Source organism: Thamnophis elegans, chromosome 4 (assembly GCF_009769535.1).
Source record: "Thamnophis elegans isolate rThaEle1 chromosome 4, rThaEle1.pri, whole genome shotgun sequence".
Classification (NCBI taxonomy): domain Eukaryota; kingdom Metazoa; phylum Chordata; class Lepidosauria; order Squamata; family Colubridae; genus Thamnophis; species Thamnophis elegans.
Window position 1 is genome coordinate 44,494,437 of NC_045544.1, and position 72,089 is coordinate 44,566,525.

Consider the following 72,089-nt stretch of genomic DNA (forward strand, 5'->3'; position numbering starts at 1 on the left):
TCAACTCTTTTTCTTATATCCCCTTCCTTTTCCTTGGAATTAAAATTTATATGAAGGTTAAACATTGTCTTAAGGCCAACCCCACACATAATGTCTTTCGTGGTAAAGGGCCATGCTATTTTGTGGGGCAGCTTATGGATGCAGTTATTAAAGAGTGCCATCTTGGCAGGCCCCAAGAAGAGCCTCTTCTGTGTTACACATGCCCTGTGGAACATCAGCCCCCAAACACTACCTTGAGATTGATCCTGTTGGCCTTTGTTTCCTGTCATGGGCTCTGATTGCCAGTTGTGTGGTGTTTGTTTGTTATTTTACCTCAGCTTCTAGTTACATATTTATTTTGTCTTGCTAGTGTTGCTAGCAGTGTTCCAATATCTCAGTGGCTGCCACAAAGAAAAGGGAGTCAAGCTATTCTCCAAGGCACTTGAGGGTAGAACAAGAAGCAATGGGTGGAAACTAATCAAGGAGAGAAGCAACTTAGAACCGAGGAGAAATTTCCTGACAGTTAGAACAACTAATCAGTGGAACAGCTTGCCTTCAGAAGTTGTGAATGCCCCAACACTGAAAGTCTTTAAGAAGATGTTGGATAGCCATTTGTCTGAAATGGTATAGGGTTTCCTGCCTAGGCAGGGGGTTGGACTAGAAGACCTCAAAGGTCCCTTCCAACTCTATTATTCTATTTCTATTGGTGTTGCTAGCTACCCAGGGTACTTTAGTAAGATAGGTGGCCATAAAAACTGAAGAAAATAAATCATCAAACATATATATTTTATATTCTCGTTGCAGTACATTGAATATGGCTTTCTATGAGGGAAAAGAACAACTCTAGAGCTGATATATTCCTTTTATCCTCCCATAGAATAATCTTCTCCAATGAATGTGCCATGCAATCATTAGGTAACAATTAGCAGGCCTTCTATTGATACTTTCCTTCATGCAGTTATCCAATTTACTTATATACAGTATGGACTAAGGCTGTCCAAGCTTTGAAAACGATTCAGAAATGCTTTTGACCTTGGCCACACACAGCATCTCTCTGCTGTTCATTAGAACAGCTCTTCCATTTTCAGACTTAAGCCCGAAAGAAGTTATAACTGCTTTAAAAATCATGTTAACAAGTTGATTCCTTGGCAGTTCCCCCATGCACCCCAGATTCATTCAAAAGTTTAAAAAATGCCAGTCCAATTTAATAACTCGCAGAGCGATGCATGTTCATACAAGTCCAAACCAATTCTTCCAAACCATTTGGGAACCATGCACAGTCTTAACAAGCACTGTATCTGTTTTTATTTTACTTCCGGTCTCACTCTTACAGTAAATCAATGCGTTCTAGCTAGTGCTTGAACAATGGGGCATTTGAAGTGATCCAGGATTACTACTAATTGTTGGGTTTTTGCAGCTGAGCCCATGAATGTTCAGCTCCCAGAAAGCATAAGAGAAAACTGCAGTGCCAGTTGTACTGTGGGAATACTTCTAAGTGTTCACTAGGGAAAACACAATGTCCCACTGAATTCTCTATATCTGTACCCATGAAAATGCATTCATGTTCTATGGCTTTTCATGCAAAGAACATTCTGAACCAACATCTTAAAATTGTGTCAAATTATAGATAATCACCAGTTTATGATCCCCATGAAATGTTCTTTGCTATCTAAGTATGTTTTGTTTATTCATCTTGCATAAACAATGTGGAAGAGTTCTGTGAAATTTCAGTGTTAATGTGCTTATTTTATTTCTTCCTGATTAAGTTATCAGTTTGAAAAAGAGATTAATGCCATATGTCAGTGGCCCCCATCCTTTTGGGCACTGCATCATCTAAACCTCTTTTTAAGGAAGAGAGAATGCCAATCTTTCATTATCTAAGAATCTCTCCCCCGCCCCTCACAGATGCCTGTCAAATGTGTTTTTCCAACCTGTCAAATCCCTCAGTCAACAGCTAATGGCTATAGTGGATGGTTCTAGAAGTCAAAGTCAAATTCAGCTGAAGGAGGCAACTCTGGGCAAGGACATCATCAAAAATATCCAAGGGGTGTTATCTTCTGAAGACATAACTACAGGGTTGGCTTTTGTGTTGTCCCTGAGGTTTTCTTGGCAAGGTTTTTCAAAAATGGTTTGCCATTGCCTCTTTCCTAGAGCTGAGAGACAAAGACTGGCTCAAGGGCAGACTTTGTGCCCCAAACAGGACTTGAACTCACAATCTCTCAGTTTATAGCCTGATGCATTAATTAGTGTACCAAACTGGTTCTCATGACTACTGTAAAATATTCAATATACTTCAAAGAGAATATAAATATATATTTGTTTGGTGATTTATTTTCTTCAGTTTATATGGCCACCTGTCTCACTAAAGTGACTATGGGTAGCTAAGCAACACAACCGGCAACGCAAAATAAATATGTAACTGAGATAAATTCTGTTCTAAGGTCACAAGAGCTCTAAAACGGGGTTCCCAGAAATGCTGAAAATTGCATATATACCAGTGACCAGAATGTAACAATACATTTCAAAGAAAGAGATAAAGACTCTATCTAGATCTACTTTAAACTACCAGGAGTCAGCAATGAATCACAGGAAGATGATTCCTGTTCTGTACATTCACTTCCTCTGAAGCAAGTGAAAACCAAAAAGATGAAAGAGAGAATTAAGACACTTTTTTTGTCCATGAATAATTAGGGTACAACTCCTACATTTACTGGAATATGTTATTAAAGCTTATAGCTGATGATTCTTTAATCATCAAGTGTTAAAAATTAAGGAAGTTTGCTTGGTGTTACCTTAGAGAACTTAAGATCAGGAGGAGTTCTTGAACAAGATCAGTATTAACTGATTTTCACCATTTCAGAGTTGCACTTCCCCAAGTGAAAAAGTGTGTGTGTGTGTGTGTGTGTGTGTGTGTGTGTGTGTGAACTGAAATAGAAAAAAGGATTATAGTTTCTTACTAAGTCAACACAAACTGTCAAAATCGCCTTGAAGATATTATCTGGAAAAAAAATGTTTCTATTTATCTATACATTTGTAATAAAAGAGATATGTACTTGGGTTGCTAAGGATAAAATAAAAACTACATTTTTTTAAAAAAAGTTTTATTTCCAGTTTTCCTACTGTATCTTAATCCAATATAGCTGATCTTATTTCTTTGCATGACAATAGGTGTTTGTGACCAGCTTGCCAACTACTAAGGGTTGTTTTTCCCTCCACTCTGGTTTCTAGCCCTTTATTCTTCCAGTAGTAACAATATTAAAGACATAAATGATTGACTGTTACTAACTTCAAAAGTTAGTCTGCTATTTGATTTCCCACTTCAAAATACTTGTGTCAGAGAACAAAGAAAGTCTCTTTTTTCTTATCAGCAACTGAGGCATACAAGAACAATCAATAACAGAAGGGCAGTCATCATCTTAGTACTGTGATTGTGAGCCTATGGCATGGGTGTCACAGGTGGCACGCGGATTCCTCTCTGTGGGCACATGAGCCATCTTCCCAGCTCAGCTCTACCGCAAAAGTGCATGTACGATGGGCAGGGACATCCCCACCCCAATTTTTTGTTCCAGGAGGCTTCAGGGAGGCTTGCTAGGCCCCAAACGGGCTGTGGCAGGGAGCGGGGAACCCCTGCACCCTGTTTTTGGTCCCAGGAGACTCCAGGAAGCCTGCTAGGCCTAAAATGGGGCATAGGGGGTCACACACACATGTGCAGGGGAGCGTGAGGAAGTCACACGCACATGCACATGGGGGTGAGGCATGCAGGCGGTGTCGCATGCACATTGAATTATGAGTGTGGGCACACACGCCCTTTCAGCATGTGACGACAAAAAGGTTAGCCATCACTGTTTTAGTAATTGGAAATAACCACAGCTTTAAAAGGCAGCTTTGTATCAAACTTTGCAAGACAAATGTATTTTCCAGAGTTCTTGGTGTGATCACTAATATAAAGAATTCATTGGGCTTTCTTCTTTTAAGACTAAATATTAAGGTCCCCTGAAAATAAGTATTAAAGGATTTTGCCTCTTGTTTCTTTAAGCAAAAGAAAAAAAATGTAAACTTAATTAGTAATTCGAATGGCACCACCTGTTGCAGTCAAATATGTTTAACTAACATGAAAAACAAAAGAAGATTCCTGGGTAGGTTTGTATGGCTATTTATAAAGGATAGAACAGGATTTTTCAATCTGACAGCCAAAGGATACATTTGGAGCTGAGCTTTGAGAGCAGATTTTGGATGGCTATCTGGAGTTTACAGAGAACATAGGAAAATATCTATGGAGTGTTCAATTAATTCAATTAATTAATTGTTAATTATAAATAACAAGCCAGTAGGCATTCACTCTAGTAACTTGTGGATTACATCCAGTGGTTAAATGCTATGTCAGTATAAGCCAAACTAAACTTAATAAAATGTTAAACATGAGAAAAGGCCATAACTCATTGACTGTCAGCCTCTGCTTTTCTGCTGCTTTGGCTGCCATTGAAATGGGGAGGGAGGGCATGGTATTTGGGAGGGGTTTACTAATTGTGCTGGAGGAAGATTCTGGAGTTCTGCTGCCTGTTGGACTGCGCATGCGGAGGAGGTTCCCGCCAAGGCCAACGGCACCGACATTCCATCTTGGTGATGCCTTTCGAAGTTATCTCACACCTGACACTTGGGAGAATTATGATTGGACTGCAACTGGGATGCCAAGGGGTGGGGAAGGGGTTATTTTATATATCATTCACTTTCGCGCCTAAATAATCAGTCTTCGCTTTGCTACGCTTCTAATCATTTATAATTAGTAAAAGTACACTTGATTTCTATCCATGGAGTCTTGTGTTTTCTTTCCTAATTACTCAATGAAGGAGTGCTGACAGTAAGCGAAGACTCACTCACACCCCACCAGGAGGTTTCAACCTACCGTGGGGGGTGTACTCAAAAGAAGGAACGGAGAAAAAATGTCATTGCAAGCGAGCGATGATGAGGAGACTGGAAGAGAAACTGCAGAACCATCTTTACCTGAAAGGCTAGCTGGGCTAAGGGTAGAAGAGCCTGCAGTTCGGCCCCGATGGACTTTGGGAGTGGAGCAAAAGGAGGATTGTGAGAATTTGGATGCTGGAGTTACCAGAAGAAAACAAAAGAAAAAACCAGCCGACTGGGAAGAAGCCATGAACGAGTGGAGGTCCCGAGAAAGAGAGCAAACGGAAGAATTTGAACAAAGGTACTCTATGCATAAATTTAGGGAGGGTGAAGAGGCCGAGGGGGGATGGGAGCAAACAAACCCAGAAACAGCTTCCCCCACCCCAGCCAGAGCTGCTGCCAGAGTAGGGGGCCCCCCAGAAGACGCAGAATGGCAAAAGTCCCTCCCTTGCCAGTAAAATATAACAGAAATCCCAGGGACCTGGGTCTCTTTGTTATACAAATTTGGAATTATATGGAAATTTATGGGCCCGATTTAGAAACAGATGAGATGAAGGTGCGAATGGTTTTACTTTCTTTGGAAGAAAAAGCGGCCGATTGGATGATCAGCTTACACCAATGTAACTCCCCCCTCCTGAGGAATTTTGATGTCTTTATGACTGCACTAAAGAGGAGATTTGATGATCCGCTGATTGAGAAACGAGGAAAGGTGAAATTTATGGCCCTCAAACAGGGAGATAGACCGGTGGCTGAATATATTCAGGAGTTTCAACAGCTTTCTTCATATATGAGAGGTTGGTTTGAAGAGGCGCTCCTCGATCAGTTTGCATTGGGATTAAATGAGGACATTTACCAACAATGCGTTAACAGACACCTTCCCAAGCGAGTTACAGCTTGGTATGAAAATGCAGCAGACGTTGAACTTGACTTGATTAGACTTCAACATGTGAAAGAGGAGAAAGCAGAGAGATCACCCCCCCCCCAGCTCAAAGGGCCCCATTCCACATCAGGGGTGAAGGGAAGGGAAGCTCCGCTGGCAAGGCCAAGCCCTTCATGTGCTTCCGTTGTGGAAAAGGGGGCCATCGCGCCATGGATTGCCGCGTTAAACTTTCTGCAACCACCCCACCTAGAGTAAAGCTTCCGAAGCCCCAAATATATTCAATGTCCCCTAGGGAAATGGAGGAAATGAGGAAATTCATTGATAAAAACTTGAAAAGGGGTTTCATTGAGCCAGCACGGCCCAAGGTAGCAGCGCCAGTGTTGTTCAGAGAAAAGAAAGATGGCTCCCTCAGATTATGTGTTAATTTCAAAAACTTGAACTGCATCTCAGCTCAGAACCTATACCCATTACCACTGATGAAGGACATGCTGGCCCAACTGGGAAAGGGCCATATTTTCACTAAATTGGACCTAAGAGAAGCATACTATAGGGTCCGCATAAAGGAGGGGGATGAATGGAAGACGGCTTTCAACTGCCCCCTGGGTTGTTTCCAGTTCCGGGTGATGCCCTTTGGCCTGCAGGGGGTGCCTGCAGTTTTCATGCAATTAATTAATGAAATTTTGCATGACCACCTTTACAAGGGCGTTATCGTATATTTAGATGATATCCTTATTTACACTCAAACATATGACGAACACGTCAAGTTGGTCTGCACTGTCCTGAAGAAGCTCCGAGCCGCTGAACTTTATGCCAAGTTATCCAAATGTGAATTTCACCAGGAGAAAATTGACTACCTTGGGTATCGTATCTCCCCCGCTGGTATTGAGATGGACCCCGCTAAGGTCAAGGCGGTCACTGAGTGGGAGGCGCCTCGTACACGTAGACAATTACAGAAATTTTTGGGGTTTGCCAATTTCTATCGTCAGTTCGTCCCTTCTTTTGCCAAAATTGCACTTCCCATCACTAATTTGTTGAAGTCCAAAGGTGGGCCTAAACCTAAGCCAAGCAAGCCATTGAATTGGACCATGGAGTGTCAAGCTGCTTTTGAGAAATTGAAACGACTCTTTGCCGCGGAACCGGTTCTGAAGCATCCGGAGATGGACAAACCTTTTGTCGTTCAAGCTGATGCCAGCGACGTGGCAGTAGGGGCCGTCTTACTTCAGACTAACAAACAGGGTAATTTACAACCATGTGCATACACCTCCTGTAAACTCACGGACACGGAAAGACATTGGGCAATCTGGGAGAAGGAAGCATTTGCTGTACATTGGGCTTTGGACACGTGGTGCCACTTTCTGGAGGGCGCTAAGCACCCGTTTGAGGTGTGGATTGACCATAAGAACTTGGAAGCTTTGAGAACTCCCAGGTGCCTCTCCCCTAAGCAAATGCGCTGGGCTCAGCATTTCAATCGGTTCAATTTCACACTTAAGTACATCCCAGGAGGGAAAATTTTTATGGCTGATGCTTTGTCCAGACTTCCTCAATACAACTGCTCTAAGCTCAGCGTTATCCAGCCTGTGGTTCCCATGTCCAGCCTCGCTGCTCCTGTTGTTACTAGGCAGCAGACACACTCAAAGGTGGAAGTGTCTCAAGATTTTCTCTCCGATCTCAAAAAGGCCCTTCCCCAGGATGACCGGTTCCAGCAGCATCAAGGTGAATGCACAATGAGAGACGATTTGCCATGGATTGGAGCGAAACTTTACGTCCCTGCCTCTCTTCGTCTTGTTGTCCTCCAACGGGCTCATGATTCCAAGTTTGCGGGGCATTTTGGATTTGTGAAGACGCTGCATCTGGTGAAATGGCAGTTTTGGTGGCCATCTTTGAAGAAGGACATTGAACTTTATGTTGCCAGCTGTCCAGTCTGTGCAGCTGCTAAACGCCCGCCAGGGAAACTGCAGGGTTTACTCCAGACTGTAGCCCGCCCTGTCGCCCCCTGGAAGGAGATTTCTATGGACTTTATTGTCGAACTTCCTGAGAGCCAGGGGCACACTGTCATATGGGTGGTTACTGACTTATTTTCCAAGGAAGTTCATTTTATACCATGCCATAAGATTCCTTCTGCAAAGGCATTTGCTAAACTCTTCATTTCTCACATTTATCGGTTGCATGGCGTGCCTGATCGCATCATTTCTGATAGAGGTGTACAATTCACTTCTGGTTTTTGGAAGGAATTTCTTAAGCGCATTGGCTCTGCCCAGGGTCTAAGCTCCGCCCACCACCCTCAGACTAATGGGGCTTGCGAGAGGACTAATTCTGTTCTAGAACAATATTTACGTTGTTTCATCAATTACCAGCAAGATGATTGGGTGGACTTGTTGCCGCACGCAGAAGTGGCTTATAATAATTCCATACATAGCAGCACTGGATTCACTCCTTTTCATGTTGTATTTGGCCAGGACTTTGTTCCTATTCCCGAGGTTCCTCTTGAGCAGCCACAGATTTCGTCCATCTCCGAATAGAGTGAGCGGTTGAGGCATATTTGGCCTTTGGCGCTTAGTACTTTGGATGCTGCGCATCGCGCGCATAAGAAACAGGCTGATAAGAAACGTGCGCAACCTTATAAGTACAAGGTGGGTGACCAAGTTTATTTATCCATGAAGTTGCTTCAGACTACGCAAAAGTCCAAGAAGTTGGGGCCTAAGTACGTGGGCCCATTTCCCATAATCAAGGTCATCAATCCTGTTTCGGTTCGCTTGCAGTTACCCAAGCACCTCAGCCGTGTTTATCCGGTTTTCCACATTAATCTCATTAAACCTGTTCGTTTCTCGTCTTTACGTCCACCAGTGGACCCACCACCTGCCCCCCTATTGATTGATGGTGAACAGCATTTTGAGGTCCGGGAAATATTGGACTCTCGGCGGAGGCGGAATCGGATTCAGTGCCTAGTGGCTTGGAAGCATTTTCCTCCATCTCATGCCGAGTGGGTGGACAAGTCCCACCTCCGTGCTCCCCAGCTGCTCTGCCAGTTTTATTCTACTTATCCTGACAAACCCTGATTGACTCTCCTTCCTGACTTTCTCTCCCCCCCCCTTTTCTTTTTCTGTTTTTTGTTGTTCGTCTGTTTGTTTGTGTTTTGTCGTTTTCCAGGCCTGACCACCTTTTTCCGGAGGACGGCCAGATGTCAGCCTCTGCTTTGCTGCTGCTTCGGCTGCCATTGAAATGGGGAGGAGGGGCATGGTATTTGGGAGGGGTTTACTAATTGTGCTGGAGGAAGATTCTGCTGCCTGTCAGACTTCGCATGCGGAGGAGGTTCCCGCCAAGGCCAACAGCACCGACATTCCATCTTGGTGATGCCTTTCGAAGTTATCTCACACCTGACACTTGGGAGAATTATGATTGGACTGCAACTGGGATGCCAAGGGGTAGGGAAGGGGTTATTTTATATATCACTCGCTTTCGCGCCTAAATAATCAGTCTTCGCTTTGCTACACTTCTGATCATTTATAATTAGTAAAAGTACACTTGATTTCTATCCATGGAGTCTTGTGGTTTTCTTTCCTAATTACTCAATGAAGGAGTGCTGACACTGACAGAATGTCAACATGGAAGATTCTAGATTCTTGGCATCTCAAAGGAGAATTGGAAAAGAATCCTACCAGAAACTCTTTGGAGCAAACGGACACAATAGTTTGACTTGGAAAAGGTTTCTTCCTTTCTTTTTGATTATACATTTTTTTCTGTAATATGCCAAGCATCATTCAGCACCACTTCCTGTAACCATATGTAGTCACTTAGCTCAGGTCTGATATGGTAGTTTCCAGACTTACAATTTAGTGTTTTAATAGAATACCAAATGTACAAGAAGCAAGCTCGGAATCAAATCTTCTTGTAGTACTGATGGGTTCCAACATTACTTTGTTTGATAAGTTAGCACAATAGGTAAACCCAAGATTGTAGGTTTTTCAGGTCTTTTTGAAAGTGAGGTCTATTGTTTAGGGTTAAGTGTATACCCAGTTTTCAATTACTCATGGTTAAAAGCGTGCTATTGATTTCACCTCCCAAGCTCTCTCCCAGATCATAATTTTGGAGTCTAGATCAAAGACTCCTTGTAGATCAGTATTTTTTTCTTCAGAATGAGTATTAGATCATTAGATCACACAGGGTTGGCCTCCTCCGGGTTCTGTCTACCAGCCAATGCCATCTGGCTACTACCCGGGGGAGGGCCTTCTCTGTGGCAGCACCGGCCCTTTGGAACGAACCCCCCGCAGAGATTCGGACCCTCACCTATCTCCAGGCCTTCCGAAAAGCCGTTAAAACCTGGCTGTGTCAGCAGGCCTGGGGTTGATGAGTTCCCTTCCCCTCTCGATTGTGTGTCTGTTGGTTATTTTAAATGCTTGTATTTGTAGTTCTTGTGTTTCCCTTCCCCTCTTGGGTTTGTGAGCCACCCTGAGTCCTGCTGGGAATAGGGCGGCATATAAATAAAACGAAACCTAAACCTAAACCTTTAAAATTTACAAATATATCCACCTTCAAAAGTACCATACTTTCTCATCTCAGTTTTAATGAAAAACTGAGATGAGAAAGTACTTTTTGAAGGTGGACCACAGGTATGTTTTTCTTTGAAATAATATTAAATAGAGACGAAAAATGTGTTTTAGTACTAATCAGACCTTGAAAATTTTTTAAAGTTGAGTTGTGTTTCTAAGGGGTCGATTAAGTTTCAGCAAACATATCTTTTTTCCATTTCCTGATATAGGTTGCATCTAAAAAGCTTATATTACCTATATTAATAGGAACATATATGAAGACACAGGGTTGTAAAACAGCCCAACAGATGAAAAATATGTGTACTCACAAACAATGCAATAGTGATGATGCATCATTAACTGTGTACTAGATTTTGAAAGGTTTTCAGAAAACTCCCAGGTAGTCAAAGCCATAATGAAGTAATGATATGTATGGATGTAATCTATACAATGCTAACATATGTTAACAAAACGTGTTTCAGTTTTGTTTTGCTTTGCTTTGTTTTTGTGCCTCTTGAAGTCAATATTAACTCCTGGTGGCTGCCTGGACAAATCTCTGCCATTTCCTTGGTAATATTTCAGAAGTGAGGGTGAAGGTTTATTCTCCGAGCTTGTGGGTTGGTTTCTGAACATTTCATTACCAGGATAGGTAATATCTTCAGTGGAGTTTAGGGGATGTCAGTGTTCTTCTATTTATAAGGGCTTCGGGTGTGGGTGTATCAAGTGAGGATCTTGTAATGGGTCTTGTGATGGGTCAGACGTGAGTCATCAGTGGGAGTCTTGTAATGGGGAAATTACAGTAGGTAAGGGTCATTAGGAGGTGAAGTGCTGGAGTGGGGATTGCATGGGTTGGTTGAGGGTTTCTGGTTAGCTGTGAGGTTGATTTGGATTCTGAGGGGTTTGTAGCAGGGGTGAAATTCGACCGGTTCTATCCAGTTCATGTGAACCGGTAGCGCCGGCAATGGGAGGCTCCGCTTGGATATCATCCCCTCTCATTTTTGAAGCTCTGCGCATATGTGGAAGGTCCCATGTATGGGTGGAGGAGGTGCGCACACTCACATTTGCGAACTGGTAGCAAAGGTAAGTTGATTTCACCCTGGTTTATAGGCTGGTTGTAGGTCAGTTTCAGAAGTAGTTTGCCATTGCCTCTTTTCTAGGGCTGAAAGGAAATGACTGGCCTTTTGGTCTCCCAATTTCTAATCTGGTGCCTTCCTAAAGAATCGTTTTAATGGATGAAGAATGAGTTGTTCAGTGCCTATAAGCTATCAACGGCATTGACTTGCTCCTCAACACTTTCTCCTATGTCTTCATATTTTACACTTTTACGAAGTGCATCAGGGGACTTGGAAACTCATCTAACAGACAATGGTAAACAGCCACTGCAAGTTTAACTATTTGCAACATTTCTTAATCAGTATTCAACAGCTGAATTCCATATGAGTTTCCATAGTAACCTTGCAGACTACTTCATTAACATGACCTATATTTGATAATACTTAACCATTGGAGGCAGGACTCTGGGGAAAAATACACATTTGTGAGACTTCTGCACTGATTTTTAAGCTGCTCAGAGCTTATGAATTCTTTCTGCAAGAAAAATAGATTGATCATTTTGATTGGTTTGTGGAATAGTCTGGGAACAAATTAAGAACAGCTGAGCACCATGGAAATTAACCAATAAATGAGCAGGACTTTTAAAGTCTAGCTGATTGTTTCTTGACACCTTGTCATCTGAGGCATCAGAGTAAAATAAATGTGTCATTGCTGGCAACACAAAAATAATAAGACATTAAAGAAAATAGAGGGATAATGCTTAATTATACAATTAAAACATCCTGACTTTTTGAGAAACCTAAATACTTTCCTGTTCATGCAAGCATTTTCTCAGTGAACTATAGCTATAGGTAGTCTTTGACTTACAACAGTTCATTTAGTGACTGTTCAATGCTACAATGGCACTTTAGAAAGTGACTTACCGTATTTTTCAGAGTGTAATATGCACCAAGATTTTGAAGAGGCATTTTTTTTAAAAAAAATTGCACTCTGCAGACCTCCCAAAAATGGCCCATTTTTCACAAAAATGGGCCCATTTTTGTCAAAAAAAAAAAGGGCATACATAGCTTTTAGGAGACTTATAGAGTGCTTCTGGGAGCTGGAGGGGGCAAAAATGAGCCAAAAACGGCCAATTTTTTGCTCATTTTTGCCGTCCCCAGCCCCTAGGAGCACTCTGGAAGCTTCCTAAAGGCTATGCACAGCCATTTTTGCAAAAGGGGTGGGGTTTCAGGAGGCAAAAAATTCTGTATTCAGTGTATAAGACACACCCAGATTTTCACCCGCTTTTTTGAGGGAAAAAGGTGCGTCTTATACTCCAAAAAATATGGTATGACCATTCTTCACACTTATGACTGTTGCATCATCCCCATGGTCACATGATCAAAATTCAGATGCTTGGCAACCGACCCATATTTATCACGGCTGCAGTGTCCCAAGGTCAGTTTTTGCAACCTTCCAACATCAAAGTCAATGGGGAAGCTAGATTCACTTAACAATCATATTAACTAACTTAAAACTGCAGTGATTCACTTAACAACTGTTCCAAAAGGTCATAAAATGGGGGGAAATTCACTTAATTGCCTTGCTTAGCAACATAAATTTTGGCCTCAGTTGTGGTCATAATTTGAGTACATGTGTTTGTGCTTAAATTCAGATTACTCTTCTGAGACAGCCTGAGCATATAAAGAGGGTGTATGAAAATATATTGTCAGAATATCATCAATATAACGGTCACAGACCAGCAAAGCAAATTATCAGAATAAATTCATTGGCTTAAAATATAATATAAAATAAGTGGAATTTAGATCCAAACTTCCTCTGTTGCTCCAATCTGAAGTTTTAGTCTCAAATAGCATCTGTAGGTACGATGTGTCCTTGAAAATCTGCCTTTACTCACATAGAAGTGATTAAGCATTAAGACGTGGATCCAATAGCTTTGGCTCATATTTGGAGGTTGCTTTGTGAATAAGTGCCTCAGGATTATTTTTCTTCACTGTAGAGGGATTTAAAACAAAATGAATGTCATAAGTCTGTTTGAGAAAATCTTGTGCAAGTCTGGTGCAGGGAACATTCTGTCTAAGGCATTCAGACTTTTTCTGAAAAAGAACTGACCCTCAAACTGACCCAGTTCTACAGTATATTATATGTAATAACATATGAAGTGGGAAACAGAAAAGTCTATGACGGGTTTTGCACTGTGGATAATATAAACACATAAATATTTCAATATAATCTTGGAATGCCTTTAATAACTCTAGAAACAGTGAAGAAAATGCCTGCATAGCTAAGCAGGGAGAGATTACATATTACACTTTAGATATTAGCAAATGCAATGATATTCGTACTATATTTTTAAGTATAATCCTAGTAAATATGGAAAACTTGCATAGGATACACAGTTAGTTGTAAATCTCTCCATGTGAAATGTGGGATATGTTACATAAGTGGGTTCTATTCAGAAAGTACAGTACTGTGAGAACTGAACATGATAGAAATCAGAGGCCACAGCAAGAAACTGCATTGTTTCATTCATTCTTCTACCTGAATAATTAATTTTGGTTTGCCAGAGATTTTCTGAGAATTAATCTGATTTGAACCCATGGGAACTTATCTTTCAGGAAAGGGAGAGAAAGCAAGGGAAAGGACTGCAGACAAAGAGCCCTTGATTTGGTGTAAGAAGACTCTTTGGGCTTCTGCCAAAGTGATCAGGGCAGTACCAAGTGAACCTAGTTTATGGCATTCTTAAAAATATATAATCACTTGATTTTGGAAGCATCCTAAGTTAAATAAATAAAAACAATGACTTTCAACAGGAAGGGACGGGAGTCCTTCACAAAATCTTGGTAGGTGTCATCTTAGAAAGAGAAAAGGATAAAGATAGTCTGACTTAATTTTCAAATATTTTTGCCCTCCTACCTTAAACATTGAGGAACGCAGTGGCTCAGTGGCTAAGATGCTGAGCTTGTCGATCAGAAAGCTTGGCAGTTCGGCAGTTCGAATCCCTAGTGCCGTGTAATGGAGTGAGTTTCCATTACTTGTCGCAGCTTCTTGCCAACCTAGCAATTCGAAAGCATGTAAAAATGCAAGTAGAAAAATAGGAACCACCTTGGTGCAGAGGGTGGGTTCCTACCAGTTCGGATGTCGTAGAACCAGTTACCGGGTTGCTGCCATAGCCATCTTTTTTTGGAGTTCTGTGCATGCGCGAAACCATTTCCATTGAATTGTGCATGTGCGCACAGCATGCATCCAGCACGTGCACGTGAATGAACCGGCAGTAACGCCATCTAGAACCCACCCCTGCCTTGGAGGGAATGTAACAGTGAGTGTTCCTTGTCCCTTCGGTGTTTAGTCATGCCAGCCACGTGACAACAGAGACATCTTCGGACAATGCTGGCTCTTTGGCTTTGAAGGGGAAATGAGCACTGCCCCCTAAAGTCAGGAATGACTAGCACATATGTGCAAGGGGAACCTTTACCTTAAACATTGTTAAATGGTCTGTATTTCCCCAGCAAAATTCATCCATAAGGAGAGAGAGAGAGAGAGAGAGAGAGAGAGAGAGAGAGAGAGAGAGAGAGAGAGAGAGAGAGAGAAGAGGGAGAGAAGAGGGAGGCAGGGAGGGAGGGAGAGGGGGATAGGGAGGACATATGTTTAAGCATCTTGGTGATATCTCCTTGAATTATAAACTCTATCACTGTTCAGAGGAAGTTAATTACATAAAGGTATCTTACTTTATATTGCCCCAAAGCTAAAGTCCATATTGGTTCCAGTATTAATCAAACCATCTTTTACTCTTTGGTATTGATCCAAATTCAAAGAGTTACCAATTGTCTCTTTCTCCTAATTCTAATAGTTTTACAATGCCAATTCTGGATGAAAATTTAAATCTGTGTAGGTTTATTAAAAGGATCTTTGGCTTATGCTCCAGACTGTAAATCTAATTTATTTAGACAAATACCACCTAGATTTTACAAACATGCCCTAATTCTATTCTCTGAGTTGTGGACCAGTATAAACCAAGGACCATTACCATGACTCACTCTTTATTGAATTGCTTGACAGAAACACCCAAAATTTCTTTTATTGTTGTTGATGATTGATTAGTAAAAATGAAATAGTTTAGTTGTTCCAAAATAGTCTGGCCCTTCCTCTCAGATTCACCTTAATAAATGCAAACGTGCAGTACACGGTACATGGCAAGCAAGGATGTTTATAATAGAGAGGTCAAAGAATAAGCTGCCATTGTTTATTCAATGTAAAAGAGAACAAGAACAAACTATGAAAAACATCTGGCTTGAAGACAACTCCTTAGCTTAAACAGTGCTGTCACTCTTCTAAAAAAAAAAAATTCTCTGTGCGTGTATGGGTATGTGTGTATACACACACATATATATTACATATGCGTATGTGTGTGTATTCATTACAAGTGAGGGATTGATAGTTGTGAGAAAATAAATGATTTTATTGCGATTTGTAACCTAGAATTAAAACCTTTGCAGTTTGCTAATGATGTCAACATGCTAGATCCACCCAAAGATTTATTCTATAAATTCTCTATTATGATGGCAGATAGGCTGCACTGCCACCTATTTAAACCAAAACTATCTGTGCAGGATGAGGATAATGAAGATGATATCAGTTATGGAAGTTTATTTTACTTTTGAAAAAAGTCATTTGCGAATTTTAGAAATACCGGCATTTATTTAAAGAAATACTAATTCCATTAGATTAAGATATTGACATTAGAGTTCAAATTCAAGTAAAGTAGCTACTGATTCTCTAGAATTCTGGAAACATATAAAGAACTGTTGCTGGAATTGGGTATGTCTAGTTTAATGAAAAGAAGAACTAGGGGTGACATGATAGTACTGTTCCAATATATCAGGAGCTGCCACAAAGAAGAGGGAGTCAAGCTGTTCTCCAAAGCACCTGAGGGTAGGACAAGAAGCAATCGATGGAAACTAATCAAGGAGAGAAGCAACTAAGAACTGAGGAGAAATTTCCTGACAGAACAATTAATCAATGGAACAGCTTGCCTCTGGAAATTGTGGGTGCTCCAGGACTGAAAGTTTTTAAAAAGAGATTGAACAACCATTTGACTGAAATGATATAGGATTTCCTGCCTGAGCAGAGGGTCGGACTAGAAGACCTCCAAGGTCCCTTGCAACTGTTATTTTATTCTATTCTATTATTTTCTATTCTATTCTATTCTATTCTAAAGAATCTGAACTACAGCAAAGAAAAATGTTGTACCATCACTCCCACTCACTCAGAGACTGTCAAATATCGGACACTGCATCCTATATACAACAAAGAAATAATTCCTGACTAATTAGGTCTTGTTTCTAGATGCCTAGAGCAACTTACTAAGAATGTAACCTTTCTTATGCAACTAAATACCAGCATTATGGATGCTAATTATATAATGAGTTCACACAGCAGAGCTCCTAAAAGAATTTACTTCTGAAACTATTTGCTTCTATGCTGTTTTTAACTAAATAACTCTTGAAGTCGGTTTCAGTTGCATGTTCTCAAAAAAACAATCCTTTCTAATTGGGATGCTTATTCTGTCACTTAAATTGGACTACTCAACCTAGGTGTCCAAACTATACTGGATGACAATGGTACAAGAAAATTCAACACCTCTAGAGGACAGTGGATTATGAAATTTTTCACCTCTTTGTTCTAAACAATGTGCAGGATGATTAATAGCAAGTTAAGCTTAATCCTTAATCTAATTTAATTTTTATTACATATTTTGTAAAACTATTGAAAGTGTGCTTGTTATGCAATGTCAATGTTTTTAGCATTCTGAATTTAATTTAGCTCTGTCCAAATGTTATCACCACATTTGCTCAGATTCATCCTATACCAGCTTCACCCCTTATTTGGATAGACTCACCGGGCAACTTTTGTAGATATATTAGTAACCGCTCCATTACTGCAGTGTAAAAATAGCTTAGAAACTTCATTTGGTTCAAAACCACCTTGGTGCAATCTTACTGCCACCCAGAGTTTTACTGGATAGATGGGCAGCCATATAAATTTAACAAATAGATGGGAGACAGACAGACACAGGCAGATCTGATCAATGTGACTATATTATATCAGAGTTTTCTCATCTCCATTGACTTTCTGAATGTTTTAGGCCCAAATCTGGTATTCATATGTAAAGCCCTAAATAGCTAGAGGCAAGTTGGTCATAGTGTCTCCTGCCATATTTTCATACTCGCACAGTGAAAACTTCATCTGAGGCTCTCTTCCAGTTTCTCCTGTAGAATTAATTAGGGTTGATGTATGAAAAAGAAAAGGCAATGCAGGACAATATTAATAATATTCCCTTGGTGTTGCACACTTCAGTAGGATCTATCAGAATTCACTGTTGTTATTACAGGTAGTCCTCAAGTTACAACGGTTCATTTAGTGACCATTCAAAGTTACAACAGCATTGAAAAGAGTGATTTATGACCGTTTTTCGCACTTACAATTGTTGTAGCATCTCAAAAATAACATGATCAGAATTCAGACGCTTGGCAACTGGTTCGTATTTGGTTGCATTATCTTGTGATCATTTTTTTTGACCTTATGAGGCCATGTTGCTAACTTAAACAACTGCAATGATTCACGTAACAACTATGGCAAGAAAGATCATACAATGGGGCAAAATTCACTTAACAAATGTTTCACTTAGCAACATAATTTTTGACCTCAATTGTGGTTGTAACTCGAGGACTACCTGTACTGTAATTCTTAACTGTTTTGAGAATTGCTGCTGGGTGACTGCTTATGCTTATTTAATGCATTGTAGTATCACAACATTCAACAACATACCAGAACTGAAGCATTATATATAAAAAAGAAAAAGTAGAAAAATAGGAACCCATTCCTACTTTTCCATGTTCGTAAGTCCCTTTATGAATGCAGTCTTCAACTGACTCCAATCTGGAAATGCACACATTATTTTGGAGAGACCCTAAAATGATAGGAAACAAGTGGTTTTGTTTGTTTGTTTTGTTTTGTTTATTGTACATTTTAATAACATTTAGATAAAAACATAAGAGATAAAATACAAAATATGAAAAATAAAACTTAAAATATTATAAATGTATGTCTATATGTTCATTTGTCACAAGTGACTGTAGGAAGTTATCACCCAGCCCTCTCCCAGAAAAATTAAATATCCTAGGAAATATTGAAAAGGCAGAATATTATGTTTCCCTGGATGTGAAAAAAGAGAAACGTTTTAAAGAGAAATTTCCTGCAGCTTCCTGCCTCCTCCCTTTTTGTCAAGGGGCCATTAAGGTGGCCAAGCCAGTCCCTTTACATAATAAAGGGTTCTCCCCTTCAGCTGCAGGATGATGGAATCAAGGCATGCTAGTATAAGCCCTTTACCCAACTGACCACATTGCATCTGAGAATTCAACCAAACCTGGACTCAGCCTAGAGAGTTGCCCCTGTATGGCCCCATGTGAGTCTGACAACAAATCAGAATACATTTCTTGCACAGGAGCAGGAGGCAGATAGGTGGGGCCGAACAGATTATAAAAAGCCCTGCAAGCCCCTCCCTCGACCCTTCTTCTTCACCCAACACATGGAAGCATATGATCACCTTTTTCCACAGGACGTCAAGCCATGTGGTCCTGTTCACCATTAAACCATCTTTCTAAGCAGCTTCCATGTTTCCAGTGTCTTTTTTCCCACTTGGAACTGAACCCAGAAGGAGATTTCTTCCAACATGACTAATGACGCATTTCAATTATTTAAATTCATCCTAGAATTACCACCAAGCAGATGCTTTCCTATTAGTTGTATTAAACTTTATAATTTCCTAAACTTAACCTTTGCCATGATAAAAGGCTTCTTTATTGAAAAGCTTGTTCTTCTGATACTCCTGAATGAAACCACAGGGCCACTGCTTACCAAATAAAAACGAAGTGAAGCAACGTCATAAAAAGAAATTATATGGCTGCCCTTTTGCAGAACAAGAATAGACAAGGGACAATTAGATCCTTATTCAAGGGATAATGAATAGATACTCATCTGACTGTTCAACAGCAAGCAATAAAAAAGGAAAGAGACTAAGAAGGAGCAGGAAATTAAGACTTATCAGCAACACCTTGTAGGAAGTTATCACCCAGCCCTCTCTCAGAAAAATGAAATATCCTAGGAAATATTGAAATGGCAGAATATTACATTTCCCTGGATGTGAAAAGGAAGAAACATGTTTCAAAAAGACAAAGTAACTCTCCCTGCAGCTTCCTGCCCCCACTCACTTTGTCCATGAGCCATTAAAGCCTGATCTAGTTCCTTTACATAATAAAGAGTTCTCCACTTCAGCTCCAGGTGATGGAATCAAGGCATGCTAGTATTGGCCTTTTACCCAACTCGCCACATAGCATCTGAGAACTCAACCAAACCTGGATTCAAAACACAGTCTAGAGAGTTGCCCCTGCATGGCCCCATGGGAGTCTGACAATCAATCAGAATACAAGATCAAGATCAAAGGCCAGAGAGGGCATAAAACCAGTGACTCAGCATCTCAGCCCTTCTTTCTCTTTTTCTCCACCAACATCTGGAAGCATCTGATCCCCCTTTTCTGTTCAGGAGCTCAAGCCTGTCCACCGTTAAAAACATCTTTCCAAGCAGCCTTCATGTTCTCCAGTGTCTTTTTCCCCACTTGGAGCCGAACCCGGAAGGACATTTCTTCCAACAACCCAAAAGAGATACATTTAGCCTGGAGAATGTGAACTAAAAAAAAGCATAAGGCAGCCTTCAAAGATCTTAATAAGTTGCAATGCAGAACAAGTGACTGCTTACTTCAGAGGGACACAGCAAAAAAAAAAGTGCAAAATATGTATCAAACTATGAGGACAAAATTCCTATTTGTAAAGACTATTAAACTCTTTTGCCTTGGAAAGATTTTATAGAGAGGATGAACAATCATCTGTCAGGAACTCTGCAGTCATATCCTGCACTAAACTCTGGCCTCTTGCACCAAGCCAGATGTTGGAGCAGATGAGTCTGGATCATTGGCTCCATAAAACACAATAATAAAAGCATTTGGTGCTGTTTGTGGGACTGCATCTTTGACCCATGCCCAAACATTTCTCAGAGTCCAGCCTTATATTTAAACATTTGCCTTTTTCAAGTGTCAGAAATTCTGACTCCTTCTTCCGAAGACAACTGGGCCAAGCATCCTGAAATGGGAAGTTTCAACAGGGAAGTGAGAGAACGTGTCACCTGAAATTCATTGACCATTCACATGAATTTTGAGGTGCTACATGCAATTAAGAATGACAGTCCCGAATCCCGAATTCTTTATTTTCCTCCTCATCCCTTTAGGAATCTGACCTAGAGCAAAACTATATTCTAAAGGAAATCCCAGCACCCTGAGATTATTCACAGCATTTCTATCTCATGAACATCACCTAACAGAGGTCTATAAAGCTTTTAAATGGATAGTTATGGATAGTTGTAGGTACCATTTCCTTTTTGTGCTGAAAGCTATAATGAGCATAAAACTGACGTCCCATAGTAGGCCGCAAGAGGACAGAGATTTCTAGATTTTGTTCTGTCTTTTTTTTCTGGATTAGATCCAGAGGTGATATTCAGCTGGTTTGGACTGGTTCGCCCGAACCAATAGCGGAAATCGCAGGTGGGCCGTCCACCTGCCCCGGCTATATTCCATCCTATTTAGGCACATTTTTTAGGCTGGGTGCATGCGCAGAAGGCTCATGTGAGAGCTGGGTGCATGCATGGAAGGCTGGGTGCATGTGTCAAAGAGGCACGTGTGCCCACAAAGCGTGTGTGCATGCAGAAAACTGGTGGTAATAAAATGTGAAACCCACCACTAATTAGAGCCAGTTTGGTCTAGTGATTAAGACACCAGGGTAGAAACCAAGAGACTGTGATTTTTATTCCCACTATAGGCATGAAATCCATCTGGGTGACTTTGAGCCAGTCCCTCTCTTTCTCAGCCCAACTCGCCTCATTGGGTTTTGTAGAGAAAATAGGAGGTAGAAGGAGCATTAGGTATATTCATGTCTTAGGTTATTTGTAAAAATAATATGGGTGAGATATAAATAAATAAATAAATCTGGGGAAGGCTATTGCAGACTTTTAAGTTTCCATCTCCATGTGCCATTTTTTATTTTATAATGCAAAAATAAATTGTGTCAATAATTCTTTTCCAGTAGTTTGTTACCAACATTTAAAGTCCAATTTTCAAGTATTGGAAAGGGATTATTATTGATCAACTTGAAGAGCTGGTTGAATAGCAAACTCCCACAGACCAATATGAAAAATCTTTATGTTCTACTCTTTAGTAGAACATAACAAGTTTACCACTCTATTATATCATATACTACTCCATGAATAGCAGAATATGAATAATTAGCAAAGCCTCAGGAGCATCTTTGTTACAAATAGGTACTTTGGCTTTTCAAATACATCTCCCCTAGTGCATTTATAGAATTTCCTTTTACAGTTTTGGTCCCTGAGAGTCTAAATCGAGCCCATTAAAATGATTGAAAGGGAGTGAAAGATGAGGTTTGCCACCAGTGAAATGTTGCCTTGTCTCTCAGCCAGAATAGAAATAAAATAGCTCTTGGCACTACGGGATGCTAAAAATCATAGTAAGAAGATATGTGGCACGCTGAAATGATGCCAAAAAGGCTTGCCTTCGCGTGTGATTATATGCTGAGCCTCAGAAGTTTGCCAACTAGTGGGAACAGAAAAGACCAAAAATAAATGCACTTCTGCAAGACTGCAGGAAAGTGGTCATTGACGGTAGGGATGAAAAGCAAAGTTGGCTTCATCAGTTATTCTTTATAAGACTAGGTAGACTCTCCTTGGAGAAGGTGGTTGATAAATAACTGGAAAATGTGGGAGATGTTTTCTATAAATGGTAGGATGCGGTATATCAATTGGGAAATTTAATTTGCATTCTGAATGGAGAATTGCTTTTTTTATCTGTCATTGAAACTCCCTTCTTCCACCTTCAACTGGGCAGAGTCTGTTTTTGCATGGCTTGGGAAATGTTTAACTACTCACTTGTGCGGCTTCCTGTGTTTCTTGAATTACATCGCTACCTCACACTTGCTTTAGGAATTATACCTGGGATTATATAATACCTGTTATCTAAGAATTGTTCTCATAGACAGCAAGTATCTGATAAAATGGAAATGATCCTTACAAGATTTGGAGCAGAAAGCAAGGATTGAGTTTTAGGATCATAGATAAAGGTAAAGGTTCCCCTTGCACATATGTGCTAGTTGTTCCTGACTCTAGGGGGCAGTGCTCATCTCTGTTTCAAAGCCAAAGAGCCAGTGCTGTCCAAAGATGTCTCTATGGTCATATGGCCAGCATGACTAAACATCAAAGGTGCACAGAACGCTGTTACCTTCCCACCAAAGGTGGTTCCTATTTTTCTACTTGCATTTTTACATGCTTTCAAGCTGCTAGGTTGGCAGAAGCTACGACAAGTAACGGGACCTCACTTCAGCACTAAGGATTTGAACCACCGAACTGCTGATCTTTCTGATCAACAAACTCAGTGTCTTAGCCACTGAGCCACTGTGTCCCCTTAGGAGCATACATTAAGCTAAAAAGCCAAAGTTAGGTCGTTCTTTCAAAATATAATGCATCTTCCTGGTTAAGCATAGACCTGCATATTTATAGTCTCTGTATAGCCAGTCATATATTTGATTCAGATTTAATCCTTTCTGATTATTTCACCTAATTGCAAAGGGTTCATGAGGCCTGAAAAACAACATATCTGAATGTGCTGTTGGCTCTTCAGATCAGCTTGATGAAACTCGTGGCACGACATAACCGCGAACGTCAAAAGCGCGCCGACAACACCGCAGCGCTAAAACCGCGATGTCAAAAGCGCGCCGACAACAGCGCGCCGACAACAGCGCGCCGACAGAAGCGCGATTTAACTTAAGGTAAGGTTTAGGGTTAGGTTTAGGGTTAGGTTTAGGGTTAGATTTAGGGTTAGGTTTAGGGTAGGTTTAGCGTTAGGTTTAGCGTTAGGTTTAGGGTTATTTTTAGGGTTATGTTACAGTGCGCTTCTGTCGGCGCGCTGTTGTCGCGCGGTTTTGACAGTGCGGTTTTGTCACCACGCTTTAGTCACACGCGCTTTAGTCTACCGCGGTTTTGTGGTGGAACCGATGAAACTAACTAGTACTACAAAGATCACATTAAAGATTCTTGATCCACTGTTTATGCATCTCTAGAAGACTTGTAGGGAATCAAAGCAACACTCACATCTCCTTGGCCAAACTGCAACTAGATCTCTTCCTATTTATATTTACAAGTGTAATCTAAACTATCACATGGTTTCCTTTTATACAGCTTGGACAAGAACTAATAGTTCTCCTGTAGTACATTACATGTTATTGCAATATTGAGCAGCCTACACCGGTGAGATCTAGTACAGACTTCTCCACAAAGATCTCTGCTTAATATATCAAGATATTTGTCTCTTGCACATCTGCCAACTATATGGCCACCCCCATTTCTAGCATCAACAACATTAAGCAGTTATTTATTTGGACGGTGCCCTCTTTCCAAGAAGTTAGCAACAGCAATAGCACTTGGACATATATACTGCTCCCTGGTGCTTCATAGCACTCTCTAAGCAGTTTACAGAGTCAGCGTATTGCCCCCAACAATCATTTTACTGACTTTGGAAGGATGGAAGGCTGAGTCAACCTTGAGCCCCATAAGGATCAGATTCCAGACAGTGGGCAGAGTTAGCCTACAATACTGCCTTCTAACTTCTGCGCCACGAGGGCAGTTTCATTGTTTCTAAATATTGTGTTTTTCAATATTTTATTTATTTATATTTCATGTTTCTAACTGCTCATTTCCTTCATGGGCACTTCAGTATTTTCTACACCATGATACAGCATGGAATCTTCCAAACATGAATGCATTCAGGACAAGTGATTGCTGACTTTCTGTTTTTGCAGCCACCAAGAGACAGCAAATAAGAGATTTATGAAGCTAGAAGAAAATGTATGGAAAAGGGATCACAAGATATTCTTGTCCAACCCTAACCCTGTCTCTTATTGTAATTAGCTATGTTAATATGTTTCTGACCATTGGATCAAACTATGTATCTTTAGTGACATAACATGCCCTGACAGAAAACTCTCAACAATTCCAGGTTTTATGTTAAATAACTTTGTGAATGAGCTGGCATTCTGAGAGACACCAGAGGCTGATGGCTATGTATTAATCATCAGAACTGTAGCACTGCCTTTTGAAATATTTGTTCAATAGCCTGGAGCCACCATAAAAGAGACCCTCACTCCTATCTATCTATTTATTCATTCTGTGGCTCAATAACCAGGATGTTGCCGTTCTCTTTTTGACAGCAGCAATAGAGGTCAGGAAGCCAAAGACTTATGCGAGATAATTTCCCAAGAGCTCAGCAAAACTTAGAGCCAGGATCAAGGTTTATTAATTCCTGACTTTGCAAAAAATAATGATACATTCCTGCAGAGGCAGAAGATTTAAATCATATTTACATGCAATTTACAAACAACAACAACAAAAGAAATTGACTAATGCTATTATCTTATTCAAATTGGAATCTGGTGATGGATACATTAGCACAACTAGTCATCCCCCTGCCATGTATGAATTACACAAGGCTTGCTTTTGTTACACAGAGCATGTGATAGATTAGTGAGTGGGCTGTTTTTGTCCTATTAGGTATCAGGTTGTCCAGTCCCGGTTTAACTGTGACATTGTGGATCAGCAAGAAGAATGTTGACCCAGCAAAATTGGATTCAAAAATAATCTCAGCAACCAAATTGCTCATTGGCCTTGAGCAAATCCCATTCTGTCAGCCTCTGTTCCATATCATTAAAACAGAGTATTAGCTCTTCCTTTAACAGAAGTCTTCAAAAACAGAGTAAACAAGGGGAACATTGTAAACTGCGGTAGTTATAACGCAATCTCTTAACCTAGTGACCTTGAGATGTGTTGGATAAATTCTTATTGTGCCTGCCAAAATGGATAGCGACCAAACTGGTTGAGGGTGATGGGGTTTTTAGTCAAAGGCATTGAACAGGGGAGTGCCAGTTGGATATGCTGCTTCCAAATACTAGAGGTACAGCAATCTCCCTTCTTTTCTTCTCTACCCCTTGTTCCTTTGTCTTGTAGGGAATAAGTGAGTTTCTACAGTGACGCGGTTCCAGAAGTTGTCAAGAAGAGAGCTCCATCTAGATTGGTTAAATTGCCCGCCTGATTTCCGCTAAGTAATTATAAACATAAGAACAAGCTGAGTCATAGGGAGGTCCATGAATTGCTGTTCTGTTTCTTAATGGTAGGATCTGATTTATGTAATCTCAATAGAGCAAATCTTCATAACAGAAGCATCCAAGAAAATATGCCCATGGGAGAATGAAAATGCAATAGATTTGAAATGAAGAAAGATCGAAAGAACTTTGGGGTACTTTTGTCTACTGAAGGTGAAGGGCTAAAATAGGAGAGAGGGAGGAGAAATAGCTTTGGGGCCAGCATTGATGTGAAGATCGCAGTCCAAGGTATGGTGTAGCTCATCAACAATGACTTGTCTGTGACCCATTGAGACAAGAACTTATTAATAGTTCATGTTAATTTGTTTGCACCTTTTGCTTATAGCTTATAGGATGATGATTAAAGCTGATGATTTAAAAGAGAGGTAAGCAATATCTCAAATTGATATGCTTTCCTCTCCTTTTTTTCTTCTTTTCCCTCTTTGTTTCAATATGCGTTTCTTCTCTGGTATGGTCACCCTAGCTAAGAAGCCTTCTTCACTTTGTTTCTCAAGATGTCACATCATTAAGATAGGATGACCAAACTCTATGGAATTTAAGGCTTTTGCTACAGAATGAGCAAAAGTGCAAGGGGAAAAAAGCCACATTTGCAAAAGCCTTTGCAATCTAAGCAATCATCCAAGACAGAAGATTCTTGCTATTTTTTCAGCTGAAGATATTTCAAAAATTAGTGCTAAAAATATTATAAGGCAGGGCTGTCAAACTCGCAGCCCAGATGCACACATGCTAGTCACACCCACGCCCGGTTTAATGAAGAAGGGAAAAGTCACAATACATCATGTGAAGACGCTGTGGCAACGCGAGTTTGACACCCCTATTATAAGGTGTAGGACCAGGGGTGGGTTCCTGCCAATTCTAACCTATAGAAGAGATTCCATAAATCTACAGTGCTGTTTAAAACCGGTTCCAGCTCCCTCCCCCTGCCTGTCTGCACATCATCAAGATGAAGAGCGAGAGGAGGAATTCTGGGAGTTGAAGTCCACAAGTTTTAAAGCTGTCAATTTTGAACACCCCTGGGTTTTTTTTTCTAAAGGGTTAGGGATCCAAGGGTCTTGTAACTTGACAGCTTTAAGACTTGCGTGCTTCAAATGCCAATTTCTGAGCCAACATTTTGGTTGCTAAGCAAGAACATTGTTAAGTGAGTTTCACCACATTTTACGTTGGCCATGCCCACCCAGTCACATGACTTCCAAGCCACTCCCACCCAGTCACATGGCCAGCAAGCCACTCCCACAAAGCAGGCCACACCTACAGAAGAGGTTCTAAAAAATTTTGAAACCCACTACTGTGTAGGACCCAAATAGCAACTTTCCCCATCCTGTTGCTCTCTGATATTTATTTGGGACTGGAACTCATTTAAAGACAATCAGATTGATAAGGACCTGGATGGATTAGAGCAGGGGTGTCGAACTTGCATTGTCACAGTGTCGTTACATGATATATCATAACTTTTTTACCCTTTGCTAAACCAGGTGTGGGTGTGGCTAGCGTGTGATGCATCCAGCCCATGGGCCACCAGTTTGACAGCCCTGGATTAGAGTATTAGACCAATTAAGAAAGAAACTATAGCTTTCTCCTGAATCTCCTCTTGAACAGCCTTCTAAGAAATCTTATATGGCACTAAACATACTCCAAACAAGCCTTCTACCTCACTAAGGAAGGCAACAAATTCAATGATGGTTCTCAATATCCACAATTGCACAGAGATGGCAACGTTTGTGGCACAGTGATATAGTATGAACCCAGCCATTGTGGTTTGCAAATTGTGGTTTATGAAGCTGTCCAAAAATGGCTGCATTTGCATCACAAAGCAGAGAGGAGATGCAGCACTGAATTTCTCAACATGTTGCCAGTGTGCTCATAGCCATCGTCCTTGGTACTCAGCAGGATTTCTGTTCCATCTGACCTTTTCTATTTATATATTTATCATATTAAAAGGTTGGCATGTTGCAAAGATAAACTACAGCTTCTAGCATCATCTCTATTTTTGGTAACATATCTAAGTCCCAAACAGATCCCATAAGCCTCCTTAAAAATAAAAACAATGGCTGTCTATAATCACTAGGCAAGAAAAAGATAAGCAGGCTGAGGAGGGCATGGCCTCTAAAGGAAGCTGCATTTTTGTTAAATAGAGCTTTATACTTACAAATACATATGGCAAAAACCACAGCATTTAAAGTTATCAGTCCCAACTATGTCACTGAGATAGAACTATCATTATTATTACCAGTAAGAGCCATGGTGGCACAGTGGTTAGAATGCAGTATTGTAGGTTATCTCTGCTGACTGCCAGCTGCCAGCAGTTCAGCAGTTTGAATCTCGCCAACTCAAGGTTGACTCAACCTTCCATCCTTCCGAGGTCGGTAAAATGAGGAGCCAGATTGTTGGGGGCAATATGCTGACTCTGTAAACCACTTAGAGAGGGCTGTAAAGCACTGTAAAGTGGCATATAAGTGGCTAAGTAGCTATTGCTACTTAGACAATCTTGCTATTGTCATGGTTTGGGTGACCACTTCTAACTGGGCAAGAAGGGTTATATATTGGTTGGTTTCCAACTGTTTCCCATGTACTTTCATACAGGATGGTAAAGGGAGTGTTTCTTCTAAATAAAGCATACAATCACAACTGATGGAGTTGTAATGTTTAAATTCTGCTGATAGAAATACTTTGAGAAGGAATAACATTGGATTGCAGCCGATAATGTAATTACCTCTGAGGAAGTGAGTTCCAAATTGCTTCCTTTGCGATTGTGCCAGCAATACACCACCCTGATTTTAAAACCATTTTGAAATATTGTCTTTATATTAGCTTGTATGGTACAACAGGATAAATCCATTGATATTAGTTTGTTTGCAAATACAGAATGATTAGAATGAACTGGAAAAAAAAGTCCAGGGAGGCTCCATGGAGAAAGAATTTGCCCTTGCTTGAATATTTTCATGCATTAGACCTGCCTGTACATTAGATTTTGTTCAAAATAGAGAGGGTGTAAGACATTTCAGGAAATTGTACCCAGAAAGAGATAATGAGGTCTTTCCTCTACAAATGTTCCACATTCTTTTTTTAAAAACATATTTTTATTTCCATTTTCATAACATACAATCACATGTATACTATACATAGCCAGTATCATATAGTAATAAATAATGATTACATCAGTTCCTCTTGTCATCAATAAAAACCTATTATTAGCTCTTCTGCTCTCCATACACCTTCTTCTTCTACCTCTCTCCTACTTCCTATCTTCCCTCCATCATCCTTTCCTACTCTACTTCCCCTTCCCTTCTCCTTCTCCTCTCTCTACATTCCACTCCTCCTTATCCTCATCCTCCTCATCTTTCCCCCTTACCCTCTCTCCTATCCTTCTCTTCCCATCTTTCTCTCTACATTCCACTCCTCCTTATCCTCCTCATCTTCCCCCCTTACCCTCTCCTCTCCCTCTCTTCCCATCTCCCTTCTGTTTCCCACTCTTCCTCTCATTGGTGTATTTCCACTTCTGAGCAAACTCCAATCTATGTTAATAGTATTTATACTTCCATAACAATATACTTAACATATCGTAGTTTTAAAGAAAAAATAAGAGAAAACAGTATACATGTGCAATCATATTACATTAAAATCTAACACCCCTCCTCTCGTCAAACCTCCCTCCCTCCCACCCTGCCCCCCAATCCCACCCACCAGCCTTCCCTCCCCCGACTTCCCAGAACCCATACACGGTATAAATCTTTAACAAAAACGGTCTAAAATATATTGGAAAAAAGAGTAAAAAATTGATAACTTCTTTACATTGAGCTTAGCTCCTCCTTGCTAAACTAACTTTAAACAATTTATATCAGTCCTGATGTTAATCATAAGCTATCTGGAATTTCTTAGTCCCGTGTTTATTTTGAATATAATCAATCCATTTTTCCCCATCTCATTTATCCATATTTATTTTGTATATAATCAATCCATTTTGCCCAGTCTCATTTATATCTCTTGTTTAATTGGTGCTTAAGATATGCAGGTATTTTAGCCACCTCGGCTAAATTTGTGACTTTCAGTGTCCTTTCTTGAATTATAGGCAAGTCTTCCTTCTTCCAGTATGCGGCACCGACAATCTAACTAAAGTTATTAAGTGCAAAGTCAAATTAATCTCTACAGCTGTACATTCAGTCCATAGATGTACCCTTATTCATATTAAAAACAAAGTATTCTGCTAACAATTTTTACGTTCATTAGTATATTTCTCATGTCTAAATAAATTTTCATTCAATCTCCCAACCCCTACTTGATTGCGTCACCCCTCCCAACTCCATCCAAACTGGGTTATGATCTGATGAAACTCTGGCACATATCTTTATTTTCTTCACCCTAGAAAACAAATCATTGGTAATTAGTTGATTGTTGTTTTTTTTAATTGTTGATCCATTCGTCTGGTAATCACATGGTTTTGACTTTGTTCCTTGGCGCCTTGTACTTCTGAGGGAGAGAGATGATCCATCCTTGTTGATAGTTGTGTAGTTTGCTGTCTATCTTGTCCTTCTTGTTCTCTTTCTCTAGGTCCAGGTGGGGCAGGGTGTCCAGCCTTCAAGATATTATGGTAAAAGTCTCGAGCTTCCCCTACTGATTTAAGATGGCATCTTTGCCCCTCAAAGATGAATGATAGTCCAACTGGTGCCTCCCATCTGAACTGTAGCTGATGATTTTTAAGCTCTTCGACTAAAAAAACATAGTCTTTCCTGGATCTTAGATTTGAGGTGGTATCTCTTTCAGAACAATCACTTCCTGATCCCCAATTTGAAGCTTAGTTTTATAGAACTCTTGCAATATCATATTCCTCATGTCTCTTGTAGTAAAGTAAATCACAATGTCCCTTGGGAGCTGCTTCTGTTTCACCAGCCAGGAGTTAGCACGATAAACCTTATCAATTTGCCAATCATAATTTCCCCCTGGCCTACCCAGCAGATTATCAAAGGCTTCTGAGAGAATCTGTTTCAAATTCTCCTGACTGTTTTCACACAAACCTCTTATTCTTAAAGCAAACTCCATTTGTCTATACTGTAATATAATAATTTCTTTTTCAGCATTTCCAACTTTTTGTTGCACCACGTCTATTTTCGATACCATATTAGTCTTGGCATCATTAAGATCTTCTAATCTGTCTTCAATATCCGAGACATATTCTGTTAACAAATTAACAACCCCCACCATATCATCCCTGATCTTCTGAACCCGAGTCTCAAGTTTATCAGACAGGTCTTTATGCACAACCAATATCTCCTCCTTAAGTTTTATTTCCATCGTAGCTGCAAAATTTTTAAATGCCTCAGCCAGTTCCTTCTGAAAAAATTCTTTAGTCAGTAGCCCACCTGTGGGGGGAGGAAGTAAAGACTGTGGTTTCATGCCAGGGACAAACAAACTTTTGAAGCCGGGGGGGGGGGTTGCTTAAAAGCCATTCCAAGTCTTAATCTTCTTCAACCAATTAATAAGTCTGTGCTAGTCAGTTGTGCAGCTGTTACTGATTAATTTAGTATTAAATCACTCCTTCCCTTTGAGGTTTTAAACTCCGTAGAAATTCAAAACTCGAGCAGTGTTACGAAGCTGCTCGGCGCCATTTTGAGTATCTCTTTAGAAAGCAAGATATCAGAAGGAATTCTTGTAAAAACAAAAACTGAAGCTAAGAATTGATATAAACAATTAAAAATTCACATGTACGGGGTCCGCTCATCTTGGATTCAATAAATCAAGTTTTGTTCTGAGGATTTGAGTGTTACTTTGTGCTGCTAATGCAGCAGGAATTCCTGGCACAGAGGTAATTCTGCCGTCGGCTGGCCTCCCCCCCTCCCAGAGACAATCTGCGAGAATTGGTTGGCACGATGCCCAGCAGAAAGCTCACCTTATTTTCTGGCCCGAAGAAAAAGGTAAACAAACTGTCAGATGGCTGATGGATTGGTCATCTGACAGATAAACATAATCGGGATTCTGGAGCTGTAACGACCAGCTCCCTTCAGCAAGCAATCTCAAATCGGAAGCCCTCTAATGTTCCACATTCTTATTCACAGGTTCATACTGGCATGGCACAGAAGGTGTGAATGAAAGAAAGAATAAGAAGAGTAGGAGTTTCAATGCAATCTAACATGCACTGTAAATTTTTGGGAAGTTAGTGTGGAATTCATGTGGAAAGGACCTATTTCATTACGCCTGTTCAGCTGCAAAGATTCCCACCCCCAGTCCTAGCACTCTTTTGTCTTTCATGCAAAGGGAGTCAAAAATGTTTTCTTTCCTCAAAGTGCCGTTTGTTACTTTTACTGACATAAATCACACTATGGTCCCAAAGGGAAGAGGCGGAATTGTAACTTCACAGTGCTTATCGGGTTATTTTAATTTTAGTTCTATTTTTATGATGGTCCTTCAGTAGAACCAAACAGCTACCAGTTTGCTGCGGGGGGGAAATGTATGGTAGAGAAAGTCTCTTTCTCTTTTCAGCTGCCATTGGGGTGGGGGGTGGAAATTGTTTGCAAGAACCTTCTCAATTCCCCCCCCACACACACAAACACACATACACCTTTTTGTTTTGTTCTGATATTTTGGAAGGAGATGAATGTTATGGTGTACCTAACAGTAACAGTAACTAAATCCATTCAAAGCACTGTAAATATTGTAAAAGAATGGCCAGGTTGTAAATATATTAAGGTAAAGATTCCCCCACACATGCGTGCTAGTCGTTCCCGACTCTAGGAGGTGGTGCTCATCTCCATGTCTAAGCCGAAAAGCCAGTGCTGTCGGAAGACATCTCCATGGTCTTGTGGCCAGCATGACGAAACGCCGAAGGTGCACAGAGCACTGTTACCTTCCCACCAAAATTGTCCCTATTTTTCTACTTGCATTTTTTACATGCTTTCAAACTGCTAGGTTGGCAGAAGCTGGAACAAATAATGGGAATTCACTCTGTTACGTGGCACTAGAGATTCGAACCGCTGAACTGCCGACCTTCTGATCAACTAGCTCAGCATCTTAGCCACTGAGCTACGGCATCATATATTAAATATATTACTGCTATCATAATAAATTGGGACTTTAAAAGAAGGAAGGTACATGCCTGAAAAAAATTTCTCCTAGACCTCTTAATCTGGCTATCAAAAAATAATATAAAGAATTATGTGAGCTTATGTTTTGAGATGTAATTTCAAATCTTGCAGAACCAATTTCAGATAAAAAATAGATTTCTCTTGCACCACCACCCTTCCCAAAATAGCCCAGCATTTCACAACAGGACTTCAGGCAGTACTGCAGAGAGAGCAAAGAAAGGAGTTGGGGAAGGGAACTCATGATGCAAGACATCTGCAGTTCAAATACTATTATGTTCATAGCACGGAGTTTACACTTAGAATTGTCACAAAGGATGGACAGCCCTTTGGTTCTACATGGTCTCTACCGATTATGTGACTGAAAAGTTTATACTGAAATCAGAAAAAGGCCATCCATCAGTGGACAAAAAGCAAGGGTTAGATAACTGTTCAGAGTTTTCCCCCTTCTGTGTTCTAACAGGAATATTCTGAGAATGTTTAATCCATGTGGCCCTCATTATAACCATAATATTAAAATTTACCTGGGAAAAATACAGCAAATACAACAAAGCAATCTGTATTCATGCCCTAGGCTTAGGAGGGGGGGAATCAGTTATCATTCTGTAGCATGTGTATGTCCCTTCATCCAACCCGATGTTCTCCCACTGCAGTAAACCATAATGCTCATAGTCTCCAGGCAGCATGAGCATTGGCTAAGTACACTGAATTTAATGGGAGTTATGTTAGGAGCTGTGGTGACACGGTGGTTAGATTACAGTATTGCAGGTTGACTCTGCCCACTGCCAGATGCTTGATCCTGATGAGCTGAAGGTTGACTCAGCTTTCCATCCTTCCAAAGTCGATAAAATGAACACCCAGATTGTTGGGGGCAATGTGTTGATTTTTAAACCACTTAGAGAGTGAAGTATAGCACTATGAAGTGGTATATAAGTCCAAGTGCTACTGCTATTGCTCTATTCCAATCTATTCATAAAGCATCAGTTTAAGGAAGGCTGATAAGGTAGATTAGTCATGGGTGAGAGAGGTGATGGTATGAAAATTAAATCCAAGTAAACGTTTTCTTCCTTGAGTTATCGCCATAAAGAAATCACGAGTTTCCTTGGAGAAAGACAACAAGAAATAAGATTTATTTATAAATTCAGTTTTTAAAGGAGAATACATCTTGCAGGTAGAGAGAATTGCAAACAGAGATTACACCAATCCCACTCTTGCTCATCTCACCTTGTAACAAAAACTGTTAAGAATGAAAGAAAGAACTGAGCACTGTAATCTGTAGGTTCAAATGGATGAAGTGTGGTTTTAAGAACTTCTACCCTGAGTGAGTCTTGCAGCAGCTTGTAAATTTAAAAAAAAAATGGTGGGGCTCGGCTCACAAGTCTTCATGGCTTGATTCACACAAGGCACCAGGAAAGCACCTTGGGCCTGCTTCTACCACTTCTGCATAAATCAACACATCTAGAGGACTTTCCCTCACTCTGTAATGCTGGAGGGGGGAGTCACACCAAAGGTGGTATTCAGCAGGTTCTGACCAGTTCTGGAGAACTGGTAGTGGAAATTTTGAGTAGTCTGGAGAACTGGTAAATACCACTTCTGACTGGCCCCACCCCTATCTATTATCTGCCTCCCGAGGCCCAGCTGATTGGGAGTTTTATGTCCCTATGAGCGCGTAATGACTGAGGAGGCGACTGGTTCCAATAACTATTTATTAACAAACAACTGTGATCATAGAACAGAATAGAACAGCAATAAGCCCGCCTGACAGCTATTTATACTTGGAGCTGTCAGGCGGGGAACCAATGAGAGGGGTGTAATTCTCCCGCCAGCCGGCAGGTGCATCTTGACCAATCAGGGCTTCTCCCGTGTCCCTCAGCAGCCGCCGGTCGTATCTCCGAGGACTCAACAGGGAGGAAATGGTGATTTTACAGTAACCTATCCCTGGAGTGGGGAGGGAATGGAGAATTGACAGTATCTTTCCCCTGCCATGCCCACCAAGCCATGCCACGCCCACCAAGATACCCCATAGAACCGGTAGTAAAAAAAAAATTTGAATCCCACCACTGTATCACATGATTGGGCAAGATGTCCATTATTAACTATCCCAACTAATGTTTCTCTGACAGGCCTTTGAGGAACCTCAGGACCATCTGAAGAACTTTGAAAATCACTCAGTCCCATAGAAAGCAGACACCAAAGTGTTAGGGGCTGTTTTAAACAAATGGCATAGCTTGATTTTAAAATCATAGACTTACTACTATTACGTGCTTCCCTCTTTTTTAGCCTATTGTCCTTTGGGAAAACTTTTGATCATTTTACTAAGTGAACACCTAAATGTTTGTTCATAGATACCATAACTGCATAGTATCAAACAGAAGGATTCTCTTGATTTTTTCCCCCTACTGATTCTCATCCAGTTTGGTAAAAGACAATTTGTTCTAGAAATTCTTTTTTAAAAAGCAGTTTCAGAGAAATCCCCACAAGGGCTCTTGCATTTATTTAGACACAAGGTAGCCAAGGATATTTAGGTCAAATCAACTCAAAGTTGACTATACAACTTTCATTGTGCAGTCAACTTTCTAGTAGACTGCATCTTCTCTGACTTACTTTCTTACTGTCTTAAGGAAAGACTGTTGGTAGAGAACTCTCCCCTTGGAGTTTTTTCAATGGGAGAATAGTTTTTGTTGCTAAGACAGTTCTGCTCTTAAGCAATTCTTGAAGTTCTTCCAGTAAATTAATGAAATTTAAAGTAACTGTCCACTTAATTTCTTGGCCACAAATCTTCAGAGGGTCATTTGAGGGTCATTTACAGTGCTGGCACCAGTGTAAGCTCCAGGGACGTGCAGTCACTAGAGGCAGGGGAGGCGGGGCCTCACCAGTCTCCTCAAGAAAAAGAAAGAATTTTAAAGAATTTTTTAAAAATAATTAAAGCCAAGGTAGTTGCTACCAGACTCCAACTCACAGTGACTCTGAGTCTGCTTAGTGCTAACTGTAGGGGGAGGCTAGAGAACTATGGGCCTCCTTTGCATAAGGAATTTTTCGCCTTTTAAGAATTAAGCAAGGGTTAAAAAGCGAAAAATTTCTTATGCAAATGAGGCACGTGATTCTATCGCCTCCTCCTGCAGAGGGCTCAGAGGCTTTTTTAAAACATTTAAGCAGAGTCATCCATGTGGTGACTTTAGCAGTAACTATCCTAGCCTGCCTGGCCCTGGCTAGACCAAATCTTGCATTTTTGACGCAGCTGGAAAGTATGTGGGTCAGAGGGAGGGGGCAGCGGGGAAGAATTCAATTTATTTGTAATGTAAGTAATTGTAATTTGTTTTTATTATGTGTGTGTGGTGTGTGTGTGTGTGTGTGTGTGTTTACCCACCTCTGCTGGTGCGCGGGCTGGCACATTTATTTTTATTTTTCATTTTTTATATTTTATATATACATATATACATATATACATATATACATATATACACATATACACATACACACACACACACACACACACACACACACACACACACACACATATATATATATATATATATATATATATATATATATATATATATATAATTATTTTTATTTTTTAAAGCCATGCCGGCTTTAAAACATGCCGCCCAGCCACAAATCAGGACATGTTTCGCTGAATGGCAGCTGAGCCAGATTACACCCCGGAGCACCCAAGCCCCAGGGAAGGACCCCATCCTCGTGGGAATGGTTTCGGCCAGACCTGCGGCTTGCCAAGGGCTGGAAAGCTCACGTACTGCAGAGGGCGGCAGAGATAAGGGCAGGTGACAAGAAGGGGCGGGTGCGGTGGAGCAGAGTAGAAAGCGGCAACAAAAGGCATCTCTGGAGCCTGAGACTTCCCACCTTTCCACCTGTGGAGCTGCTCCAGCCATATTGCAGGGAAATGGGCGGCCGCACCTGTGGGTGGCAGCTGCTGCTCCCGGCTCTGCTGCTCCTCGGTGGCGCCCAGGGTCAGCTTCGAGGTTAGTGCTCCATTCTGACGAGGCTATGGGGAATCCCGAAGGGTTGAACCCCGGGCCTCTGCCCAACCGCCATGGCCAGAATGGCAACGGTCGAGCCCTTTGCCCTGGTCACCTAATCCGTGAGGATGGGTCCGCGTCTTGAGGACCGCAATCCGGGAGTTCCTCTCCTCGATCCCCCCTCCTGGGCCCTTAGGTCAGAGACCTGCATGCCTGGTTCGTCCGGACACGCAAGGCGAGGGCGTGGGAAAACGGAGCTAAAGGGGAGGGAGGTCAGCGTGCCTGGGTCAGGGGGTGCGATGCTCCGGCGGCAGAGGAGAAACACCTTCGATTTCTTCACATGGTTTTTTTCCCCCAACTCAGTTAGGGAAGGTGGAAAAGCTCCCCAGAGTCCTTGCTCCGCCGGTAGCACTCTCAGTCCTTTGAAGTAGAAACTAAACCAATCAAACCAAAACCACAATTACTAATGCTAACTTTGTTGTAAAGAACTTCTCCCCTCCCTTGCCTTTACTTGTCAAAAAAACCTACAGAAGGTCCCTTCTGAGATGCTTTCTCTACCCACAGCCCTCCTGTGCACTATCTCTCGCTTGACTTTTGTCTGATCTGCAGCTCTTCCTTCAGTCTCCCAAGGTTATTCTCAGTTCCCATTACAGACAATATGAAGCTTCTGATTTTGAAACCAAGACTCTGGCCTGTTCACCTTATTGCCCTTGCTTGATCAATACGGTAGTTCATATCTTCAGGGCACAGTTCCAGCAACGGATAAATAATTGGATAGGAAACCCCATAATCCATTTGGCAAAGCTATGGGCACCCATGATCTCAGCCTTGTCCTGTCAGTAAGTGAGGGGAAAGAAAAGAGTAGCTTGCCAAAGGGTGGCCTTGTTACATTGGCAAGAGATGTTATGATGTACCCAAGTCCTAAGTAGGACGTGCGAAGAGACTTTCGCAGTGGGTGTTATCCCATTAAAACTAAGGATTCTGCAAAATATGAATGTACCCTCTACCACCCATTCCACAATTAAATGATAGCATTTTTTCTTAGGCATAATGCTATTTGAAAATAACTACTGCTGCAATGACTGCATTAATTCACAATGTATTCCAACAAAAATTGTTAACATCTAGTAAAATTTCAAACTTCAAACATAGTCACAGCTATGTTCATAGAAACTCAGTAAGTGCCTATGGAGATTCTCAGTCATCCAGATCATGGTTGTCCCAAAGATGCTTTTTCAAGAGGCAACTGGACTCTCTGGTTTTTCTTTGAAGACATTTCACTTCTCATCCAAGAAGCTTCTCCAGTTCTGTCTGGATGGTGGGAAATGGAAGGATTTATACTCCTTGCAGACAGCTGGACATTTGCGTTCTCAGAAACTTAGTAAGTTTTCTTGCTGCAAGAGAGCACAATTAGATTTTAAATTCAGAGTATCAAGAACCATAGGAATCAGACTATCCAAGAATCCCAATGTGCCAGGCATTATCTGTGCTTTGGTAACATCACATTTGGCTGCCCCTCCCCTAAAAAAGCTACAAGCAAGAAGCTTAATTTAGCAACCAGGTTTAGGTTTACAACTTAGATCATGTCTCTTGAATGTGAATAGAATTTCACTGGCACCCCATTCGTTCCTGGGTCCAGATCCAAATGTCAAAGACTATTTATTAAGACTTCAAAGAATTGGAGCCCAAATGAAATGCCTGAAAGGCTGCCTCTTCTGCACTAACTAGCATATTAAGCTGAGGTCAGTGGCTGATGCCATTTCAATCAGAGGCGAGATTAATTATTAAAAGGCAGAGGGGTTTTTATTGGGTCAATACAGCTATGGAATCCCAGCTCCCCAAAGAGTCACATGAGTTTTACCATACCGTAATATGTTGGGTACACAAGCTAACCCAAGTGGAAAGTGCAGCTGATCCACAGGTCTTCTACATTGCACTGACATGACTTGCAAATCACTGGCTAAGGTACAGGGACCTAGCACAAATCACAATCTGTCACAATGCTTAAGAATGTGCAGGTAAGCATTTCCCTCCCAATACACAACATGTGGAAGGACAATCCTGCAATTCTGCCTTCAGAAAATGTGGGTGCTTCATCACTGGAGGTTTTAAGAACTGGACAGCCACTTGTCTGAAATGGTAGAAACTTTCCCAACCTTCTCCTGAGTTGCCATGCTTTTATTAGGGCATCCGTCGGAACCCTGACAATAGGGTCCCCTAACTGAGCAGAAGACTAGAAGTCTTGGAGTAGAAGATCTCCAGCTCTATTCTGAATTGAATTGAAGTTCTGAATCGCATTCTGAGAACAACAGAACAACTGAGGTAATAGAGATCCTTAGAAGTTGACACAATGCTTATGCGGTTTGTGGTAGATCTCATTTTTATTTCTTAAGCTAAGCAAAAACCTAAGCTATCAGCCTAGACATTTTAAAGCATCTTTTATTAGCTTCAATGTTGACTAGTAGACTTTCAACAGCTTGTTTCATTTGCCTGATTAAATTTCTGAAATAAACAAAAATGGCAAAATGGGTGTTGTATAAATTCAATGCATACATACATATATAAATACATAGCTCTTGTTTTTGATGAAAAGCAACATACAGATTTTTGAACTTACTTAGCTCTACTTGTATGCTTATCTTCCATAAATGATGGCCAAGAAGTCATTCATTCAGTGACTCCATCAGCAAAATAGTGTAAAAGCTCTTTCTACGACTCTTCCTAGTCTCCCGTAATTTAAGTGAAGAAAAAAAAAAGGGATGATGTTGTGCAGAAAGACTTTTTAAGATCTGCCCTTAATCAGCATTGAGTTCAAGTGACTTAAATTTCCTATTTCCAATAAGGGAAGAAAAGGCACAATACTGATTGTAAGAGTCTCATTCTCAGGATACCTTCCCCCTTCTTTAAATCCTTTTGTGCATCCAGAACATTGTTGGGGTAAAGTGACATAAAGTCAATATACATGACATTATTGGGACAATGTGAATCCCTTCCCTTTCATGGGTTGTCTTTCTCAAACATTTAGCCAGGTACTTGAATAAGATTCCAAGTAATCCACTTCATCCCTATTTTGGAAAGAATTTTGGGGATCAAAGCCTAATCATCTAGTTTTAGGGTGATGAAGGGAAACTTTAATGAATGCCCATTGCCAGTCTCAGACACCATTTCATTTCCTAATGAACATCCATGGAATATTTGTGAAAAAGTTTTTTGTGCGTGTGTGTGGCCTGACAGCTCCTACACTTGATGGGGAGCTTTGCTCTCAAGGTTGGCAGAACGATTTGTGCATTGTACAATTGGCTTCCACCAACCACCAAAATGAGTCATTAAATGTGCAGAGAGCTCATGCGAAATCCTCTCTGTATTATAAGGGATTATTATAAAGCTCAGGATTTTGCAGCAGATGTTGGGGAAAGATGAAAAGCCTCATTTTCACCTACAGGGATGCTTCAAGGGTATTGGCCTAATAATTTGATAGCTTGCAAACTTTTGATAAAAACTATTTTCTTTGCTTTTTGCTTGCGCTTGTCCCTTTGTCTTAATTTGTTCAGTCTAACATTCTAATAATCTAACATGTTATATGTACACAGCCGGCTGTAAAGTAGCATAGTTACTAGTCCTAGTCAGGAATGTCACCTGGAAAGAAAGAGAGAACAGAATGTCCTTGAAAGGAATTGTTATGCTTAACATTTCTTTTGAATATAAGCTCTGTCAACAGAGCATACAACTACATAAAAATATGTAACAACAATTTTATCATTCAAACTTTGTTGTAAGAACAGCAGTACCCCCCATTCATATTAAAATAAAAAAAATTAAAGCACTGAACCAGAGGTCCCCTAGGAAATTTGTTCTCATGATCCTTTCTCACCTTTAACTACTGGATGAGCCCTCCTGTTCTGAAGAATCATTGGACTGAAAGCCTCCCATAGCAATAGCATTTAAACTTATATCTCACCCCATAGGGCTTTACAGCACACTAGGCAGTTTACAATGTCAGTATATTTCCCCCAACAATCTGGGTCCTCATTTTACCGACCTCGGGAGGATGGAAGGCTGAGTCAACCTCGAGCCAGTCAGGCTCAAACTCCTGGCAGTGGGAAGAGTTAGCCTGCAATACTGCATTCTAACCACTGAGCCACCACGGCCTTTTGAAAATTCAGGAAAATATTTTAACTGGATGAAGTCTCTTGACTTGTAGACTCACTTTGATGGGGATCCTATAAAATTTGATGCGTCCATGTGCAAATTTCCAGAAGATCCTTTATATGTTCTGCTTTTCCTAGTTGCAAGTTATTAGGATAGTAAAAATATTATATGCCTTCAGGTAACTTTTTCTGACAGCTCCTCTGCAACTGTAGCTGAGGCTATTCAACTTAGCTATGGATTTCCCCAATATGATAATTCCCATTCCAGATACCTATGTCCATCACTATTGACTATGCCTGCTCATTTGATGATGATTGGATGATTCCCAGGCTATTTAGCGGGACATTGATACTGCTAAATGCAGGATTGCATACCAGTTCATAAGAAGCTGCTTTCATCTAGAAATACAATAATTTATTAAATTGCTTTTTTACAAGTCATCTCAGAAAAAAACAGTGAGAATAAGATTGTGCATGGAAGTCTTCCAAATAATAATTGAATCTTGCCCCCAAGTAAAAATTATGCTGCATTTTCAAAAACATAAGAGAATCTATTAATTTTAAAATGTCATATGGCATCATTTTTAAATGTTTTCCTTATTAGTAAAAATAAAGCACATTTGCTGGTTTGTAAAGTGAATGTGCAATAAATAAGACCAAATCATCCATTACTACACTATTGTTTTTGCAATGTTCTTTATCAATTAGCAGTTTTGTATTTTATGCAATAATTCTTTCCTAGTAGGTGTTTGTTAGGGTGAACACATTATAAAACTGAAATTTTATGTCTCTTTATCAACCACAAACATTAACCTCCATGGCTGCAAAATAATTATATTTAAAAGAATATTACAGAACATTACCATCCAATTGTAAGTGATGTTGGCTTATAGTATGTAGTCAGGTGGAACTGAAGAGTAACCATCTCAAATGCTCTTGGGGCAGAGAACGTAAACTTAGTCCTTTGACAATTTAGTTGCGAAAATATCTTTACTGTATATTTGCGTATGCTAGACATATACTGAGAGGGCAACCAATTGTTTAAATTTTTGATTATTATTATTATAAACACAATATCTACATGTGAAAAACCAGTTTAGCAGTTTAGGAGGTGGATATTTTTTTTATTCACATATAGTGTAAATTTTTCACAGTTTTAGCAATTTTATTCCCTGCTGATGCATAATAAAGTGGGTGTGAAATTCTCATTTTAATGTGGAAAAGAGTGAGCAGAAATACTCATCCTTCTAAAGTTTTTATTTTAACACGTAGCATTCTACAAGTTGCATCCAGAGGGGTGTAAGCAATCAATTCTTTCTCCTCTAGAAGATAAAATAACAAGAAAAGGAGGGATCCTTCAGCCACAAAGATTTTTTCCTATGAAAGTAAACATCCCATAGATTTTATAAAGGAATGGAACAAGCATTGGGGTAACAAAGAAAGATGTTTCAAGCATTTTTAGTTTAGAAGTTAAGTGATTAGTTGTGAATTATTGGTAGTCATAGATATTATATATAGGCCATACATACAAGACAGAGGTGATATTCAGCAGGTTCTGACCAATTCTGGAGAACCAGTAGCAGAAATTTGAGTAGTTTGGAGAACCAGTAAATACCACCTCTGACTGACCCTGCCTCCATATATCTCTGCCTCCCGAGTCCCAACTGATTGGGAGGGAATGGAAATTTTACAGTATCCTTCCCCTGCCACGCCCACCAAGCCACGCCCACCAAACCACCACACCTACCAAGCCACGGAAACAGAACCGGTAGTAAAAAAATTAAATCCCACCACTGATACAAGACTGCCTAATAGTACATTCGATATGTTGTCACTGTTGTTGTTGCTATTGCTGCTGCTGTTATTATTATATTTTTGGCCTGGGAGTTCTGCAGAAGAAAAGGAGTTCTGGGAATAGTATTTTGAAGGACCTGTGCAATACCACATAAATTCTGATACTATTTCCAGGAGAAAAATAATATTGCACCTGCTTACAGTTTTATAAACTTAAAAGCAAAACATCTTAATTTAACAGAGACTGCATTCTTATATTCATTTATCTGAGAATAAATCTGTTTGAATTCAAAGAATCTTTGATGCTTTGAATTCAACAAATTCAACAAAATCACTCGCGGGCCGCGCGAGTGATTGTGGGTGCTCCTCGGTTCGCCCACATAACACCTATCCTCCGCGAGCTGCGCTGGCTACCTGTTGATCTCCAGGTGCGCTTCAAGGTGCTACTTACCACCCATAAAGCCCTTCATGTAGTGGATCTGGGTAATTGAGAGACCGCCTCCTGCCAATTACCTCCTCACGACCGATTAGATCACACAGATTAGGCCTCCTCCGAGTCCATCTGCCAGCCAGTGCCGACTGGCAACTACGCGGAGGAGAGCCTTTTCAGTAGTAGCTCCGACCCTTTGGAACGACCTCCCCGTGGAGATTCGTACCCTCATCACCCTCCAGACCTTCCGCACAGCCTTAAGATCTGGCTATCCCGCCAGGCCTGGGGTTAAGATTAGGATCTGTCCCCACCCGAATGATGAATGAATGTTGCTTCTATTTTTTAATATGTATTGTCTGTATATGTCATTACGTGTATCCCCTCCCTATAGGTTGTAAGCCGCCTGAGTCCCCTCAGGGAAAAGGGCGGCCTATAAATAAAAGCAATCTAATCTAATCTAATCTAATCTTGCATCTGTGTAGACAACTTTGCTCTATTAATGACTCCAGACAATTTTATTTCCTAAGCTAATATTTTTAATAACTTGCATGGTGTTCTAAAGTGTAATAAGACTGTTTATAAATTAATACCTTCACAGGCAAGTAAATTCTTGCCAAGTCAAAAAATCTGTACATGTTCCTCAAATGAATAACATTTTGTACTGACTGAGAAGATCATTATTTCTAAATTATGTAAGTGGAATTTTTGGATTAACTTTCTATTTGTTTTAGTTAAACCATGAGTAAAATTACTAATGTGAATTCAGGATTATGAGACATCACTCATCCACTGGTTTAAAAAATCAATCCTTCACTTAAACTTTATACTTTTGGTTCTCAAACAAATAACAACAGGAGAGAAAGAAACTTATTTGCCTGAAATTCTTTATTTTTATTTAAAAAATACAGAATTTAAAGTTCAGGATAGAAATAGAAATTTTTTTAGAGGGAATGATCACCCCTCCCCACTTGGACAACCTGCACAGTGAATGCCTTGGACAGTTCTAAATACTCTACTATTAGTTATGCAACTGATCCCCTGCTTAGGACTGCAATTTTCCCAGCACCAACAGCTTCTATATCCACTGATCTCCATCTTGCCTGGATGAGCCTAAACATGGTTCTGCCCATACAGGCCCTGAAAGCCTCCAGAGATCTTGCCAAACCCTTTACCACATGTCCCATTGTGCCTGGGATTTTATATAGAAGTGGGTATAATCTGCATATTAATGACACCTCACCCTGCATTAATGGATGACCTCACCCAACTTTTTTCCAACTAATATATCTTAGCTCAGGGGTGTCAAACTCAAGGTCCGCATCTGGCCCATAAGCTGCTTAGATCTGGCACATGGGGCCATCCTGGAAACAGTGAAGGACTGGCCCGTAGTGCCTCTGCCAGCTAAAATGGCGCTCAGAAGGGCCGTGTGCGACCTCCCTGAGCTCCGTTTTCGCTGGCAGAGGACTGCAGGAGACTGTCCCACCCAAAAACAGGGGCACACCAACCCCAGCCTGGCCATGCCCACCCCATCCGCACCACCTGGTGCCCGAGGTCAAATACAACCCTGATGCAGCCCTCAATGAAATTGAGTTTGACATTCTTGCCTTAGTTACTTTGGATTCTAAGATAGTTTAGATTGTAAGTTTTTGGGGTGAAGGTCCATAGCATAAAGTGATCCCTAAAACGGCCTATGCAAATGAATGGAACTATAGAACTAAGTAATTATCATAAGACTATACCCTGGAGTCTTGCTGTAACATAATTACCATACTGATAATCATGAATAGTCATATCTATGCATTCCATACGTTCAATATGGCAAGTGCCTGTTGACCTTGTATTCTGGGGTGATGATTAACAGTGGGACTTTCAAACTAAATCAGAGCACGTGGAACTAGCTTTTGTCTTAATAACACTCCCTGCAGCGTTCTTTAAAGTGGCTTTGCTAAAGGAACACCGGCTTGGAGAAGGCTGGTTAAAGGCCAAAGTATTCCCAATTGGCTGCTGTGGAAAGATAAGAGAGAAGAAATCCGAATGGCTTTACTGTAATAGAAAACCATTCAGGCTTGAAAGCACAGGCAGCTTTTCTTTTCAATTTGCCAGCTCAGACAGGGGTCAATGAGGGTCTTTAAAAGGGAATTAAAAATACAGTAGAGTTTTTTCCCCCATTTGTTCCTGACCTGTGTGCATGTGATACAACATCACTGCAGTAACAGAATATTATTATTATTATGTAAAGGTTTTCCAGGCTGCTGATTATAACAATTGACTTTGTGAGAAATGTTTCGGGGGCATTCCTTTCCAAGTGTATGTATTCTATGATCCGTATAGAAAAGTCTTCAATGGTTAATATGACTGCACTTATGATAGCAATAACACAAAGACTTATATACTATTCCAGTACTTTACTGCAGTCTCTACGTGGTTTACAGAGTCAGCATATTGACCCCAACAATCTGGATCTTCATTTTACCCACCTTACAAGGATGGAAGGCTGAGTCAACCTTGAGCCAGTCAGGATCAAACTCCTGACAGTGGGCAGAGTCAGCTTGCAATATTGCATGCTAACCACCAGGGCTCTTATAAAATGGTATCACTCTGAAGGATCTATACATTTATAGACTATTATTTGTTATCACCATAAGAAAAGTTATTGCTTCTTATTAGCACTGCTCATCAGTGTATTATGATGGCTATTCAACACAAGGTTTCCAGTTATCATTCATAGACTGCAAAAAGAAAAACAAAGTTTTAGACAGATTTGCCAAAGTGCACAAATCTTCTTCATGGTTTAATGGAAAGTTTATTTGGGGAAAACATTTTGGGACTCGTGTGTGGCAAAGAAATTACTTTTATGAAGAGACAATCAATATATCAGCATCTATTGAGAATAAAATATCACCTTCGTTGCTGCTCTAACAAATGAGCAGATGAATTAGATCTTGGGAGCTGTCTGCATTGTCAAATAAAATAGTTGCCCTGTTTGAAAGTTACTCTTTTGATCTTTCTATTATCTGATTAAGAACGATCACCTCTGTCAGGTTTCCACCAGTTTTTCCCACGTTTCCTTTATTTTTGATTTTCAGCTACTTAGCACATTCACATGTATTATGTCATTTGAACAAAATTAGGTAACTTGTTATCTTCTGCTAGCCTCCATGAAATCTGTTTCAAAATAGGAATACTAAGAACTATATCCAAACTTAGTTTTGAAAATAATACTCAGAAGTCCCAGTGATGGATCCTCTGGTAAATGTGCAAAGAACTACCATCTTTAAGATTATGTTCCATATTCATGCATATGGGACTAAGCCATTACATTCAATATAAGCTAAGTAAATATGCATATAATTGGACTGTAGAAATACTCCTGAGTTGATAGCACCAGTGGTGGGTTTCAATTTTTTTAGAACCTATTCTGTCTGTGTGGCCTGTTTTGTGGGAGTGGCTGAGCAGTCATGTGATTGGGTGGGAGTGGCTTGATGGTCGGTGACCGGGTGGGTGTGGCCAAGTTGGAAAATGTGGTGAAACTCACTTAACAAAGTTCTTGCTTAGCAACCAAAATTTTGGGCTCAATTGTGATCATAAGTTTTCTTTTCCTTCTTCCTTCTTTCTTTTTGTGTCTCTCTCTCCTCTTTATTTCTTTCATTCCTTCTTTTTCTTAATTTTATTTCTTGTGTTCTATATTTCTTCTTCTCTTCTACTTTTTGTCTCTCTCCCCAATTTTATTTATTTTTCTTCCTTCCTTCTTTATTGTCTCTCTCTCTCCAACTTTCTTTCCTCCTTTCTTTTTTCTTCCTTTCCTTCTTTCTTCTTCCTTATTCTTCCTTCTTCCTTCTTCTTTCTTGTGTCTCTCCTCCTTCTTCTTTCTTCCTTTCTCTTCCTTCCTTCCTTCTTCGTTCTGTCTCTCTCCCCCCCCCACTTATTTTATTTTTTTTCCTTCTTCTTTTGTCTCTTCTCTCAACTTTCTTTTTCCTTCCTTTTCTTTTTCTTCCTTCTTCCTTCTTCTTGTATCTCCCTCTTTCTTTCTTTTTTCCTCTTCCCTTCCTTCCTTCCTTCCTTCCTTCTCTCTTGTGTCTCTCTCCCACTTATTTTATTTCTTTCTCTTCTTTTTCTTCCTTCCTTTCTTGTCTCTCTCTCTCAACTTCTTTCCTTCCTTTCTTTTTCTTCCTTCCTTCCTTCCTTGTGTCTCTCCCTCTTTCTTTCCTTCCTTTCTCTTCCTCTTTCTTCTTCCTTCTTCTTTTTGTTCTCTCTATCCCACTTTCTTTCTTTTTCTTCCTTCCTTCCTTCTTTCTTGTGTGTCTCTATCTCCAACTTTCTTTTCTTTCTTCTTCTCTTTCTTATTCTTTCTTTCTCTCTCTTTCTATCTATCAATCTTATCTCTCTCTCTCACACACACACCATTTCCCTCATGTCTGCCACTGACAGCTCTCAAAGATAAAGGCCTTTGCCTTTCTCTGGCGGGCAGGAGGGGGTTGCGCCGTGGTCCCTCTCCTGGAGTTGCGGGCGAAGGAGCAGCCGGTGCTTGGACCAGGCAAGATTGGAGGGACTTGGCTCCCCCATGCCCCTACTCTGGGTGCCAAAACTTTGGTCCTGCCCGTATGGGCTTCATGCACCAAAGGCACCAGGTGAGATTGCGCAGGCGCCCGCTGCCCTGTCTGGCTCCAACGATGGAGGGTGAGAGAAAAGTGGTGGCTAGAATGAGGTCCAATGCAGTCCCTGGCCCTTCCCCAGAGGATCCCGGTACAGGGAGGGACCCTCCTTCGACCCTGCTGTTTCTAGGGGGCGCAGAGCTCGGAGGCAACTTGACGGAGTGGGTGAGTTCTCCGCTTCTGTTCCTTCTTCTTCCTTCTTTTTGACAGCCACCTCATTTCCAATTGGGGAGGGGGAATCCATGCAGAGGGAGGAAAAACATGAATTCCTTCCCCCCCCCCATTGGAAACCAGGCGGCTGTCAAAGAGAAGGGAGTTGCCCTGCGTGGCTTCTTCCAACAGCCAAAGAAGGAACAGGGGGGAGTTCGGCTGTTGGAAAAGCCCACATGGTGCACACGTCCTTCTCTTTGACAGATTTCTAATTGGGGGGAATCCATGCAGATGGAGGAAAAACATGGATTTCTCCCCCCCCCCAACATTGAAAACCAGGTGGCTGTCAAGGAGAAGGAGCACACACCATATGGGCTTCTCCCAATCCTCCTCTCCAGCAAAAGAAGTGGGTGGGTGGGGCAAGCCTGGTGCGGACAAGCGGGCGAGAGCAAACGAGCAGCAACTGGGCGGTGGGGGGAGTGAGCAAGGCGGCAGGCCAGGGGAGGAAGTGTTACAGTACGGGGCCTCCGGAAGAACAGGTATGGGAAAACACACTAAATTTCACGATCAGGTACCGGTGCGTACCGGCTGAAACCCACCCCTGGATGGCACCCAACTCAGTCATCTGTTTTAAAATCTGATTCAATATTGTTCTACAATATTGCTATAATTACTAGCAATTGATGACTTGGATGGTTCAATTCTGAACAGCAAATTTGATACAAAGACCTATATACAATGCATGCTTAATGCATTCCCAATTCTTTTTGGTTATCAAATTTTTTCTTTCTATGGAATAAACTTATCAGATAAAATTTAAGAATGACGAAGCTTTAACCAATCCATGTGATGTTGGATCCTGAAAACATTTTCTTTGTGCTATCAGGCTGAACCACTGCAAATATTGAAGCAGCTAACTTACAACCTTACTGCTGATCACAGGCTAAAAGAAGTAGTATTTTCAAACTATGGAGCAATAAACAGCTGACGGCTCTATTATGTACTTCTTGCCTAGTACATACTGGGCAATAGGCCATATTTTATCATAGGTTTAGCAACCTCTTTGAATATGAAAGTAGAAGATAAATAGAATCAGCTGTTAAAGCAGTAAAGACTTTTGCTGATTTGTTTGGCAAACTTTCCTGCTAGCTAAACTATGAACTATGTAGAAGAATCCTGGCAAGTGTATAATGTGTATTTGGTGACATGGCAGTAAGCCAAATCTCACTTTCCATAAAGAGGAGAGTTAACTGCTGGAAAACTCCTTGAAGAGATATGGGGTCAAATCAAAGGGCAACAAATATTGTCAGCTGGCTTTCTAATACTTTGCCATATTCCCTTGTAGAACAATTTGCTGTCTAAATGTTACTGATCATAGTTGTTTGAGGAATTTGATTTATACCAGAGATAATTAGAATTATTGATAATGAGAGGAAGGTAATCAATGCCCCAACCTCCTAAATTTGCTACTTTGATTTCATGTTTTCTGTTAAAGAGAAAATATATAGAGAGAATTTAGTATTTTAACAGGAGTATCAGTCCAAGAATACCGAAAATATAAACTCTGTTCCTTAGACAGTATTCTAAATGAAGGGATTTTGCTCATTCTACCAGAACTTTATGGATTCAGACTGAAACTACTGTTCTTTACTGATTTTGCATTTTCTTGAATGCATCATTTTAAAAAAAATATCAGACCATGTTTAAAATGCATATTTTAAAATGCAAAAGCATTATTTTAGAAACTTTCATTTGAAAATAAAACATGTTTGTAATGTTTTAAGGGACTATTGTAGGAGAATATTTAAATTCAGATTTTCATCCAAGGGTAGGTTATTTTTTTCTTTTTCTATTAAAGAGAATTAAATATGATAGGATGCCAATGCCTCTATAACAGTGGCACTGACCAGAAATAGACCAATTTGCCTACCTAAAAGATATGTGATTTTAAATCTGTGTAAAGAGTTTCTCTGATATTAAAAGGGAAACAGGTACGGTAAGTCTAATATGCTCAACACATTAATCTTCCTCTGTGCAAAAATGGAACCAAATTTGGGGAAGCAGGTCCCAAGTGAAAGAGATAATCTATCCTGTTGAGTTACTGAGCATTTCAATGCCCAACATGGTATAAATGAGTGTCCTTTGCTAATCTGTGGGAGATAATGTTTTGATGATCCTGCAAGCATAGAAGGCAGCTCCCTGTGGATGCATGCCAATTTTTATTTCTATTTCTGGCTGCATAATGAGATAAACAAGATCTCTGTATATGTAGAAATTACTTATTTCATTATTGCTTCCAGGAAAAGATGAATTTTCAGAAGTAGGTTAAATTCAAGAATTACAGATTAACTTCTTCTTCTGTTCTTATCGGATTAGAAAAATGTAAACTCGCTTTCTGGATGTTTCAATCTATTCTCAAAGTACATCCTTTGCTGTAAAACAAAACAACTTGATTAACAGCAAGCTACTATTATTATTAGTGTTATTAGTGATTTTATTATTCAGAGCATTATTAAAAGCACCAAACTAGAAACCAGGAGACAGTGAACCTAGTCACACTTGAGACATGAAGCCAATTGGGAGACCTATGACCAGTCACTTTTGTTCAGGCCTTAAATGGCAAACCCCTTCCAAAATCTTGCCAATAAAACAGCAAGATCTTGTCCAGGAAGTTAACAGGAGTCCAGACTAACTTGAAAGCCCAAACAACAATAAACACTATTAGCAACTTTTATTTTCCTCTTGCAAATCCATCTTTTTCCACTGTTAAGAGTGGAAGTCTGTTTCTTCCATAACAGATCCTAACTTGCCTTTCTGTTCTTCTAGTCTTGTTGAAAAAGGAAATCTGATGAAGTAAAGAATGAAGAATGAAGATTAGAATTAGACTAGAATTAGAATTAGAATGAAGTTAGAGATTGTCTCCACTTCTTACCCCTGCCCTTGGTCAGAAGGAAGTGGTCCCAGCTACAAAAATGTATGTCCATGTGTCAAGAAAATGCTCATTTAATTATAGAATGTATCAATATGCTGTGGAGCAACTCTTTAATGTCATTCCCTGGCAGTCATCTCAGGTGTCAAATGATAGAAATAAAAAGTTTCCGCTATGTTTTCCCCTATTTCTCCTAAGCCACACAATTTCTTTTCTCAGATAACAAAAATGTGTTACTTGGCAGGTCTATGCTCTGAGATATTGTTGAGAGCCACAAAGTAAATTGACTTCTGAAGAGAGAAAAGAGAGTGGTGCTGTCTTGGACTCTGCCTTAAACATAAAATACGTTTTGGTCAGCTTTGTCCAAAAAACATATCTTTGGTCAGCTTTGTCCCCCGAGGAAATCAAGATTTTAGGATGTTGGACAATTTAAATAAGACTAGCTAGTAAAGTGCCTACCTCAGGCCACAGATTTAATCATCATGGGGAAAACAAATGCAACATTTTGATTGCTATTTATAAGAAAATGTATTTTAATATTTCTGTCTCATGAGGCAAGCAAAGTACTACTGGTTCAGAGACTGAGCCACGGTGGCGCAGTGGTTAGAGTGCAGTACTGCAGGCTACTTCTGCTGAATGCTGACTGCCTGCAATTTGGCAGTTTGAATCTCACCAGGCTCAAGATTGACTCAGCCTTCCATCTTTCCAAGGTTGGGAAAATGAGGACCCAGATTGTTGGGGGCAATAGGCTGACTCAGTAAACTGCTTAGAGCGGTCTGTAAAGTGCTATTGCTCTTAAGCACCTCAGGTAAGTGAATCTTGCCATTTGCTGCTCTGTTTCAGAAACAAAATGTCTAGTTGAGGCCTGGATTACAGAGTTAGTTTGTTTTAAAGTTCACGTTAAGAGAAGTTTTCATATTCTAATTTCATATGCAGCTTTCTTCTCTTCACGTATCAGAAAATCGCTTGATTATATCTGTATGAATAGGACATCTTGGGTTCATGTTGTACCCTGCTTACATAATTCGGAAAGGATACACTTGAGGAATTGTGTTGTGAACAAAGAGAACTACTGCTCCAGTTTCCAGAAGCTTCCTGTCTGCTATCAGATGGCTTAGAAGATATGTGAAGTACAACCCAAGAAGGAGAACAAAATGCTTTAAACTACAGAGAGCGCACTGCCCAATTTCCACTTGGCCCAGCTCCTTTTATTACCAATAGCCTGGGTGTCATCTGAAGTCCACAGGATCATATAGGCAAATGAATCAAATGTGCCTGACATCTTTTACAATGCATTTTCTCTTAGGAAAATAGTGCAAACCAGTGCCTTCTTTAGATGTATTTTTTGATGAGGCATAAGTATATTGTTTATTTATGAGGGAATGACACAAGAGGCAAACTAACTGTGTTTATTAACATTAAGGTAGACTCACTTTTATATCTGGAATCAAAAGAAAGTTGAATGGTATTGTGAAGAACACCAGTGCTCCTATAATATGGGTAAGTTTAACTTTTAGAAAACACCAACTTCCTCACAATAAGTAGCCACTTCCGTTTGGGAATTAAACCAGGAAACCTGGAAATTATTCTCAATTACGGTAAGTTAAGGAACTAAGGTTAGTTTCATAAGTACTAGACAAAAGTTCCAGAAAAGGCACATTATAATTCCACATAAAAGATGAGTTTTCAGAGCTAATTCATATTTTAATAGACTGGATTGTTTTGTTGCATCTTTTTCTAAAGTTTGTATCAAGCAATATGGCAAACTTTCTGACTGTCTAATGATAGAGCTGACCTTCAGTACAGTTAAGTTTTTAGGGCTGGATGCAAACTCCTTTTATAGCGAAGTTTTCAAATGAACATCTACCGCTGAAAAACCAGCTATAATTTTACAGAGGGGCATAATTGCATGAATCACTTTAAAGAATAATATAACTTCAATACATTGTGCTAGCCTTTCTAAGGAGCTGTATTTTTTTCAGGGTTTGAAAATTTTGGGCAAAAAGACTATATCCCTTTTTCCTGCCTTTCATGTGAAAAATAAACAGGATCAAGGGATGGCATCTAGTCAATTTGCAATCCACCGAAACATGCTTATTAGAAGAAAAATGTATTATTTATGAAATGCGTGGCTTAAGGTGAAAAACTTTAAATTGAGTTTGGTAAGTTTTGCAATTTTAGGTTATGCTCAACACAAGCTAAAAATATGATGAATTATTCAGCAGAAAACCTGCCAGTGGGAATAACCAGAAGGCTGATATAGCCCTTGAAATAGGCTTTCATATTATTAAAGAAAATCTTTTTAAAAATTAAAGAGTGATGCTGAACTCCATTATTTCCATATTTTCCTCCCCCTTAAAATGGCAGCTGAGTGACAGGCTATTGTTAAATTGTTTCATCTTGCAGCTTTCAATGGGCAACATAAAGGTGAATTCTGTTGGCCTTAACACGTAGAGACTGTGGAGAAAAGTTTCTACCTGTCCTGTAGTATATTATGTGCAGGAAGGGACTGCTTCAACAGGGACTTCAACCAGCTGTTTCTACCTCCCACTCTTGGATATTACTCAAAAGCAGTGGGGTATGCTGAATATATACTACTTCTTGGCACCAAAAGAGAGGCATTAAGTTTTCCATTATTGCTTTCATGGCACCCAAAGATCTCACATGCAAAAAGACTAATATTTTGAGTCTTTTTTTTCATGTTCAGTAGTTTGGGTGCCTTATTGGGCAAAATCCTTTCAACATTGTCATCTGGTGGGACCTAGGAGACATGCCGTTTCTGAAGCTACTCCATACTTTTGGGACAGCCTAGCACCTGAGATTCAGGAGTCCCCTACCCTTTTAGCCTTCTGAAAGATGAAGGTCTATTTCTCCCCTAGGGCTTGAAGGTTGGGAAAAAGCCAGTTAATGTAGAGGTGATGGAAGTTATGGTACAGTGATGGGAATTGCAGGATATGATTGTTTATTACTGTTTCATTGGTTTTGTTGGGAGTTGGCTAGGATTATTGTTCTGACCCCCCTCGTCCCACACCAACACACTCCAAGCCAAAGATACTTTACGAGAATTTATTAACAGACATACAGGTCCTTGGCAGCAATCCAACACAGATAAGCCTCGGCAGCAATCCAGCCTGCCAGGCTCTCCAACATTAGTTCATGCGTTGACTTCTGCAAAAGGAGCGTGTGCATTCCTTTTATAGTCTGGAGAGGAGCTTAATTACCAGCAACTGAGCGCAATTACCTCCTGTAACTGTGCAACTGTTCCTTACGCCTATTAGCTCTCATGTGCCGGGCATCCAGGAACAACTCACTGCTGATGTCAGGATCATACTCCCTTGTCTCCTCCCCACTGGTCCAAGGCTCAAGCGCCTCCTGGTGGCCAACAGCCTCTCTGCACCCTGCTCAGAGTCGGAACCCTGTCCAGGGTCCTCCACATCCTCCAGAGCCGACTCATAGGGCTCCTCACTGTCGGAGTCTGGTGGCAGCTCCAACGGCTCCTGCTGGGCCACAACAGATTATTATGTAAATAGAAGGCAGACCAAATTATAAATTAAATTAAATAATTAGGAACACACCTTGCAGGATACCCAATTACCTTAAATTTTCAAATCTTGTTCAAAAAACCCAAATACTGGCTGCATTGACTTGATCAATGCACTGCCAAACTATTCACTAAGACTGTATACTATTACTATGTCTTCTCATCATCTTATCACCCATCTCCTCCCACTTATGACTGCAGGACTGTAACTTTGTTGCTTGTATCCTTACAATGATATTGTTTCTTGATTGCTATTGTACCCTATGACTATCTTTAAGTGTTGTACCCTTATGATTCTTGATGAATGTATCTCATCTTTTTATTTACACTGAGAGCATATGCACTAAAGACAAATTCCTTGTGTGTCTAATCACACTTTGCCAATAAAGAATTCTATTCTAATCTATTCTATTCAAGTAGAACCCTTGATATGCTGCAAACCCATTTCTGGAAATGTATGCCCCGGAAAAGGTAAGGTTATTTCTAAACTAATGGATCTTCTAAAGAAGAAAGATGCAAAACATTGTAGGATATACTAAGATCGTACACATTTTTCTTGTATGAATATAGCTAATTAACTAAACAGCGAATTACACAAACACACATGTGGTTCTTCCTCATGAGCAATTCCTTTGCTGCTTGCTGGTTCTCAAATTAAGAACGGACAAGAACATGAAGGATGTGAATCTTCTTCCACCCTTGAAATATTGGCCTTAACATAGTGATATGGCCTGAAACTCTCTTTGAACTTGCAAGATAAAATAGTAATGCTAACTTTATATGCTACTTTTGATCATTTCGCTGTCTAAAAATACCTGCTGTTGCAGGTATTTCTAATATCTATTGCTAGCTGATATTGCAGTGTAGTTAAACCGTTAGTAAAATAAACATTATCCCTAAAATCAGCCCTTGAAAGTATTAACAGAAGACAACCTAAATGCATATTTAAAAGATGGGCACTGGTATGGATGCACCAGGAATACAAATATCAAGGATAGGCTTCTGGAAATGTGATTAATATAGATATCCACATTAAAAAAGAGAGAGGGAGAGAGAAAGAGAGAGATTAACTGTACATCAGTTATCTTACCATTTTATAAAAATATTCGGTTTAGAATTAGGTTAAGTACTGGGGGAAATCTGCAAATCTGGATTCATATAGTTATTCTCTGAAGTATTAATTTTGACATTTTCTATTAGTATTTTATAAACAGTCTTTTAGCACAGAATCATAAATCTTTCAATACCATGTTCTGGTGTAAATTGCCTTGCTTTTTCTCCCAGTAGTACATTAGAGTTGTTGCCTAGCACAGTTTGTTTTTTTTGCTCAAATTCTTAACAAGAACATGCTATGTCATTATGCATTAAGGAAGTGGGAAGAAGCAGAACAGATTACTTTGATTGTAATAATTGAAGTTATACAGGTCAGAATAACAGCATATATGTGGGATATCTGAGGATTTGCGATCTGAATTTTGAATAATAAAGGTTAGGGCTGGATCAACATGTCCATTTGTGCCCAAGCATTTTTTAAAAAAAATGCAGATTTTATTACCTATTACTTCCTTTATAATATCACGATTTTTCTACAAATGCTAATTAATGTTCATTGTTTCAGTTCTATCCTTAATACTGCTATTTTGCTTATATTAAATTTAGCTATTTTAATGTAATGGGATATATACCATAGCACAAGAGGAACAAGCACTCCACAAAGCCAGAGCTGCAAATACTGCAACAATGGTGCTCACACATGCCTGCCCGACATGTGACAGAACATTTCATGCCCTTATAGGCCTTACCAGCCACCTGCTGATACATTGTGGCCAGCCCACAATCGGTTAGATGTCAAGGTCCTCTTCGAACATGATGAATGAACATCATGTAATGGGATAAGGTATCATCAGTAAATTAACAATAGCCTACTACACTACACAGTATATCTTTGTCATGGGTGAAATGAATGATGCTATGGACATTCTAACATAGTGCCTGGAGGATGTGGAAACCTGGATTTGGAAGAAGGGATTTCAATGAAACCCTTGTAAGATGAAGTGGGTGTGGATGGGGAGGAGGAGTTATAATCTTTGGTCTTGGATGTGGTTGCACTATCCAAGACAGACCAAGTGCATAATCTGGGGGTCTTCCTAGACTTCCAGCTCCTACTTGAAGAGCAACTGGCAATCATGGTCTTTGCTTAACTTCATGTTATACACCAATTACAACCCTTCTTGGTTTGGGAGGTTCTCCATTCAGTCATTCATGCCCTGGACATCTCCTGCTTGAACTATTGCAATGAGTTCTACATAGTACTGTCCTTGAAATGTATCTTCACCTAGTACAGAATGTGAATAATCTTGGACACCTAAAGAATGGTACATGTAACACCTTTGCTGTTTGAGTTGCATGTCAGTTTGCTTCTGGGTCCAATTCAAGGAATCGGTTATGACCTTTAAAGACCTTCTGTTAAGTATAAACATCGACAGATCCACTAGCCAGATGTGCCTTGCCCAAACAGAATCCAAGCCAGAAAGGTAGATTAAAATCTTCTTATTTATGCATAAGCAAAGATGGGAATCACCTTATATACAGTTCAAACATATTGGGTTTAGAATGACTTCCTTCATTGGTTAATATCATTTGATTCATATCTGATGCAGCACGTATGCTCGGTAACTCTAATATGTAGTGTGTAACATTTCATAGTATCCCATGATATTCTTAGTATGATCTTTTTAATACTCATCCACATATTCAAGAGGTATGATTTTTATATTACAATGAGGTATAATGAGTTTTCAAGTGATTCAAGTTCAAGTCAGTATCTGTGACAGGTTTGAACCAGTTCTCTTATCAGGCTGTACATAGTTTTCTTTGTTCCTTCAAGAATGGGAAATATTAATCAAAGAAACTCCTATTTACTGAAAACATTAATCAAAGAGGCCCATCTATGCTGCTGCTTTCACTGCAATAGCATATGGAACCACCTTCATTCCATTATATCAGCCATTTCACCTGGTCTGGCAGGGAAGGTATGTTGGGACCCAATCAGCTAAAGAATTCTGACAGACTCCAAGAAGATGGCCTACTCTGTCATTGCTCCAACCCAGTGCAAGATACCCACACCCCTCATCCAGGCACTTGAGGCAAGTCCCCTCTTTTCCTGGCCTTTCAGATCAGGCTCTGCCATCTTGTTTGGGCCTCACAAAGAAGCATGTAGTTATGGGTCTGGTTAACATCCTGAAGGCCCTTCCCCTGCCTTTTAATTAACTTTAATGTTAGATTTTAACTACCCTTGTCTCTTCTTTACATTTTATACACAGTTTTTATGTTTAATATTTATTTTTATACTTCCCATAATCTTATGTGAGGGAAGTGGTCAGCTGCTAAATTTGATAAAAAAATATAAACAAGCTTAAGTCAAGAACATTTTGGCAAATTCCAAAGAGCAGTGGTGGGTTCCTACCAGTTTGGACTAGTTCGGCCAAACCGGTAGTGGTTTGGCAGCCTGGTTCACTGGAACTGGCAGTAACTCAGGCCTGCCATGCCCCCGAACTGCTTCTCCAGGTGGTGCCCTAGACACCGCCATATTGTTTTTCAGATCTGCATATGCACAGAACAATTTTAATTGCATTGTGCGTCTGTGCACTGCGCATGCGCGCACACGAGCAAACTGGAAGTAGTGCCTGCCAGAACCCACCCTTAGATAAGAGATATCTAAGATGTAATATTAATTATCCAGTATATATTGGATAAACATAACTATCACACTAGTTCACTTGTCAGAGAAGTAGAATTAAGTTAATCTGTGTAATCTATGAAATAGCCTTAGGTAAAGCCCTTGTTAATTCCTTCCATTTTCCAGTTAGACGCATTTATAGATTGTGTCCATAAATCCCTTAAAAATGGCCAAAGTTTATTGTTACTAACTTTTACTAATTAGAACATTAAGTATGTTCTCCTTTTAAATATTGCACGTATTGCTGAATGATGCTGAATCATGGCTCTTTCTGTTGAACTGACCTGACACAGGAGTGACCCTGGAGTTAAGCAGAAAATTACATAATGTGAAATTGTTTTAATACAAAAGCACATTAAAGACCTGAGGCATGTTAAGTACTTTTTTTTCTAAAACTAGAGTCCCAAGAGGTGTCCCTGCAGAATTCAGAGACTTCAGAATATGAATACAAACACACAGACAGACCTGTTAGAGCAAGGAAGGAAAAGAATTAATCTTTTTTAAAAAGATATTGAAGAAAAGCTTCCCTATTCCTACTTATGGCAGTCCTGTTTCAGATCAGGAGATTGAGAACTTACGTGGTTTTTTAAAAAAAACAGAAGCTTAATGATATTTTATGTACTTTTGTACAGCAGTCATGGATACAGAATACAGATGATCTTCAAACTCTATTTTTGGCTTTTGGGATCAAAGCTTTTTAACATGTGGTTTTTTAAAAGGAAATATTCCCCTTTAAAAAGAAAGATTTAGAAATAGGGCAGTTTTATGTTCCGCGACATTTAACTCCCAATAAGAATTTTGATTAAAATGTATCAAAAGCAAAGCTCTTAACATTTTTAAAAAGATATATACAGATCTATCTCCAGTTCCTGAGAAAGTGATAGTTGTCTTGGATACAAATACAATGAGAGAAAGAATATTTTTGGAGCTTTGGAATTTTATCTTTAGTATCCTATATGTTGTCAAGTGTCAGAGAAAGTTTTGAGTCCCTCATGCTTTGCTAATAAAACCTGTCAACATAACAAAATGTACAATATATGTTTTATTTTCAGTGTGGGAACATTGGTACTTTCAGGCAAAAGAAAGTCTTAGGTAGAAATATAAATAATGACAGCACCTCCTAAAGCCTCAAAATGTTTATCAGTTTCTATCATAAACTATCTGAAGACGAACTAAATGCAATCTCTATAGAATCATGTACCTTCTTTTTTGCTTTGTTACTTAATGAAGTATTCTAGAAAATAAAATGGTTTACCCAAAACTTGTGAACTTCAAAGATGTCTAATGAAAATATTGGCCTAATACAGGGTTTTTAAATAATAATAATAATAATAATAATAATAATAATAACAACAACAACAACAACAACAACAACAACAACTCCGCCGTTGCCGGTCCCAAGCCCGGATGAGAAAGGAGGAGGGTTGGGGTCAGGTTGGCATCTGGTCCCGTAAAAAAAACCCGCCAACCCATACAATATGGTGAAAAAAACAAATAAGAATTCCATACCGCATCAGTCGTCGCGCGGGTTAACAAGGGCCGCGGCGGATGTTGGGGTCCCTGGACATCCGTCGACAAGTGGGCTACAAGTGGACCAGCCAACAAAACGACAAAAATATAGTGCAGATGAAAACCGTGCCATAATGGCCTGTTACTACAACTCAGAGCCAGAAAAAAGAGGCTATTTAAAGCGAATGTATGAATTATGGAAAGAACAATATCCAGATTCAAATGTTAGTGAACAACGACTAGCAGATCAAAGGCGATTTATTATACGGAATAAAGTGTTTAGTGAAGTTGAACATGAGGAAATTCAGGCAAATTGCAAAACCCAAAAAACAATATCACAAGCGGAAATAACTGATATTCAAGACACAACTAAAGACATTATAGTAAAACTCCCAGAAGAAGCTCTTGGGAGGAAATAACATCACCACCACTAGAACCAGTTATCACTGAACCAACTGATGAACTAACTCAAAAACAAAAAGAATTGAAGGATAAAATCATGGAGCATTTTCTGCTTAATGAGGAAAGGCAACGTTTACCATCACTAAAAACTGTGCCTAAGAAAATTTTGGCCCCTATCATGAAAATGGTTAATGCAGTGTTTTCAACAATTGAACCGGGATCCATCTTGGAAACAAACCAGTTAATGTACAGCGCAGCTGTAATAGTCACTAATGAACTAGGCATTAAAATTAAAGTACCTAGTCACACAACAGAAAAAGCATCAAAGCCAAAGTGGAAAATCCGTTTAGAACAAAAAATCAAAAAATTAAGGGCAGATGCTAGTAACTTAAAGAACATGCATGAGCAACGGCTTAAAAACAACAAAATCATAGATCGGCTAATCAGACGATATAGATTGGATACAAGAAACATCAATGAAGCTGTAGAGATTGTAAAACAGCAGATAACAGCAACAGCTAGAAAAATTGAAAGATATGAGGCACGAATCATCCAATATAAACAAAATCAGCAATTTCGATCAGACCAACGGCGTTTTTATCAAAGTCTTAATGTGAATGGTGACACCAAAAGTGAAAAAACCAGAAAAACAGGCCACAGTTGAATTCTGGAAAGAATTGTGGGAAAATGCAAAGGACTACAACAAGGAAGCAAAGTGGATACATGACTTTGAGAAAAGCATTGGCAACAAACAAATGCAAGTATTAGAAATAACAACTGAGATGGTCAAAAATCGAGTTAAAAAGGTAAAGAATTGGACATCACCTGGAAAGGACCAATTACATGGTTTCTGGCTCAAATATCTGACCAGTTTACATGCAATATTGGCCAGGCAACTGAATGAAATTTTACAAAAGGGCCAAATGGATGAATGGTTGACAACTGGAAAAACATACTTGATTCAGAAAGATACAACTAAAGGAACAACACCTGAAAACTACAGACCAATAACATGCTTGCCAACAACCTTCAAATTACTCACAGGCATTATTGCAGATAACATGATGGATTATTTGGAAACAAACAACATCTTGCCAGTAGAGCAAAAAGGCAACAAAAGAAGGAGCAGAGGCACAAAAGATCAGCTCCTAATTGATAAAATGATATTAGAAAATTGTAAGAACAGAAAAACGAACTTGAATATGGTCTGGATTGATTACAAAAAGACATTTGACTCACTGCCACATAGTTGGATCATAAAATGCTTAGAAACAACTGGCATTAGCAAAAATATTACACCCTTTACTGAAAAGGCGATGAAACAATGGAGAACTGAGTTAGCAGTAGAGAATGAGATCTACGGAATGGTTAATATCAAGCGAGGAATTTCCAGGGTGATTCACTTTCACCTCTTCTCTTCATCATCGCAATGATCCCACTATCAGTAATCTTAAAAAACTGAAATTAGGCTACCAAACAGCCAAAGAAGCTGAAAAAATTTCGCATTTACTATATATGGATGATTTGAAACTCTATGGAAAGTCAGAAATAGAAATCCAATCATTGACAAACACAGTCCGAGTATTCAGCACCAACATTTCAATGCAGTTTGGACATGGAAAAATGCGCCACTGTATCCATAAAAAGAGGCAAAATCACTGCATGTGAGGAAATTGAAATGCCCAATGGCCAACTAATTAAATGCAACAAAATGAAGCCTACAAATACTTAGGCATTCTGCAGTTGGATAACATCAAGCATGGAGAAGTAAAAGCTATTGTCAGGCGAGAGTACACCACCAGAGTTAGGAAAATTTTGAAATCTAAATTGAATGGTGGAAATACAATCAAGGGCATAAATCCCTGGGCATTACCAGTTATAAGATACACAGCTGGTATAGTTAACTGGACACAAGCTGATTGGAATTTTGGACTGAAAAACCAGGAAACTAATGACCATGCACTACAGTTTACATCCAGTGGTGATACTGATAGACTGTACCTGCCTCGAAAATCAGGTGGCAGAGGATATTACAAGTGAAGCAAACAGTTGAAGAAAACATGCACTGGCTGATTATTTAAAAGAAAGTCAAGAACATCTATGAATTGAAGTAAAGAACAAAAACTACTGAAGGCCCAACAGACAAAACAAGAATACAGAAAACATGTGATAAATCAGAATGGAGAGTTGGCAGAAACAAGCACTGCATGGCCAATTCTGGAAAAATAAAAGCATAAAGTGGACAGTGAACAAACTTGGTTATGGTTAACAGCAGGTACAGTTAAAGAAAGAAACAGAGTCACTAATCCTGGCTGCGCAAGAACAAGCTATCCGCACAAATGCCATTAAGGCCAAAATCGAAAAATCCTCTGATGATGCCAATGCAGACTTGCAAAGATGCTGATGAAACTGTTGATCACTACCAGCTGCTGTAAAAAAAATCGCGCAGACTGGTTCTAAATTGTGGCACAATGCAGTAGCACAAATGATCCATTGGAATTTGTGCAAAAATTATAATATTAAAACAGCAACAAACTGGTGGGAACATCAGCCTGAAAAAGTTACAGAAATCGAGATGGTCAAGATCTTGTGGGATTTTCGCATACAAACAGACAAAATACTGGTGCATAATACACCAGACATCACAATGGTTGAGAAAAAATAAGGTCACAATCATAGACATCGCAATACCAGTGATAGCAGGGTCGCCGAGAAGGAACATGAAAAAATCGCAGATACCAGGACTTAAAAATCAGATGATGAAAAAGTACACCTGATCTTGACCATCTGATTTTCGGTGACTTTTTCATCAGCCCTGAAAAAGTCACCGAAAATCAGATGGTCAAGATCTTGTGGGATTTCCGTATACAAAACCGACCAAAATACTGGCGCATAATACACAGACATCACACTGGTGGAGAAAAATAAGGTCACAATCATAGACAATCGCAATACCATGTGATAGCAGGGTCGCCGGAAGGAACATGAAAAAATCAAGATACCAGGACTTAAAAATTCGAAATTCAACGACTATGGCCACAAACCAGCAGTGGTAATCCAGTGGTAATTGGCACACTGGTGCTATTCCAAAAGCACCTGGAATTACATTTAAAACAGTTAAAAATTGACAAAAATCACCATCAGTCAAATGCAAAAAGCCGCACTGCTTGGATCTGCACGCATATTACGAAAATTACGTACGACGTCCTAGGCCCCTGGGTGGTGCCCGACTAGTACCAATGCCAATCCGGCGAAACAACTGGCCCGCTGTGATACAATTGTACAACAACAACAACACTAATAATAATAATAATAATAATAATAATAATGCTACTACAATCATTAATGGATACTTCTAAAAAAAATCATGGATGGCTTCACAGAAGCCTTCACAGTTTATCTAGAACTTTTCATTTAGTCTTGGTACTTAACAATAAACAGCATGAAATAGCTCAGGATCTGTTTCAATCAAGATTCCCCATCGAGTTGCTTGTGTACACAATGGAGATAGTATATGCCAGAAGCCAAGCAGAAATCAATGGCAGGCTGAACTTCCACGCAAAGTATGACATGGTGTGTTTTCTTAAAGGAAATATGCCCACACACCCTGCGCCTGTCCTTTCAGCCTGCAGACTTATTGTCTGTCTCTACATTTCCTCAAGCGATAGAAGGCAAATTGAAACAAATGTCATCCTTTTCTCTTGGCTCCTGACCTACGCAGTATGTCAGTATGTCAGCTCTACTTGAATTACAACTTAGCTCAAAGGGGCTCAAGAGACTTGGATGCAATAAGAGGAAAGAAAATAAAACAAAGGAGAGAGAGAGAGGCAGAGAGACAGAGAGATCTGTATAGGATTTAGAACTAGTGTGACTTGCTGTCTGTTCAGCAATTAGTTCTTGGTGCAGATCAGTCAATTTCTCACTGCATCAGCCTGAATCCCTGTTACAGACAAGGAGGGTAATATGTACAAGCCTTTTTACCTATACCTGCAACTTCTGGCTGGCTCATGAAGCACCAACACATTCCCATCGGATCTCTTTATGCTCTTTTCCCTCAATATTCTTTCTCTCTTTCCAAAGATTTCTTTCTGACAGCTCTTTCAGTTCATTATAGTTTCCACACACTGTTGAATACAATGTGCTCAGTGTCTCAGCCTCGTGGCCTTTTTCTGGCAGACGTGGTTCAAAGTGTGATGTGTTGATAAGCAGACGGAACCAGCTGCTTGGCGGACTGGCTGTCCAGAATTAGGATACCTTCCTTGACAGCCAGGAAAACTGCTGAGAGAGGAAGAGAAATCCCCTCCCTCCAATTTCAATGCGTTCACTAATAATAACAATAATATAAACAGAGGGATAGAATCCATATCCATGAAGTGTTAATAATGCCTTGGTAAGGCCACACTTGGAATACTGCATCCAGTTTTGGTTGCCACAATATACAAAATATGTTGAGACTCTAGAAAGAGAAACCCAACTTCTAACAAGTGCTTTTTTTCAAGGGACAACTGGACTTCCTTTGTATTTCCTTGAGGATGTTTCACTTCTCTACCAAGAAGCTTCTTCAGTTCTGATTGAATGGTGGGGAATGGAAGGATTTATTTCCTTGCAGTCAACTGGTCATTAGCACTCTTTTTGAGAGTCATTGAGGCCACTTGGAGGTTTATCTGTGCCCTCGGGGTCACCTAAATAGTGCAAATGGTTGTGGAACCTTTTTGAAATTGCTGAAAGGACTGTGTTGTAAACAGGAGATGAGAGATAGGTGGTGTCATGTCCTCTCTGTTGAAAGAGGTCTGTTAAATTTTAAAGAGATGGCCACTTTGATCCCTCTTTCAAACTAGCAGCCCTCTCTGTCCAGAATGTGGGCAGAGAAGCAAAATGTCTTAAAGGAAAAAGTCCAGTTGCCTCTTGAAAAAATCACCTTTTGGACAACCATGACTTGGATAACTGAAATCTTCATAGACATACAAACATAGACTGCTATGCTATCTTTCTAATCTCCCTCTTTTACTGCTGTTACAATATTCTGGAACGATGTGTGGTTGTTCCTACATTTTAAACACAGCAGTTATAAGTGCTATATTGAATTGTGTTTGCTTACTGAGCAGGAGTTACATGTCAAACAATTATTATTAGTGATTAGAATTCATTGCATTTATATGCACATCATGGAGCTACAACAGTAATAAACCAGAATATGTCCCTGCTGTAGTAAGATGCAAGTGGGAATAGGACTTCAGAAATCTAGAAGCACTTTACATGTCAATTTCCTCTAATTTTATCACCACAGCAACAGTATTTTCAAGTAGGTTGGGCTGATGGAGGGCGATGAGCCTCAAATTCCCTACTGAAGTCCAGTTCAAGTTTAAATCTTGATTTTCTTCGGACAAAGTATGATATATTATTCCCATCAGCTTAGTGCTTCACACTCAAAACCATAGCTCCCTGCTTCACCAAGTTATGCACACCAGCAAACCAAAGAAATAGACACAGAAATGCTAGTTGTATCATTCCAGTCAAAAGGCCATTTAGAGTATTTCCATCAGATTTTTATATTGGGGAAGGGAGAAAAATTTAGTCTGTTTTAGCCTTTCAAGGCTCATTGAGAAATTCATGCAGGTAGTCTTCATTCAGTAACCGTTCAGTTATGAAAGCACAAAACTATGGACTGGTTCTCATAATTGTGGCTGTCACAGGTAACATGCTTGCAGCTAGGGCACTTGGCAACTGGCTTGCCATTACAACATTGCAGTGTCCCACAGGTGACACTGCCAGCTTTCAATAAGCAAAGTCAATGGGGAAGCCTGCAATGGCGTCATATCTAACCACTGCATGTGATTTACTTAACTATGACAACTGAAACTGTTGGAGACTGCCATTGTAAGCTGGTTTAGTCATGTGAAGTTGTATTTTATGAGTGTTTTGCTCAGCAATGGATTTCTCCATCCAATACCATTCTTCGCTGAGGATTTGCCTGTATTGTATAATCTACTGAAAATATACAATATATTGGAAAGTTCTATTCTAGAATTCTTAATGAATGGTTTATGAAATGCTTTGAAAAATGTTTTCAGAGTTGAAAGAAGTTGATCAAATTGGCATTATTTATCCACTCTTTGGAATAGCAAGCTTGAATATCCTATTCTCATATAATAGTAGAAGATTGCTTTGAAGAATTTGAAATTAGTTTATGATTTAAAAATAATAATAATACCAAATATATATCTGTTTATGCATGTGTGTTTGTATAAATAGTAAAGAATATAACTTATATAAATCATATAAATCATAAAAACCAAGCGCCATGTGAAATATAATAATATATTATAAACTTAATATAATACTATGCATTTCCCTAAAATAATCAATACAAAATTCATGAGATGTCACCATATTCCAAGTAACTCTACACTTACAGTATATTTCAGCAAGCATAAAGACTGTCCTTCACAAAAAAGGGCCCCCATTTTACAAGACGTTAACCCAAGATAGAGAGCCAGTTTGATTCATGCTTAGCACCGGGTTAGAAACTGGTAGATCATGAGTTCTAATTTTGTATGAGGCACAACGCCATCTGGATCACCTTAGGCCAGCCACTTCCTTTCAGTCCCAGGAAGAAGACAATGGCAAATCATTTCTGAAATCTTGCTAAGCAAACTGCAGGGACTTCATCAGTCATTAGGCAGTCATCAGGAGTCAGCAATGACATGAAAACAAGGACTGAAGTTTCTTTCCTGCAAAGGTAATGCTGAACATTACTGTGGTGATACTAGGTTGAAATGAGTGGTAGCGACATTAAATATCTTATCCTATTATCCAGGGGTGGGATTCTACCGGTTCGGACCAGTTCCGGTGAACTAGTAGCTCCGACGATCAACTGGTAGCGAAATGGTTAACCCTGACAATCAGATGGGCCCACCCACCTGCCTCCACTATTTTCCTACATTTATCTTCTCAGCTGATTCACGCAGCAGAGCAGATTGCCACGCAAATCAGCTGTGTACTCCTCCGAAGAAACCCAGAAGTGAAGATTTCTTCAAACTGTGCATGCTCGCGCAGCACATCATGCAATCACTGAACCAGTTGTTAAGTGGTGGAGGATCCCACCACTGCTTACCTTTTTCACCCTAGTTACACATAATATATTACCCCATGAGGTACATCATACCAACTGATGGGAACCTAGCTGTGGATGTCCAGAAAAGTAAATGTACCATATAGGAGGGTTTATCTAGATGTGTCAGCATGTTTCCAGATATCAAAATGAAGAATTCCGTATGTATTATTCAAGCATATAACAATATAATTATCATTGTGACATTTGGGCAGGAATGCACTGTTGAGAATATTTGTGGTTTAATGATTAGATAACACATAGGAATAACAGAATGATGCATTCAGCCAAAATAACCATGGGGTAATTATGGGTCAGTCACTGTCTCTCAGTCCAATCTATTTCAGAGGGTTTTTCTAATAACAGGGTGTGAAGGGTAGCCAGTATTCAGTGTTCCTGGATGAGTGGGCTATATATGAGTAGCTTAAAAACTGGCTTCAGCATGGAAAATATGAATCACATAGCTGAATGGTATGGTCTAGAGGCTGCCAGACCAGTCTGGCAAAATGTTCTATATTAAAAAGAAAACTCTTATCAAGAGATAACACCCTGTCATTACCACAATTCATTCATCACTATTTTCAGAAAGGTTGCTATGGCATTATTACACAATACAAATAACATGTAGTTAAACAAATAACATGCTGTTCTTGGGGAAATAATCTAAATAATTCCCGTCACAAATACACATGTTGCATAGATGAGTTACACTCTTGGATGATATATTAACAGAGATTAAACATTTCAATTAATTGGAATAATCCAATTTCATGTTTATTGGGATGAAATAATACATTTGTGTGATGACATCTGATGCTCAAGTCTGGCATTATTTAAATGGAAAACATAAACTGTGATCTTTAAAAGAGTTGAGTTGGCAGAACTACCAAACATTTTGCTAATAGGGTTTGTTGGTCTGTTTATAGTTTTCCTTAACAAACCAGGTCTATGGCTGCTTTATAACTTTCTAATGTGTCTTGTCTTTAAAAACTCTGAAGCAGAATTAATGCCAATAGAAAGAAAACTGAAATTTGTAACAGATGACTTTATCTAACTAAAATTATTCACCAGTTTTGTGGCTACCTGGGGAATTCAATCTGTGGTTATATCTGCTGTACAACTTATTTATTAAATGTATATGCCTCCCATCTAACTGCTGAAGCGACTATCTGCACTTTATATACAGTAAATAAATAAATAACATATAAAGTTTCATTTGCTTAAATTTAATTTCTTTTCCAAAGAATAACAGCTACAAGTAACCTCCTGGGAACAGTAAGTTGATAAGAGAAGTAACATTTGCTTGTTTAGTAGTTTTAATCTGCTTTATAAAATTATAGTTCCCAAGCAATAATTGTTAAATTAGTTTTAGTGTAGTTAATAAGATAACTTCAACATTTCATCCAGCAGATTCATTTTAAAAGAAACTATGCAGAAGCTGAGGTAATAATATTTACTAATTTTTACAATTTCAATTGCTCTGATTGCTAGATAATTCTTGTTATCTAGATATCAGATACTAGGTACTTTTATAAGATCCCTAATTTTGTTTTCAAAAAGAAAAAATAAATCTTACTGATGGATCTAATATGCAATGACTGAAATACAAAAAGGCTTATAAGCTTTCCATTTAGTCCTGTACAAGGGCATTCATTCAGAATTTGTCATACTGTGCTTATTTGCAGATAAGTGGATAGCTTAAGAGATTCAAGCTGAAAAACTAGTCACCTGACATCTTAAATCTATTATATTTATTTTTCCCCTTTACTCGTGTTTTAAGAAGATGGCTTAAATTGATACACAGTCTCTCTGCTCTGTTTCATATGAATCTTAAGCTTTGAGAGAGAGCATTCAAACATGTGATGCTCACAGATAACTTATTATTACTTTAAGCCATACAGCTCTGCAGATAATGCCATACATGGAAACAGAATCAGTGTCCTTGCCAGACCAGATTTCTGAAATTCTTGATGATATCATGGCCTGAATTACTATATTTTCCAAACATGTTCAGCAATAAGCCATAGACCTGGTCAAAACAAATGTAAATTCAAACCTGGATAAGTAAAACCATATGTTCCTATAATCACTCCCTCAGAGATATTCTTGAAAAATGATATACTTTTTTAGTATTTCCCTCTTTCAATATAAAATAAAGCCTCTTGAGATATCTTTGATCCACTTTTGATAATAATAACTGTACAAATGCAAATTACAACCAAAATCTTTAGATTTAAAACAGCTTACAAATTGCTACATTTGTAAAAATTATGTAGAGTTTTGAGGGGTAGGTATGAGATCCACACAACTGCTACAATATGTTCATAAGAAAACAGAATTCTCTCTTGATTTAGAAATCAAGATCATAGCATTAAACAAGGTTATATTGGGTTCGAGACAGTTTCTTAAATGATGCAATTATCCCATCGTATTTTAAAAGGCTTCATCTCATGAATCTGACTTAAAAATTATGTGATTACTAATGGCTTTGATGGCTGTGTTCCTATATTTGGTTCCACTCCAGCCAGAGAATGGTGTCATGTGTCTGGGTGTCTTCCAAAGACTACCCACTTCTACTGAGCTGGATGCCATGAAATCCCACCCAACAACGGAGTCATTCCTGTCTTGAAAACAATTACTAATTCTCCTACAATAAAACAACCAGGATACTGTTGCCATACCACAGGAAGGGCTGATAACATCACGTGGGTTGCACATTATTTTGTTTTGGCAGACGCAGGTGGGACGGTCCTTTTTAAGATCCACCGAACAGAGGAAGTGGGCCTTGAAACACAATGTACATTCAAATTGGCTTTCGTCTAAAGATCTCATGATATAATTTCTTCTACTCAGTGATACTGATTCCATCTGCAACAGCTTTTCTTGATGTACTTCCCTTCTTGTTCCGAGACAAAAAGCAGACACAGGATAATAAATGAAGAGCACTAGACCATAATATGAGACTGAAGGATATTTAAAAGTCTTGAGAGGTGCAAGCTTCAGTCAATTTAGTTAGAAGATTAATCAGCTCAGCTAATTAACTTGATGGGGCTGGTTTTTAAATTGACAAGAGCAAAGGTTAATTGGAAAGGCTCAGAGTTAAAAGTAAGTTGCATTCTTGTTATTGCTCTTTTGGTTTTGGTAAGTTGCTATAAGAAGAAGAATAAAGCACCCAATTAAAATATATTATGCAATTTGTGTCTCCTGAAATATAAGGGATAACTACAAGTTTTGTGCAAGGAATAGACAAATATATGAAAGAATGTGTCTAATCACACTTGGCCAAATAAAGTATCCTCTCCTCTCCTATCATCCGTGGGTACTGTCCAAGTTAATTTCACTTAACTGAAATAAGGAGTTGAACTGAGCCAAGAGTTAGACTATTATCTTTGTCCACATAATGTGGCAGATGTTTCAGATGTTCATACCTTAAGGGGCCATGATAACATACATATTCATTACATTTAATTAATTCATATCCATACAAGTGGAAATCCCCTCTCCAGCCAATAATAGCCTATAAAGCTTTAGAAACTCTCCTGCTTGAGAGGCTAAAAAGAGGGAGGGTGTCAAGATTTGTCACCCACAGCAGATATTTGCAAGCACCCAGTGTTAACAAGCTCTTGTACTTATCCCTCCAGTTTTCTTCCACTTCTTCCCTTTTGATACTTGTAGACCAAGCAAATATTGTAGTGATATACTACTTGTACATTACTAAAGGGAAATCAACTGGTAATGCTATCCCTGCAATCTCAGAAGAGATGAGAATGCATCTATAGACCAACAGACAAACACATAATGTATTAAACAGCATAAAAATAGCACAACTCTGATGCTGCTTATCTGGACTAAATAATGCTTGAGCATTATTTTTAGTTTTAGTTTCACTCTTGAGAGAAATTTTAAGTAAACGAATCAACTTCAGCTGTCAGAAATCTTCTGTAGATTTACAGCCAACTTCAACATAAAACTTTTCCAGCTTGACAATTGGGAGAACATTATGTATTTCTTTTATTTTTGATAAATAAATGACGAACATTCAAATATTGTATAGTGTAGACCAAACTTTTTAAAACATTCAATTATTATTTTTTAAAGAGCCAATGTTTTGCTCTGTTCACATTCTATGCTACTTTTGAATATTGCTGGGATAAAAGTATATATGTATATGACTTGTAGACTGCAGCAGTTGGGCTTCAAGCATCTCTTAGCAGATCTGAGAGACTTTCATAGTCTCTTTTGAGTAAGTCTTCTACGTTTGCATGGAGCTCCAAAGTTTTTTGTTCTGTAGAAGGGGAGTTCTTTCTGGTGTCCCCTGTAACCTGGAATGTTCTCACTCCTAACATTCATGATGCACATTATAGAAGATTTCTCTCTTCACTCAAATCTCCCTAAATGAATACCAGATAAATTACCTCTCCATAATTTTGCTCCCAACCCACCTCCCACACTTTTGAGTATCAGCCTTAAAATTATATATTAAAACAATATGAACATTACTCATTGTTTTTGCAAATGTTTTTGATAAACCACTTTGAGATGATATAGTATAAAAGTATGTTAAAATTAAGTACATTAGGTGACATATAATCTGAGTTAGAAATGTGACATGTCATTCCAAATTGCATTATGGGGAATTTTAAGAAGCCGCTTGTTAAATATTGCCTTGAAGAAACACCTGGAGATTCAGGATCTTGAAAAATCATCCTTTGAGATGTGTCTTCACCAAGGTGCTACCTTCCTGATGCTGGCATCTTCGGTGCCCATATTTCCCAGCTATCATGATGGAAACTTTAATCCAGAATGTAGAGAAGGATGCTATAGAGGATTACAAATCTTTCATAAGAGTAGCCACTGTCCGCAATACTTCATCACATCTGAACTGTAGGAGGCAGGGGTGAGATTCAGCAGATTCGGAGAACTGGTAGCGGAAATTTTGAGTAGTTTGGAGATACCAACTCTGGCTG